The 72,089-nt window shown below is 36.0% G+C and overlaps 1 protein-coding gene across 4 annotated transcripts; it reads left to right on the top strand.

Annotated features, from left to right (window-relative positions):
* Positions 1–14,602: 14,602 nt before the first annotated feature.
* LOC122315163 (sterol 3-beta-glucosyltransferase UGT80A2-like) lies at positions 14,603–48,877 on the top strand. 4 transcript variants are annotated; one of them, XR_006243953.1, is made up of 15 exons: positions 14,603–14,929; positions 15,151–15,320; positions 16,637–16,873; positions 18,259–18,370; positions 25,409–25,579; positions 26,743–26,824; positions 27,057–27,114; positions 27,207–27,384; positions 33,460–33,590; positions 35,076–35,178; positions 35,307–35,383; positions 47,662–47,709; positions 47,792–47,941; positions 48,382–48,707; positions 48,794–48,877. XR_006243953.1 is itself a non-coding variant. In XM_043130947.1 (14 exons), exons 1-14 carry the CDS (start codon positions 14,797–14,799, stop codon positions 48,553–48,555), a joined length of 1,824 nt encoding a protein of 607 aa, XP_042986881.1. In that variant the 5' UTR covers positions 14,603–14,796; the 3' UTR covers positions 48,556–48,877. The 4 variants fall into 4 exon arrangements, 3 of the variants coding, with proteins under 3 accessions (XP_042986881.1, XP_042986883.1, XP_042986882.1); XM_043130947.1 differs by having other exon boundaries at positions 48,382–48,877; XM_043130948.1 differs by having other exon boundaries at positions 14,609–14,929; positions 26,761–26,824; positions 48,382–48,877.
* The last annotated feature ends 23,212 nt before the right edge of the window (positions 48,878–72,089 follow it).

The following is a 72,089-nucleotide window of genomic DNA, read 5'->3' as shown; positions in this document are numbered from 1 at the left end:
ATGAAAGGAGTTAAGCGTTTTGGTAAAAAGAGAAAACTGGATCCGAGATATGTTGGCCCTTTTCAGATTTTGGAGAATGTAGGGTCCGTCGCTTATAGATTTGCTTTGTCAGAATATTTTGGGGATATTCACGATGTCTTCCATGTATCATCCTTGAAGAAGAGTTTTAGACAACAAGAGCCGCGCTTTGTCAACCAAGAGAGTATTCAGTTGCAACCGGATCTTACTTATGAGGTCGTTCCTTCACAGATCATGGACTAGAAAGAGCAACAGTTAAGATCCAAGACGATACCTCTGGTAAAGGTGGCATGGAGGGATCCGTTAGTTCAAGATTTCTCTTAAGAGCGAGTAGCTGACATGAGGGAGCAGTACCCCTATTTGTTTCAGTAATAACGGTACATTTCTTAAACTTGATCTCAGTAGAATCATGTGGCTTGTTTCAAGTTAGTGTTTAATCTTGTAAATTTTGAGGACAAAATTTATTTTTAAGAGGGGGAGGATGTGATACCCCGTTTTTACGTGTATTTTCACTGAAGGAGTTTTTTTTATTTAATTAATATATTAACTCTTTTATTTTAAATTATTGTATTTTAATTGGTTTTATTTTAGTTTGATGTGGTGTTTAATTTATTTTAGTCGTTTTATGGTTCTTAAAATCATTTTCGTCGAATCAGTTTTTGGACTCCTGAGATGAGGATTGGACCTCATCTCTTTTCCCTCATCTTTTCTTTTTTTTTTCTCTTTTTCTTTTTCCCTTTTTCCTTTTTCTTTCTTTTTTCTTTTTTTTTTTCTTCTTCTTCTTTTTCCTTTTCCTCTCCCGCGCGCACAAGCTCTCTCCCTCTCTTCCCTTCGCCATCCAATTGAGCCACCTAGACCCACTGCCTCCGGCTGATGTGGCCGACACAGCCACCACCGTTCGACTCCCCACGGTCAAAACTTACTTCATTTAGCTTCATAAACATCTTTAGACCATTCCCTATCAATTTCGTGTCTTGGTTTGTCCCCGTTCGAAAGTGGGTAATTTATAACCCACGGCCACAGTGTAAAATACACTGTTACGTTGCTTTTTCTCTGTCGTTTGCAACATCGTGATCTTCCAAAAAATACATTATAGCACCGTAAGTATTTTTCAAACTCTATTTTAGATTTAAATATATTTTTGTTCTTATAATAAATTATTTGACTGGTTGGTTGATTCTGGACTGAGTCTGAGGAGTTCGGGGGTTGGATGGATTGAGGACGGAGTTGCTTGATTTGTTGATTTGTGATTGGTTGGATGATTTGTATTTTGAGGCGTGCATTGCATAACGCATTCGTGTGCATTTAATTTAATTGAGAAAATTCAGTTTTATTTGTGTACAATGGATTTTCGGGTGCGTGTATATCACGACCCCAAACCAAAATAGGGTATTATTTAGGTGGAGCTCCTCTGGTCACTCGGGAGCATAATATACTGAGTGACGTCCCCTGAGTTGTCGTTGGGCGACAACAGGAGCGAGCGGGATGGCAATGCTCTCGTACCGACTCCGTGACCCTTCGCTGGCGAGGGCTAGAGGATGCTTGGCTACGTACGCGCGGGGTGCGGAACTGGGTATCGCTCGTTACGAAGTCACATGCACAATTGTTACTCATGGTGTGATGATGGGAGCCAGGGTGTGCGGATGACCCATAGGAGAGGTCATGGTGCATTTGGATTAATTGGTTATTGAATTGAGTTGGATTTAGGCTAAATGAGACTTTTGGCGTGAGTTGGAAAGTAATACGTTTTTTAGGCCACATGGAATTTTTGGCGTGCGTGGAAAAAAATGTGGTTTACGGGTCATGTGCATTTGCATTCTTTCATGCATATTGTTTGAGTTTAACATATTTTTATCTAGTGGCGTTTTGGATCTTACTTACTTGCGGCACCATTTTTGGTACCGTAGATTTTGATGCAGAGGTCAAGGAGGAGGAGGAGGCTGAGCCCGAGAAGGCAGCTCCGCCGGAGTATTGATTTGGAGTTATGCCTTGTTGTTGGTTTTGAAACTATATTTGTGGCTTGTAATATTTTATTATGTATGTTTTGAATGGGTTTGTATTAAACAATGAAAAATTCTGGTACTTAGTTATATGAGTTTGTTTATCCGCTGCTTGTTTTCTTTTGCACACTTGTTGCTTGTACACACCCTTGGCACTTGGCAATAGGGTGGTGACCCGTATTGTCATCATCCCGACATCTCGATTTTCATGTGTCCGCAAGTGGGATTTAGGGGCGTCACAAAACGTTTCATAAAAGAAATGGATGAGGTTGATTTTATAAAATGTGTATAATATGCTTTGAAAAGAAATGTGAAAACAACAGCAGTCATGTATTCGGCATTACTCACGAAACTTTATATAAGAAGAAAATACTTTCTATCATGATTGGTACAGTTATGAGCTTTTTTTTTTCATTCTGTTTATGCATTGTGCAAAAAAAGCAAATATGAACTCTAAAAATTTTTGCATGTGATTTGAAGATGTTTTGAATCTATTTTTGGAATGTGTAAAATGGTTTGAAACTGTTCAATACTCTATTTTGATATGACGTGGCACTTGAAAAACCTTTGGCATAACTTTCTGATTATGTATCTGATTCTGTTTCTGTTCTATTCAATTAAGGCCCCACCACAGGTGATAGTAGTAGTATACAGCCCTCCCACAGGTAAGAGCAATGGTATACGGCCCCTACCACAAATGCTAATAGTGGCATATGGTCCTACCACGGGTGATAGTAGAGGTATATGACCCTGCCACGAGTGATAGTAGTAGTTTCTGTATGAGTGCACACCATTTTGGTGACAGAGTGATTTATGTTGTACTTTGCTATCTGCATATGCACAACCCTATTACAGGAGTTAAACATGACTTCTGTTTTGATATGATGATGATACTCAGTTATGCTATACCAAATGATACTTTTAAATAAGAATATTTCTGTACATTTATTCGAATTTTTTGATGACATGTTATGATTTTACATTCTGAAGCTAAAATGTTTTGTTCTGCATTTTAAACTCTGTAAATGTTCACGTTTACATACTAGTATAGATTTTCTATTTATTGAGTTGTTGATAATTTACTGCTTATCTTCACAATATTTTTCAGATAATTGAGTTATGAAAATGATTTTAGGTGATAGAAGCTAGCTCTCTAGACCTCCAGGATTAAGGCGTTATAGTATTTGCATGTTTGTCTGTATGGTGCATGATGAATGAAGGTGTGTTTGTGGGTATTCACTGTGTTTTGGTTGGTGTATTGTTTGATTTAGTTATATGTTTGAGTCTGGAAACTGGGTAGAAATCGTGCGAACAATATCAAAAACTATTCGAATGTGAGAGACAGTCCGTTTAAACTAATGGTATATACATCTGAACTTTAAACCGCATTACATATTCCAAACAGAAATGTTAACATAGTAAGAACATTACCTCTTAGGAAAAAATTTACTTTTAAAAAAATAAGGACATTTACATTAAAAGGAAAAAGAAGAAATTTATAACTTAATAACACTCAATTAGATTTAATGCAATTGACAACATCATTAATTAGAAAGAAGTAATACTTTAAAAAATGAGGTCATTTATATTAAGAGGGAAAAAAGAAATTTAAATCATAGAAACACCCAACTAAATTTTTAAAAAATATATAAAATAATTATTAACATAATTTATTAGGAAAACAAATACTTTAACAAATAAAGACATTTATAATAATTATAAAAAAGAAGAAAATTAAAAAAAATGAAACACCCAATTAGATTTAATTCAATCATATAACAAAAATTAACAACATAATTAATTAGGAAGATGTAGTCATTTATTTTAAAAGGGAAAAAAATTTAAAACTTAGAAACACCGAATTAGATGTATAATCATATATATAAAATAATTAGTAACATAATTAATGAGAGAATATACATTAAAAAATAGACATTTATTAGATTTAAAATAAGTATAACACGATTATAAATATAATTAAAATGGAAAACTTATCTCTTTATCTGTAATCCCTCTTTAATTGTTTGTATGTTTTGCTTGTATTATTCATGTATATTGTTTGTTGCATCCAAGAAAACCTTAGACCCGTTTAAGAGTTATCAATCTATATTTGTTGATAGCTCTTGAATTGTCTAAAGTCAACGGTTTGAAATTGTAAGATCATTATCGCAAACTTATTAATTGTGTCTCATCCCATTTGACATTGTGATTTTGGTATAATCATCCAGATTGTTCTCCGGATATGTAGTTGAGTTGTTGGTGCAGACATGTGAATAAAAATATCTATTTTAATTAAACATATTTGTATATTTGTGGCAATATTGATTTGTTCTCTTATGTGCAGGAAAAATGATTGCCCTGCATGTTGATTCTTCATCTGATCAAAGTTCCTCAACAAGTAATGTTGACATTAGAAACGTTCTGAGTCCACGCTCAAGATATTTAAGAGGTTTTAGTCATTGTGTCAAGTCTTCTAGCTTGTCCTCATCATCCAATAACTCCTCCAACACTTCTAGATTTTAGAAAAAGCAAGATTTGAGATTGAGCAATTCAAGATAAAAGCAGCATGAGTTAGAGGCTTAACAGGCACAGTAAGCAAACATAAAGATGCATTTGAAATAACAACAACAACAACAATAAGCGGAGTTTAAAAGAAAGAGATGCAACACCAAATGCAGATGATGATGCAACAATTCAAAACTCCTAGAAACTGATTTAATAATTTACCAATTGTGTGTGTATGACAAAAAATGTTTTCTTTATTTATATTGCACTTATGAGACTACTTTTTATGTTTTTCAAACATATTTTAATATATTTTTTTATGGTATTATAAATTTGTATTTGGTTATATGATGATAAGAAAGAATTCCTACTATTCAAGGGCTTAAAAACCGTTCGAATATAGAGGTCAATCCAAACATTCCATTGGGTACAGAAAACATTCAAACATAATCTATAATTTATGTTCGAACATAGATACAATTCGCTTTCGAACGTAACAAGCATTCAAATGATTTCATATGATATCAAACATTAAACACATGTTCAAAGACTATATTGAATGTTCGAACGCTTTATCTTGACAATATGCTTGAATGAATAAGAATTCTATCGACCATTCCATGCAATGCATTCGAACATAGATGTATGGTCGAATACTAAATTTAATGGTCTAACGTTTCTAAGTAACAATCCATTTGAATGTGTTCAGATTTGATCAAATAACTAACTTATGTGTTCGAACATAGAGATACACTTGAAAGCAATGAATTAAATGTTTGAATATTTATCTGGGATGAAATTTAATTGTCCTAGAAAAATCATTACGCTTAAACGCCATCAAAAGTTATCGTTTAGTTTCATCCCAAAAAAATATTTTTTCGGACAAAATTGAAATTTTTGTCCAAAGCAAAATTTTGGGACAGTGATATTTTCATCCAAAAAAAAAACTTTTTGGGATAGAGTTTTTTGTTCCAAAAAACCTTTTTTGTAGTGGGTGTATGAGATGCTTATTTCATAGTTGGTTATCTTGGACTAAGGATGTCTCAAAGAGAAAAGCCAAGGATGATAAAAATATTTTCATTCAAGCCTTATATATATATATATGTATGTATTCATTCAATATAGTTATATATAACTAGGGGTGGCAATATATGACGTGTCCCATGAATCAAACACGAACACGACATGAAATAAGCAGGTTTGAGTTTAATATAAATAACTTTGGTTCAATCAGGTTAATGTGATAAGATACGATTAATAGATGGGTCAATCACGAGTCAACCTGTAAAGCACTCAATCAATCCATAAATCATGAATTAATTCCAATTTGCGAACAAAAATGGGTGGCCTATCTTAATATGGCCGGTCAATTCTATTAGGCTATATCAAAGATGGGGCTAATAATGAGTCTTTCTCAGCAGACAGTATCGTTGAGTTCCTCTACATCTCCTGTGAGGTAGATGCATTGTAATGCCCTATACCCGTAGAGTCAGGGAGTTACTCTATGTCACTTAAAATCACATCTATCTCAATAGTTTATTTATAAACTCCAATAAAATGAAATACAACTCTAACTCATAAAACTTCATTAATCAAAATTATACGTTCTTCCACAAATATCACTATAATCCTCCAATATATAATAATAATTAAGAACTCCACAAGGTCTAGTAAAACCATCAAGGTCCTAAAATACTAATTAAAGGAACAAACAAACTTCCTTGAAGAATCTTAAAAAATCCATATTACCTAAGATTCTTAATTCACTATTGCTCAACCACTTTCATTCATGCTTCCTATCTTTGACTCCCAGTTGAACCATTATAATCATTTGAACATATTGAAGGTAATTTAGTGAGCTATTAACAACTCAATAAGCAATTAACATATACTAATATATGTAAACATGAGCCAATTACATAATTCATATCTTTAAGGGTTAGAAAATCTCACTAAATACCTAGATACATAAAAATTCACTAATTTATGGCTAAATTACAAATTTACGCATCTACTTGTGGGAAATTTAGATGCGTAAATTTTAATTTTGCCCATAAAATAAGAATTTTACATACTAACTCCAAATTTTAACAAAATTTATATTTCTCACATATATTTTGTCTTAAATCTAAATATTCAATCAGAAAAATTTAAAACACAATATAAATATATGAACTACACCTTGTCTGATTCATATAATGTGCAAAAACTAGATTTTTATTGTAATTTGACCTATCACAAAACTAAAATGCTTAAAATGATTTTTTCAACTTTCAAAAATCACATTATAGGTGCTAAATTTATTATAAGAGATCCGCTAACATATTTCATAAAAAACACAAACTTACTACATCAATAAAAATGCCAAAACACCAAATTTAGGTCAAATAGGACCAACTCTTGATGTTCTTGATCTAATGCTTTCCAAATCAACTCCAAGGAATCCAAAAGTCTATAACCACACTTTTAACATGTTCATACTTCAAATCTAAGTAATAGCATGCTGAATCAACAATCAAAATCACAAAGATACAACCTACACATTCAGTTTGCACTAAAACATAAAAACCATGCATATCATGCTTTGACTTGAAATAACACTAGATCCTTGATTTTCATTGAAATAAAACTTCAAGAAATAAAACCATATACATTATATTTAAGTTCTAACTTTATCTAAGCAGTACATCTAGCATCGCATGTCAAAAATTTTATTAAAGATTAACACGTACCCTAGAGCCTCTAGTTGGAGTGCTAAACAAACTCTTGCATGTATGAAATTATTCCATCAAACATCAAAATAGTTATTCCCTTAAAATAAACTCATAACATATAAATAAAAGTCTTAATAATATCATATGTTAATATCATGAGCATTAGATCAAGTTTCCAAAACCAAACATCACAACTTCACCATAATAGAAACTATTTTGAATCTTCCAATTTCTAACTTTCCAAAATCATGCAAAACTCTTTATAAAAAATAATAACATACTATGAATCCAAACGTAACTTACATATTAACATGTTAATACTTCACCATAGCAAGATATACCAAATATTTCACCAAAGACTTCATCAAAATATCGACGTTTTAAACAAACATTAAATTTGTCGCCCAGTGTAACCTTTGCATGTTCAAACTAAATGTTTACCGATAAAAATTCTATGAAAAATTATCTAAAATAAACCAACATAAACTAAACTCAAAAAGGAAAAAATTAATGAATATGTCATGAGAACCAACTTACAAACGGCTTGAAAAAGTGGATCAAAAATTGCCAAATAATTGCCTGAAAAGTCTCTCTCGAGTTCTCGCTAGAAAATGAGAAGAAAATGCAAAAGTGTGAAATGAGGAATGAAGGTAGCATGATATGCATGAGAGTGGGATGACATGATGTGATTGAGTGACCCTTGGATGGGAGGTTGCTAGCTAAATGGGGGAGAAAAAGTGGGCTGCCCAATTGCTGTCCCCTTGTTGCCAAAGTTGGCTAAGTGGATAGCTTTGGGTTTGTAGGTTTTTTGGCTTCCCATCAAGTGACTCTTGGAGGCTAGATTTGAGTGTTGTGTCAGACCTTGTCTTGGCCTTGGAAGGAGCAAGAAACTTCCTCAAGAATCCTCCCTTGGTGGTGACTTTCAGTGGGCCAAAAATGAGCCTACCAATGAGCTCTAATTTAGGATTTCAATGGGTCATTTGAGATCAAGTCTAAATCAAGCTTTTCTTGGCCCAATGTGAATACAAAAAATGTAATAGAGTGGTTAAGGATGTATGACTGAAAACTTGAGTGATTAATAATATAGAGAAATGATTAATCCAAGTGATTAAATACTTAATCAAAACTGGGCCACATGAAACAACGTTTAGGGTTTTAGCCATCATCATGGGTTTAGGGTTTTGATTGTAATTAAATGGTTTGGGATTTCACTAGGGTAAAAACTCTCTTTTGATTGATCCAAAAGTATTTTGGTTGTTGAGAATAATGCTTGCATAGATGGCAAGATCACATGGCTTGATTTACCATCCATTCCATTACACTTAACTTTCTAAGTGACAAATGTCCTATTACTATTCCAATGAGTGGCTAAGAATGTGGAAAGTGTCCATCCAAAAAGTAATCATAGTGATTAAAATTAGATTTGAACATTCTACATAGCGGTTTGATAATCGTTTGAACCAGGTGCCAGGTGGCCCTATACCAGGGGCTACTATTCACCCTAAAAATTACAAAATTTATTATTATACAATAAAATCCTAAATAATTGTACGAATTTAGTGGTACAATTAAACTTTCTAAATACCTCGATTAAATCAAAATGCACTCTTTGATACTATTCATCCAAAAATCTTAAATATTAATATGAGACTAATGTTGTAATTCTTTTAACAAAATAATACTCCTAAGTGCCCCAAATTGTCAGCATAGAGGGTCAGGATTCGACGATGCTGATAGACCAAAACCTAATCAGTTGCTCGATTTGGAAAATATTTTCAAAATTGTTGATGTTCTCTAAGGTCTAAATAAATTCATCTATTGAATTTCTTACATGCCATTACAATTGTCACATCTAGAGTGAGCTTCGAAAAAAGGATTATGAACCTGTAGGCCATATCTTTTGATCTCAGATGTATGGTTTAGTGCGACGTCGGAGAACCTCATTTGGGGATGGGCTATGGGATTTGACCGAAGGCAAACTATAGAGAACATGCACACTTTGTTCCCGTTACTCTCTACCACTCTGCAAGGCCAAAGGGCAAATCGATAAATGGGATCAAAGGTCTTCATTCAAGCATGTCTGGAGTTAGACGAATGTTAGAGATACGAATGACGGTCCCCCAGTTTAAAAGGCATTGGATAAAAATAAAAATTCAAATTTTGTGAATGTTAAGTGTTTTCCCTTACATTTGGTTATAGTATTCGAGAAAGCAAGTGACTTCAAAGGATGCAGCAATGCCAACAATATTGTAGTGTTAGAAATACTGTTCAAATTAGCTCCTACAGCCATACTGGAATGCAGGGGTAAATGTCATGTTATAAAAAGTTAGGTTTTGCATATTCTGTAACTCTCCCCTTTCTACATGTAAATAATATATTTTCTTAATTTTGTTTATTGATTATCTTTATGTTATGATTTTGAGATGATGAATTTGAATTTTGTGAATTGTGGATGTTGTGGTTTCCTAGTGTTGAGTTTTTTGGTGTCAATCATCATGGACGTGAGAAGTCCCCTCACCATTCCTACTATGCATTGCGGCGAGTTTCATATGGGTAGAGTGATTTCCCGTGATGATCAAGGTGGGATGTCTTCTATTGGTGTCACTTGATAACACATGTAGAGAGATTCTTTGGATTGATCGTGTGTGATGTCTTCAAGTTGGTTGACCACGTAGAGAGATCCTCTGGATTGATCATGTGTGTTTTTTTTAGGATGTTGATTGGGTCAAGTGATTCCTTAAGTTAGCTGGTTTGTGTTGGTAAATGATCTCCTACGTTGGTTAGGTAGAGTGATTTCCAGCTATGATTTATATGATGAAATATTGTGAATTTTATGAGACTGGACAAGAGAATCATTCCTCGCTTTGGTAACGATATGCATCCGTAAGTTTTGCTAAAAGGGTGATTCCTCACCATGACGCATGTATATATGTGTTGTTGCTTGGAGGGTGATTTTTCAGTATGCCTAAATATATGTGTTCACTAATTCTCTTACATGAATATGTGCATATATATTCATTGACATTGTCTCTTATTAATAGTACTTTCATGAATTTTAACCTACTAAGATTACTTAGAACTCTTACTGTGATGGTCCCACCTGCAACTTTATTAATTGAAGTCATAGATCTTTATGCAAATGTAGCCTAAGCGGAATTCTTTGAGGAAGAAGGACCGATCCCACCCGAGTTATAAATACGGAGGCTTGTCTCCGATATTAGTTAATTGTATTAATTAATATGTATATTTTAACTATGCGACGAGTCATGTTTAGTTTGTTGTATTTAAATGTAAGTGATGAATTAATGATAGAGTATAATATTATTTGGGATGAAATGACAATGGCTATGGATATTACTGTTATTAATGGATGATTTTCTTATTGGTATAAATCTTTGTTACAATTAGTATAATCTCTAATTAACCCTATACTTATTTTGCTGCGACTTATCTCACTTACCATGTACTTGATTTATGATTATGCCCCTAGACCCAACAAGGATAATTAGGGTGTTGCTGACGGGCTGGTATCCCTAGCACCATGGATCCTCGTTAGGCTTATATCCAAGAATAGAACACCATAACAATTCCATTAAGCATGATTCTAGGATTGGTTACGCATTAGCCTATACCCTACATTGCACATTAGAATAGGTACATAGCACATTAGAATAGGTTTGTTTGGTTATTGGACCTAAAACATGTATCTCTTATCTGTTAAGATGTATTAGCTCTCTTTTTCAAGGTATTATATTTAAATTTATTCAAATATATACAGTTATCTAAAATTAAGGGTAGTAATTTGTATTCGCAAGTTGTGTCAAGTCATAAGTATTAGACATATGGATCTACCTGAACACAACTCATTTAATTAAATGGGCTAAATCCTAAAATCCTAACATGACCAATTTAAATACTAGGTGACAACAAGCCTATTTAACCCGTTTAATAATTCTGAATATGACCTATTTAATCTATTTCAACCTATTTAACCCATGCAATTTGTTTCTTATAAATGAGTTGAGATGATTTGTATAGTTATTTTGGAAAATGCTAGGGTGCACCCTAAATATGTACACTAGTGTAAATGAGTTTTTTTGTGTTTTGTTTTTAAATATTTTTTAAACATCCTTAAGTATTTAGAAAAAATAATAATAAATAAATAAATAAAATATATGAGTGCCCCATTTGGTGCAAATATTTGGCAGTTATACTATAAGTTTTTATTTATTTTTTTAACCCAATTAATATACTTTCACATGTAAATCAAGGATAACAATATAAAAAATCATTCGCAATCACAATGAGTTGATTGGAAGTCCTGTGGGTTGACCTGCGATTAACCAATTTATTAAACATGTTTGATCGGGTCAAGTCTATTTGGACCCAAATATATTTATATTAAACATAAATTTGCTAATTTCGTGTTGTGTTTGTATCAGATTCACACGTGTCATGAAATGGCAACCATAATCTAGATTTAATATGATGTATTATGTTGTGTCATGACATCGTGATCATATTTAAGAAATCAATTCACAATCTAATGAAGTGTAATCTTGTAATGCTCACTTTTCTATATACCGTGAGATCCAACCGTTGAATCATGCTCAGACTTGATATTTTTAAAATACGTGTTGCCGTAAAATATGTGATCAAAATACAATTTTGATTATATTTAACAAGATAGATCTAACTATACTTTGATTAACTAAAATTTGATAAGTAAAGAATATTAAGAGTCTTAGACTTGGTTTGGATAGAGAGATGCTTTCATTTTATTCCATCTCATGTTATATCTCATATAATTTAATCTCAATATCCAAACATCATAACTATAAACACTTTTCAATTTCAAATTTTTAATTTTTTCATCTAATTATTATATAACTACTATAACTTTTTCAAACTTCCAAACAAAACACAAAAAATTAATTCAAAATTTTCAAATTCTAAAATAAAAATAATATTAAAAAAATTGTATTATAACAATATTTTAACTTTATAATATTTTTATTCATTTCTTTCCCTCTCATTTTTCAAAATCCCTTAAACTATTTTAATTCAAACTATTTCTAACTCATTTCATTTCAACTCAAATATCTTACTACTATTTACAAATCATCTCAACTCACTATTCAAATTAGACCTTAATAACATTATGACACCAATTCATCTTAGATTTAGAAAATTCCAATTAGAAAAAAGAGTAATGTTATATATAGTCATAGAGAACGTAAGCGCTATGCAGTCACTTTGCAAAAGAATGGAGTCTACTATTAAAAAATTAATTTATTTCATGTGGGTCCTGTATTTATTCATTTTTATCAAAATAATTATATGGTACTTGTGCACTCATAACTACAACTATCATTTCTCTATTAAAAAAAAACCTTATAATTTAACTAGTGTTTGGAAACTTAATATTACTATGGAATCTATATCGATTAGAAGTATCTATGACAAAATCAACTCTAATAGACAATTGTGAAATATATCTGTTTATTTTGCAGTGAAAAAAAAAATCAAGAATCTTCTTTTTAATCACACTTAAACATAAAATATTCTAGAACAAAATACTTGATAATATATTATGGATTTATACGAATTAAGGATTTATGAACAATGAGATCATTTTTTGTTAGTGAAAATATTGCAAGTGACTAGCAGTTGAATACAGTAAATTTTAAGCATTTATGTTTTACTTTCGCAGATAAAGTATAATCTCTTCAAATGATATATAAAAAAAAAAGAAAAAGAAAAAATAATATAATTTTAAAAGAATTTTACAATCATTTTCATACAACACACCACACATAATTTTTTTAAAATTTATATTTCACTTTTGCAACTACAGTATAATCTCTTCAAAAGATATATAAATAAAAAAAGAAAAGAAAAATGTTATTATTTTAAAAACATTTTATTCATCATCTTCACACTACACACCACACATCACATAATTTTTTTAATTTTTTTTTTATCTTACTAAATATGTAATGTATGGATGATAAGTAGAAGTACTAAATTAATTTAAGAAAAATAAAATTAAATAAAATTTAAAATAAGTATAGCGTAAGGTATGTAAAGATAATGAATAGCAAACCTCTTAATTTGAAGATTCTTATATCTACCTACAATATTTATCAAAAGAGCGAAGCTATTCTACCGCCTCCCATTGACCGATTCCTCTTACCGCTAGACTATAATTATTTACTCATATTTTTATTCATATTTTTTTTTATGATTTTAAAATATTTTTAAAAAATATAAAAATAATATCAATATACTAATTATCACTTTCTTAACTATTAAATAAAAAATAAAAAAAATAAAATATAAGAAGTGTCAAAATGAGGTGTCAAAATACCATTTCTTTAACCAAAATGAATTACACACTAACATATAAGTAATTTAGGGATGGTAATATGTTATACGACCCGTTAATTCAATACGAACATGACATGAAAATAGTGGATTAGGATTTAGTCTTAACGGGTTTGAGTAAAAATGGGTTGATCCGTTAAGATACGATTGCTTAATGTGTTGATAATGAGTCAACCTGTTTTGACACGTTATAATCAGTTATGACACGTTAGAAAAGTTAAAATTAAAATTATACCCTCATATTTAAAAGTAAAATTGTTAGAATTTCAATTTCGATATTTTTATTATCTAGATTGTAATTTTAAACTTGTAGTTAGCTTTATAATTTTTGTAGATATTATGATTTTAATATTTATATAAAATTTTACTAAATTTAATAAGGTCAAATGTGTTAATTTTGTGCATATTCAACCCATTTACATAAAAAATTTAAAATGAATCATATTATGTTCTGTTAACTTATTTACTAATAAGATAAAATAGGTTGATACGACACGACCTGTTATGTTAATATGTCGTGTTTAGATTTGAAATTTTGACACGATAAATTTAATAAATCGGATAAGAATTGACTTATATATTATAATATACATATTTTAACTCGACACAAATACGACCTATTAATACAATTTAACATCGCTAAAGCAATTATTCTAATTTTCGTACACTTTAAGAACTTACGAGTAGTAGTTCCTACAAATAAATGACAGTGCCACGTGTGTGCTTTTATATCAAATTAGAGAGAGAGCATTTTTTCTTAATTTGAAAGAAATCAGAAAACCATGCGATGTGATTTCATTTCATCCTCCCCCTGTAAAGCGCACCCACTAACCGAGCCGAGCAAAAGGCAAATTAGAGAGAGAGCATTTTTTCTTAATTTGAAAGAAATCAGAAAACCATGCGATGTGATTTCATTTCATCCTCTCTCTGTAAAGCGCACCCACTAACCGAGCCGAGCAAAAGGCGGGGCTGTTCGTTGTCATATTCTTACTTGCGCGCTCCCGCTCCTAAAAAGGCTTTCAATTTCCTTAGAACACAGGCCTACACGTGTCTCTCTCCGGGGTTTTGTGTGTATTTTTTTTTCTGTTCCTCTCACGAATATACACGTAAACGAAAAGCGATACCTTTCCCACCGCCTATTCTCTCTCTGTTCTCCGACTCCATACCATCTCATGGCCGAGTCCTCCCCGCACAACCATCACCCCCGCGAGAGCTCTTCCGGTTGCTCCTCGGACATCTCCGTAGATCTCGAACCTCATCCTGCCGCAGTCGACGGCCATGTGGTTGTGTCATATTCTGACGAGGGTACGGTTGACACCAAGACGCCAATGCCACTCTCTTCTCTGCAGTGCCCTTTTTCTCATTCACCTTTCTTCCCTGTTTCCGATGTCATTTCCCCTCGCGTCTGTTGCTTTATCCGTTCATTAGTTACAGATTCTCATAAATTGTGGGAAGGGTGGGTTTGTAACTGATGGGAGGGCCAACGTATTATTTATTAACATTTTGATTTATGGATGTGCATTTAGGGATTCTTGGGAGTAATTCATCAACACAGTGTTTGCCTGGGAAAGGCGTGATGGTTAAAAGATCAGATGCAATTTCAAATTCCAGTGAAATTAGTAACTGCAAACGGAACCAGAAGCTAGGAAGGTTCGCAGTTAAGTTTTCCGACGAGAAAACTCCAGTCAAGAAGAAGGTTTGGCGTAATAAGAATAATATTAGCTCCTGATTTTTACCATGTCGAACCATGCACATTTTGTTTATCTTAATCAGGAATTTGTAATTAAACCAAAGATCTGGACTTAGTTTTTGGAGCGATGCGAGGCTGCCGCCCAGCAAGGACCGCTGGGCGTGCCGCGCACAAATTTGTCTTTTTATTTTTTTCTTCTTCTCATTTTCATATTTTTTTTAACATATTTAAAGATTTAAAAAAAATAAAAAAATACATCAATACATTACTAATCATTAAGTAAAAATAAAAAATGAAAAAAATTTAAAAACATACGATCAAAACGAGAAGATACTAACATTTTCCTAATTTTTGTGGATAGGTTTACCGAACTTGACTCTGTACTGCTTCCTGAAAACACAATGCTCATAAATGTCAAGCTTTTCCTGTGTCTAATCACAAATCAAGCCCTGTTTCGCCGAAGTTGTTATTATACCAAAGATCTTGGCTTAGTTTTTGTGGATAGGTTTACCGAACTTGACTCTAGACTGCCTCCTGAAAACAAAATGCTCATAAAAGTCAAATATTTCCTGCTGTCTATTAGCAAATCACACCCTGTTTGGTTGAAGTTTGACATTCCTTTTTACTCTGGAGCATCTAATATGACACAACAATTTATATGGCCAAAAAAAGAATATATAGGCTTTTAATATTTATTCTACATACACTTTGGACTCCCTTGGTCAGAGTATTTTGAATTCAGATGAAGTCATTAAAGTCTGCCAAGGCTGTTTATTTATGATATAACCTGTAGAAAAAGCTTTTGTACCATCTATAAAATATCAAAAAAATACTTTTAAGTGGAAAAATCCCTGATCCAAATATAATGTTAGAATTTAGTTGATTGTGGCTGATTATATACACATACATACATTATATGTACGTATGCATTTCTGCTTCTATGTGCTGAAGTTTTCTCAATATGTGGTTTAAAAGTTCATGGCTTTGTGTGTTAAGTCATATTTGGGAACGGAGATTTCTTAAAAATGCAAACAATTTTAGACGAAAATGACTTTCACAAAACTCAAAAAAACAGTTTCACAAAAGTTTTCTTCCCAAACATTTTTTCAACCGGCCGCATCATTTTTTCAAACCCCAATAAAAATATCTCTAAAAAGCTTTCTCAATCCAAACATAATTTTAGGGGATCCCATCACTTTCACCCCCATAAAATCCATCTTTAAAAATTTCCTTAAAAACATATATAGTTTTCAAAAACATCTTACATCCAAACATACTCCTGCATCATGTTTTGACATTGACAACACTTGAAAATCCTGCAGCTTAAATGGCTAAAACAAGTGGCCATGATTAAGAAGGATGGGACTGTACAATTTGAAATTCCAGGAAATCTTAAATCCCAAAGCTTTGATTTTTGTACTGGAGTTGTTCAAGCTCCTGCTACTGATACAGAACCCAGTGAAGAAGTTGAAAATATACCTCCACTGCAAATTGTGATGCTTATTGTTGGAACAAGAGGAGATGTACAACCATTTGTTGCCATTGGAAAATGTTTGCAGGTTATTTTCATTTTCTGCTTTTGTTAGTCCTTAAAACGAATCTCTTTTGTAGAATTCATTGGGAAAAGAAGTAAAAAAGCTATCCTCTGCTTCTATTCAACTGGCTCTTAGAGCACATGGTGTCGTGCAGTGCTGTGCATGATGCATCTACACATGTGACGTTAATTAAGTTTTTTGCCTAGTACTTTGCACATGTTGTGGCTGATTACTGGGATCACAGATCACAGTCTTGAATATTTGCTGTCTCACAAATGTAGAAAGAGCATGAACAATAGAAATGGAATCTTTTATTACTTTTGGCTTGGGGAGGAATAGGGATTTAAAATGTTGCTGCCATTTTAGTTGAAATTGTGACTCTTCTCAGTGGAGCTCAAGAGCGGGTAAGGGTTTTTTAGGGATACTGTTTAGATTTTGACATGTTTAGGACCCTCTTACCCCACTCAATACCCGTTGAATTGGTTCATTTTTTTTTTCCATGCCTTAAGTCTTCTCGAGAATTTTTTGTTATTCATAAATTATTTCTTCTTCTGCTTACTATTTTACAGATGCATGTGGCATTCTTGAATCTTGAACCTACGACTTCATCCTCTACCCTATTCTTACGGGGAAAGGAGGTGCCATTTGAGCTAGATCTTATCAGAGTTTTACGCTAGGATAAACCTCAGCCACATGGGATTATTTAATCAAGTATTCATGTCATAATGCATTCAGTTCAATTTATTTTCTTCAATGAATAAGTCACTTAAACAGTCCAAAATTTAAGGATCACGGCTGACCTTATTTTTCAATTTCAGTGCCATATGGATAGGTTTACTCTTTATTCTCTCTGCCGTTCTTTTATCCTTCTCTTCTTTATTCTTGTACTCTTCTTTTGTTCTTATACTGTGCAAGTTGCATATTGCTTGTTTTAAACCATAAAGCTGCTCCTTGTTGATTGTTTTGTATTCCAGACTTTCTAAAGTTTTTTATAATAATTTAGATGTTCTACCATCTTAGGCATACAGATGCTCCAGACTTTCAAAAGTTTTATATAATAATTTAGATAATTTGTTACTGGCTTCTTAATCTGCTATGATGTACTCTTGACTATCCACTAAATCTATTGCAAGCTTGTAGAACATCTGTATGCCTAACATGTCTTTACCAAGGTAGGCTGGGCATTTGGAATACATGGTCTATTCATATGTTTATGCATATTTCCTTGTATTTATAGTTGACAAGATTATTGAATTTTAATGTGAGTTGTGCAATATGGTTTCTTAGTTGTAATCATTTGTAGTGGAGAATAGGTTGCATATGCAAAGTAAATGGAAACTTATGTTTTATTGCAAATCAGAATCACATTCTCTATTGGTAATGTGAACTCATGAAAACTTTGCTTGTAGGGGTGTGGCCATAGGGTTAGACTAGCAACTCATGCTAATTTCAAAGATTTTGTCCTGACTGCTGGGCTGGAGTTCTTTCCTTTAGGCGGAGATCCAAAAGTTCTTGCTGGTTGTAAGTGTTAAAATGCTACTTTCTTGTAAAGCTACTGTTTTCGACATGATCTCCTACTATTGATCCATCATATATTAATGGTTCGGATAATAATTATAGCATTGATATTATAAAGGCACTCTATCTTGTTACTTTTTATTCCTAGCAGAGACATTGGAAATATTTTACCTGATAAAAGTAATGGAAAACCTGGTTTCTTTTGTCTACCTTTTGTCTACATTTTTTGTCCGGCTTTCTTTCCTCGAGGAGAGAAGGCTCGAGTCCACCAAAGAGAGAAGATGCCAGTTGAGGACTAAAACTATCTTTCCCTGTGGAAGTTATCAACATTTGCAAAAGTAAATTTGGCATTAACTGTAATGCCCGTCCTTGTGGTGGGACTTTTAGAAAAATGATTTTAGAAAATAAGACGGGAATTATTGACTTTTTAAAGCCTTTCTTTATCTCCCCATGATATTAAAGACTCTACAGTTAGGATTTAAAATTCTCATTTACAAGCTAAGAGAGAGTTTGGTTGCAGAAATATTTATTTTAAATACAAGTCCTTTTACAAAAATATTTTTTCATAAATTACACAAAAATGGTCTAGGCTTTCGTCGTCTTCATTTCATTCCCAAGTGGCGCACACTTAAAAACAAAATGAGTCGAATACTCAGTAAGTGCTACTTCATGCCATAAAAATATAAAAACATTAGTTTTCGTTTATGCATTCTCACTCACATACATACTTTACGTAAAACGTTTTTTTTTTTCATTAAAACATTACAAAGTGGGGTTCTTCTTTTAGAAATGGTTTTCATTTCATAAAACTAAAACCTTTCAAGCATGCACTTATTCTTATTACTTTCCTTTGGCCGGTGCACACTATTACGTCCTGAGTATTGATGTTAGTAGTCTTTTGGAACTGATTTCGCTTGTTGCCGCGGGTTGGGAATCCCTCAGTCTAGGGGTAGCACTGGGTGCACTATCAGTACTACTTATCCAGCATTGTATTCTACCTAGTCCTTTGGTACCATCATTCATCGGTTGTGGCCATTACATACTTTCATACAATAAAGAGAAATCCTTAGCACTGTCCGTCCAAGGTTCTTCATATAACAGCCTGCCAATCACAAAGTGACACCTAGGCTTTCCACAATAGCTATCCTGTATATGCACTACATCAAATTGGCAGAAAATAAATTGGCAGCCCTAGCCTCTCACGATCTCAGTGGCCCCTTCGCATCCCTTTGAAGCTCATCCCCTCTCGCGATCTTAGCCTCATGCAGCCCCTTCGCACCCGCCTCGAAGCTCAGCCCCTTCGCACCCCCCTCGACAACGCTGAGCCTTCGCATCCCTCTCAAACGGCTAAAATTGAAAGTAATCAATACTAAACACCATAAAGTTGAAGCAAGAACAAATTGGACAAGAAAGCTTTAAAAAAAACATGGAGCACCCACTAAATAATGATGAGCAAAGACTAATTCCAAGAAATATACCAATCTTAAGTCTACACACTCTCCAAACCCAGCTAAACAAATCCAAAACCATGAAAACCCACTAAACCACTTACAATTCTCTGATTGTAATCCCGAAGCTGAGCTCAGGATCCACAACCCATGCTCCAAAAACTCAGACCCATCTCCTTTCTTCCCATCCAAACCTGATTGCGATTGCCGTTGGTTCGAGCCACTATCGGGGTTCAGAGTCTCAAGCTTGAAATTGCCACCACCGCCACCATTTCCGAATCCCTCAAAGGGCTTGTTCATGGGGTGAAACTCTATTCTCCTGCGAAACAAAGCCAGGGATCCATTTGCTGAATCACATGGGGGATTCGATTGGATTTTGGATCACATACTAGTTCCTAAGCTGTCAGGCATTACACTCTCTAAATTGGATTTAAAAGCTATGGAGTTTTATAGGTTTTTTCTTCTATACGTATATGTATACAGCTCAGAAACGCTACTGATTGTTTGTTCTGTAGGGGGTTCTGGGGGAAAGTTTTGAGAAAGCAGAGGCTTTTCAGCTTTTGTGAAAGAGAAAGAACTGAACTTGCGTAGTGGGCGATGGACTAGTGGTGCGAAATCGGCGTGGGTGAATGACTAAGATGGTGGGCAACACCAAGGAAGGCAATGGATGCTTGGTGTCAGATTGGTGGCAGTGGAAGCTGCTTTTTTATCATGCGGCGGTGAAACTGGAAGCACAAATCAGTTTTCCTATAGTTAACGATTGGATTTCCTTTTTTTTTTTTTTTTTTCCTTTTGTTTCCCATGTGAACGAGTTTATTTAGAGTTTGGTGTAATATCTGAGGTGGCAGCATATAAGTGGAATGCTATTGAACAAAGAAAAATAGCCCGACCGCTTAGAAGCGGTTCTGTACAATAAACATTCATTCATTTTAATCCTTTCCTTTCATTTTCTTTCATTCCTTAGGTGCATCAGGTCATTACATAAAACATCTTTTTCAAGACTTAAAAATTCATCATTCTTTTCATGGAACATACATATAATAAATACCACGTATAGCATCCAAGCACATGTATAAAACTATTATTGGGTGTGTAAAAATGGGCTATCAAAGAGGGCCAATACATGCATATACTTTAAACCTTTATATCTTAGCATAGATTCATAAAACATTTCGTTCTAATAAAATCATTTCTCTTCTTTTCATTTCATAAAACACATTTTCATAAAAGCATTTATAAAACATTAATTTTCATTTTCATACTTTTAGACAAATCTAAAAGAGCATGAACGTAGTACTTATCTGGACTCCATGCTAAGCACATTTTGTCCAGTATGTTAATGTGCGTGTCAGTTGGCGACCTACATTCATGCACAACCTCATGTCATTTCCTTTATATTTAAAAGAATGCTAAATGTAAACTTGCATGATAAAGCTATCTCTAAACTCTTAGTCCATTCTATTCCACATGACCTTAATCTCTCATTGGTTCTTGACTTGGACTTCCTCCACTTAGACTAGTCATTGTCCAATTAATCTCCTTTAATGATTTACTCGTATGCTCCATGACATTCCTACTTGTACAAACTTACACCTCTAGGTATTCCAACTATCCATTCATTTACTTTACACATGTCATCTTCAAATCCTCAAGGTATAACCATTTTCATAAATCTTAAGCCTAGACTATGAATCTAGAAATCGCAATCTCATTCTCTGACTAACAAAGTGAGCTTCCATGCTTCACTTTAAATTTCTAACCATTATTCATGAGCCTATAACTTAGTCCCAACTCACCATACAACCCAACTGCAATCACAATACTAGTTTTTTAAATAACATCCTTCCCCTGTACATAATCCAAACTGTCAAAACATATGGGAAAGATCTTGATGATTTCATTGGTGCACAAACATATACATACACTACATACAATTGACACTTATACCCTTACACACTAATACTAATTACAAACATGTACTCTAACTCTCCCCCTCAAGCTGGGGCATATATATCATATAAACCCAGCTTGAAACAAATAAGTTTTGACCGACTCCAACACAAAGATTTAGTAAATACATCTAAAAGTTGATCGGTTGACTTCACGAAAGGTGTAGCAATGTCACCACTGAGTATCTTATATAGAATGAATTAACAATCAATCTCTATATGTTTAGCCCTATAATGGAACATAGGATTAGAGGCAATATGTACTGCGGCATGATTATAACAAAATAACTAGAGAGGGGCAGGAGCTGGAAATCCAATCTCTTGAAGGATGTGTTGCAACCATGTTAGCTCACTAGTAGTGTGAGGCATTGCCCTGTATTCAGCTTCTATACTAGATTGATCTACTATTGCTTGTTTCTTACTCTTCCATGTAACCAAGTTACCTCCTACAAATGTACAATATCCAATAGAAGATCTTCTATGTGAAGGCGATCCTACCCAATCAGCATCTGAAAAGGCTTCAACTGTAAGATGTCCATTTGGTCGATACAGTAATCCAAGACTAGGTGCTCGCTTAAGATAATGAAGCATATGAATTACAACATCCCAATCTGAGACCCTAGGTGTTTTTTAAAACTGACTCAATACACTCACTGCATAAGAGATGTCTAGTCTAGTGATAGTGAAATAATTCAATTTCCCAACAAGTTTTTGATACCTTTCTGGATCTCCAAACAACTTCCCTTCCTTTTTCAAGAATTTACGATTTGGGTCCATAGGGGTGCCAATAGGTCATGCACCCACTATGCCGGTTTCTTCCAGTAGATCAAGTACATATTTCCTTTGAGATAGGTTGATAACCTCTTTGGATCTACTTACTTCACTTCTAAGGAAATATCTAAGCTTGCCCAGGTCTTTTGTTAGAAATGGATCATGTAAACATTGTTTTAGCCTAGCAATTCTCGCTGAGTCACTCCTAGTAATTACAATATCATTCACATACACTATCAACAAAATGTGACCTGCATCACTTTGTAGGTGAAATACTGAATGATTTGATTGGCACCTATGGAGACCAAATGCCAATACAACTTCCCAAACCATGCTTGAGGAGATTATTTCAAACCATATAATACTTTTTTTTAACTTGCATACAGTACCTCGATACTCCTTATGAGCAACAAACCCAGGTGGTTGCTCTATATAAACTTCTTCATGTAACTCACCATGCAAAAATGCATTTTTAACATCTAACTAAAATAAAGGCTAGTCTAAATTAGCTACAAGAGAGATCAACACTCGAACAGAGGAGATTTTATCAGCCGTGGAGAAAGTCTTCTCGTAATCAATGCCATATATTTGAGTGTAAGCCTTAGCAACCAAGTGGGCTTTCAGATGTTCCAGCGAACCATCAGGATGAAATTTGGTTGTATATATCCATTTATAGCCAACAAGTTGCTTACCAGGTAGTAGTGGAACAAGATCCCATGTCTCATTATGGTGAAGGGCATCCATTTCATTTTTTATAGTTTTCCTCCATTTTGGATCAGATAAAGTATCTTGAACTGTCTTAGAAATAGAAAGTTTTGCAAGTTGAGAGGTAAAACAAAAGAATGAAGGAGATAAGGCATGATATGAGACAAATTGTCTAATCGGATGTTGAGTAACACAAGATCGAGTACCTTTGCGGAGAGCAATAGGTGGAGAGTTTGAAGTACTAAGTAACTTAGGATCCGAAGATGGAGACACGGTTGGTGAAGGCATGAAGCCACTAGCCGCAAGCGACGCGAGTAAACCTGTAAGGGAACTGGGGGAGGGGAAGGATCAGCAACGGAATCAAGAGGAGGATCGACAACATGAGGAAAAAGTGTAAAGAGTATGTAATGGTAGAGAATCACACTAAACACTTGAAACTGTGTCAGAGAAATAGGGTATGGACTCAAAGAAGGTAACATAAGCACTCGTGAAGTAGCATCTAAGAACATGACTATAACAACGACATCCTTTTTGAGTCCGAGAATAACCTAAAAAAACACTTGGTAGAACGCGGATCAAGTTTATCAAATTCTGGGCCAAGGTTATGAACATAGCAAACACCTCCAAAGATTTTTATAGAAAGGGTAAATGGTGGAAATGAAGGAAACAAGATGGAGAAAGGAGATGAACCATCGAGATCTAATGAAGACATATGGTTGATAAGGTGACAAGCAGTAAGAACACCATCACTCCAAAATTGTTTAGGAACATACATGTGTAGTAAAAGTTTTCGGGTTACATATAACAAATGACGATTTTTGTGTTTAGCCACCCCATTCTCTTGGGGTGTATAAGAACATAAAGTTTGATGAACAATTCCTTTGCTACTTTAGTAAGTAGCAAATGCCCCAGATAGATATTCTCTAGCATTATCAGAACGCAAAACCTTAACCCCTTAGTTAAATTGAGTTTTAATTTCTTTCCAAAACACTTTCAATATGGAAAGAAGTTCAGATCTTGCCTTCATCAGAAACACCCATGTTACACAAGAGTGGTCATCAATAAATGTTAAAAATATTGAAATGTGTTTGATTCAATGTTAATTGGTCCCCGTATATCAAAGTGAACCAACTCAAAACGACATGAGGCTTGTTTATCAACTCGAGGTATAAACGACACAGGATGATGTTTACTAATTTGACATGCTTCATAAGGAAAGGGAGTCCCATTTCCTAGATTCCTGACCTAACGCTTCAAAAGGGAAAGAGAGGGGTGACCAAGACGACAATGCCATTCATAAGCAAATGATGAGGATGTAAGGGTTCGAGTGGATGATTGTTTAACATCAAGATAATACAGGCTACCAGCTTCATGCCCCATACTAATCTTGTTTCCTGTCTTGAGATCCTGAAAGACACATGAAGAGGGATAAAAGGTCACTGAACATTGAAGACTTTGAGTAATTTTATTGATGGACAACAAACTAAAGGGACAATTAGGAGCATATAGAACAGATGACAAGGATATAGAGTTAGTGAGCTTAGTAGATCCAATGCTTGTAACTTTAGCAAGAGAACTATTAGTGCGAGTAAAACGTCAACATGAAACTTGTGACCAATAAAGAGAAAAGAGCGGTTGGTCACAATCTCTCCTCCTAAAAATTCTGCCCTTGGAATTTGCTTACACTTGATATGAACCCGTTGATGCTGATCCCCTCATTGTCTTCATGCTTCCATACACGTTCACTGCTTCCCTCACTCCTTGCATATCACTCGCATCTAATTATTGTATATTTTAACTGCCCAATGCTTATAGTTTTGGGGAAAAAATAATGGGCTTCTGGTTTTTCCTTGAAAGTATTGATTTAAAAAAACTCATAGGCCATTGGTGTATAAATGGTCAATTATAGATTTCAATTTAGTGCTTGCCAGGGGTAAAAAAAAGGAATTGTTCAGGTCTTGAATCATGAGACGAGCTTTGCCAATGAGCTTTAGTGCAAATGTCACTGAGTCCCTTTTAAGAAAAGTAGTTGAGGATGGAGTCATAGGTTAAAGATTTCCTGAGTGCATGTATAACTCATGAATCATAGATTTCAGAATGTCCCCTCCTTCCTCCCTTTCCTTTTGACTTTCTTGTTTACTTCAAATACATTTATGTCATTTCTGCAGATATGGTTAAGAATAAAGGTTTCTTACCATCAGACCCTTCAGAAATATCTATCCAGCGAAATCAAATCAAGGAAATCATGTTCTCTTTACTTCCTGCATGCACGGAATTGGATCCTGATTCCAAAATTCCGTTTAAAGCAGATGCAATAATTGCAAATCCCCCAGCATATGGTTAGGTTCCATCACTAATTCTTAAATCCCTTTTCTGAAGATTAGAGTTCTCTTATCACACAATTCCATTGATCGTTTTTTCTCTGATTCTTTTTTTCTTTTTTATCAAATTTATTAATATATTTTGAGTGTATTGATATTGCAATAGTCGTTTGTTTGAAGTTCAATATGCTATCACTTTATGTGAAGTATTTCCTCAACAGCTCTAACATGGATTTCTCACTTAAATCAACGTGCTATTTTTTGCTGTTTCTATGTTGCTTATTGTTGGATTTTTCAGTTGATCTTTCATTTTATCCCTTTTCTTACCTCATTGAGAGCAAAAAAGATCTGTTGAAAATGAGAGAAATTTTGAAGACATATGATAGTGGAAGAACCTAAGGCTTCATTTTATTACTACCCTTTACCACTTTGGTGGCAGTTCTCATCAGGCGTATTTGTAGTATACTTCCTGTGTACTGTGATTATGCCTATGCATTTGCTTGATTATTAATAAAATTTGTTTTATCAAAAAGTCGAGAACAGCTAATTTAGAGCTTCATTAAGGCACCGGCTGTGTGGGCTAAGCCCACTACCATTCAGAGGTGTCTGAGGGAAACTAAGACCCAACTGCTAGTGAAGTAGGGAGAAAAACAAAGACAAAAAACTAGACACAATCACAAAATACAATAGAATTTCACTATAGCTCAGCACCTTCTAGAATAGGGACAGGTATCCTTTTTCTCTGACACTTCTGTTTGCAATTTGCATATATGGGTGCATGTAATTGAAGCCATATGATTCACAAGAATTGAAGGACTTCTCAGTTAACTACTTAATTATATGATTTGGAGTCTGTTTATGTTTAGATAGTTCTTATTGGTGATAATAACAGATGTGTACAGGACAGCGTGACTTTTTAAGTGGGTCCAACTATTAAACCTGCTTGAAGTAAAAGCTTGTTTGCTTCATAAAAACTGGAATTCAAAGCCATTCTGCAGTATGTTTTTCTTCTCATGTTTTAGACCAGTCTACTTTTGTTAGCTTGTACGTGTGCTTAAGGCCATGTTCTATACATTGTCAAAATGTAGAAATAATGATAATTTTCCTTCCTGTTTAGGCTGTTGCCAAAGAAAGTTTATTTTCTATACATTGATTGCAGGCATTTAATTAGCTTTTGACAGGTTCAAATACTTTTTCAGGACATACACATGTTGCGGAGGCGCTAAAAGTGCCACTTCATGTATTTTTCACAATGCCATGGACGTAAGTCTTGTTTTCTTTTGCTGCAGACAAACATTTTAATCTATGTACGCTTTCTTTATTTTGGTATTAAATATTTCTCAGTGAAACATGATAGGACAAGCTATATAGTTGCGAAAGACAGTTGTTCTCTTTCATTCTTACATATATATCTGTATGTAATAACTGTATGTAACAACTTTACTGGGAATATTCGCATGAGTTCATGACATTGGACTCCTGTTTTTCGTTTCAGCCCTACGAGTGAATTCCCTCACCCCCTATCTCGAGTGAGACAACAAATTTTATATAGAGTGAGTTTCTGTTGATCATCATTTAGTTTTATTTTTCTTCAAGTAATTCTCCTTGCAATATAATGATATATAAGATGGGTTTCTTTTTGCAGCTTTCTTATCAAATTGTTGATTCGATGATTTGGCTTGGAATAAGGGATATCGTTAACGAGTTTAGGAAAAGAAAATTAGGTATAAGGCCTGTTACATATCTAAGTGGGTCCTATAGCTCCCCTCTTGATGTCCCCTATGGATATATATGGAGTCCTCAACTTGTTCCAAAACCAAAAGGTGATATTTTCACGTTTCCATTAGATTTCTATTTGATTTTGTGCTAGTATTGGTACTTCATTTTTGCAGAAAATTCATAAATCATTATTTTTGATAGGTAATCAAGCTATTTTGCAAGTTATTAAATAATTAATAAAAAAGAAGTTAAGAATGCCACAGTTCAACGGCAGTATAACTATTTTCTTTTTAACTTGAAATTTAAATATAATATCTAATGTTACGTTAATGTTATTCTAAAATGTCTAATTGGCTGAATTTAAATTGTTTGTATATTTGTTGGGATATATGAAATCGTTGCTAACATTTTTAGATTGAATGGATGTATTGTAAATGGTGCCATATCTCATCAAAATTTGATTCCATGGTTGCTTAGTAATTTCTTTGGTGCTCAATACTGCACTTCTTTATATACTCCAATCAACAATTTTGACAGCATAATTTGACACCTTATCATGTCATTGTTAAAACTTAATGAATATGATGGCTATCTGGGATGTTTTGTATTTTTATTGGACTCCTCAAAATTTTTGGATAAATGTTCTGGGTAACATTACTTTATTTATCTTGCATCATCCCACTGGATTAAAGATGGTGCGGGCTGGTGACAATTTGAAGGCCTTCCCAATTGGTAAACTTAAGGGTCACTTTTGTTATGCCATTGTTTGTCATCATCGGTGTGTATAACTTTCCTGGAAAAGCTACCTTTTGGCAACATTCGACTATCCCTTGTCACTTAGTTTTATGATTTCCAGACCTTATTTGCCTCACTTTGGATTGTGTGGCCATACCTTATTAGTTCGTTGGTTTTGTCGGTTGCATTTCTTTTTTTTTTTAAATGAATGTGGCCCTATTTTCTTGACATTTCTGTGTCCTTGTGTACTCTTAAAACTACTAGGTGGAATTATAGACAATGTAGTTTAGGTGTTCTGTTGTCACTGCACTATTTTGGTTTGTATTTACTAATATGTACATGAACATAGAGAGCCCCTAAAGTCTAGACACGAGGGCATGAGTGTTCTGATAATTTTACTGTTCGCTTGGCTAGTAAGGTGAGTTTCCTTTGTATTGGTGTCCAAATGAGCCCACAGAAGTCTCGTATATATTGCAGCCATATATTTAAACTAAAGTCATTGTAGTTTTGCCACTTCCCCTTTCCATGTTGGTTTGTTCTTGAAACATCAGAATGCATGTTTAAAAAACAGCCGACGGTTTTTTTACTTTTATTCATGGGTTGAAATCTAAATGCAATAACAGAAAAAAGATATTCTGATTCATATACATGAATCAGAATGCTCCACTCCTCTTTCATTCGTCTTCACTATTCTTTAACTGTAACACCCCCTTCCCAGTGTTAGGAATGCTACTAACAGAACTTTTACAAATGAGCCAGGTACAAAAGATTTTGTAGCATTTAAAACAATTCAAAATCTTCGTTAATAAAAAGCACGGTAGCACTTGTTGAAAAACCATAGTCTTGGGCTATTCATACAAGTTCCATAACCAATAAATAAACTTCTCACTTCAATACAAAACTGTCTGTTCAGTCTCAATCTTCATGAGCTACTCCTGACCTGTGGACTCATCATCATATATTTCTTCACCTGGACAGTCAAAACATAAAAACAAGAGTGTGAATATGCACTAAACAATACATCACAAAGTAAACATAATCATGACTTAATGAAGCTTTTGCATTTAACCATCATGCATATCTTAAAAATCTTTCATACATCACATTACATAAAAACCATTAACATTCACACAATTTTCCCCATGTGCAAGGGTTTGGAACCAATTACAAAATCAATAAAATGATGGATATAACTAGGCGCACCATCGAAGCATCCTGATCAAAAGCTATCCAGAAAGAGTAGGGAATGCAATCTTGAGGGTAGGATTTCTGCACCAAATCTTGTGCCAAAATCGGATCCTAGATCCCTCACCAACCACAAATCTATACTAACTAACAAACAAAATCCCCCCATTCTTATTGTTTTTCCGCAATTGCACACCATGCACTTTTCACTTCATTAGAGAGCCCCCCCCCCCCCCCCCCCACAACCAACAAAGCGCGGTTCTTGACCCTTTTACTTAGGATTAGTCATGTTACTGCCATAACCATCTATCAAGAAGTGCCAACTAAAAATCCTCAACTTTACTTTCGGACCTTGAACCTTCCACGTATAATATTGGGGAGCAAACCTGATCCCAACTAAATAAGTGGAACCTGGCCTCCTCCCCAATTACTCCCCACAAGAAAGCACAAAAACTCTTCTCAATTCAATATGCCACACCTGCAGACAAAGGAAATAATGATAGAAAATATGTAGAAAGGTTAGAAAATTGCACTTAATCAAAGTGATTCTTCCCCCTTTTGACAAATATATCCTTTTCCGGACTGCCAACCTTCTCAATCTTCTCAATGAAGCCATCCCAAATTGCCTTCAACTTATAACCAGCTCCTAGGGGAAGACCAAGGTATTTCATCGCAGAGAAGATACCTTGCATCCCATGATACCAGCCAGTCCTCTTATATTATGCATGAAACTTACTGGGACCATCTTGGATTTCTCAAGATTCACCTTTTAGGCTGGAAACAGCTTAAAAAGAAAGAAAGTAGAACTGGACAAATATAGCCTTGGTCTGAATCACAAAAAAGCAATGCATCATCCATGAAAAGAAGGCGGGAGCCATTGACAAAACCATTGTTACTGAAATCCACTTAGGAACTTGATAGATAGCCGCCAACATCCAACTAAGCACATCTGTTATGATAACAAAAAGGAAAGAAGTTAACGGGTCCCCTTGTCTCAATCCACGAGAGCTGTTTGAAAAACCAACATGGGTGCTAGTCACCAAGATGGAAAATCTAGCATTATATACACAATTTTTAATGCACATACACCACCTCTCACCAAAACCACACCTCCCAAGTAAAGAAAATCCCAATTCACATGGTAATAAGCCTTCTCCCTATGACTTGTATAGAATGTATTCGCGTTTTTGCTTTTATTATATATTATATAATATATAATGAATAAGCTTTACGATATAGTAATTAGAAAAGAAGGATACCGATGAATTAGCTTTACCACATGTATCCTAGAGGTGATGTAGGATCTTTTCATGGTTGTTTTTTAGATTAGAAGAGTTGGGATTCTTGGGGTTCTGAATGAGGAGTGTGCAGCACCTTGGTTTAAGGTTTGAGAATTTTTTTTTTTAGTATAATTCTAATCAGTGCTGACTGGAGGGGTGTCATGGTTGTGATCTTTTATGATTTAACCAAAGTCAAGGTTTAAATAAATCCTATGGGTGGCGGCAAATGTGATGGTAGTCCATAATCTTGGTAAGTTGCGTGTTCTATGGGGATTTCTTCTCTTAGTTCACCTAAGTCTCGGCAGTCAATGAGGCTAAGAGCTCCTAAATTTATTTTGTCTAGGATTAGGATTCCTAGCAAAATGGGGGTTTTGGCTAAGTGTTTGTTCTAGGGTTTCATAATTTCCCATTTGTCATATCAAAAATTATGTTCTAGGGTTTCATGGGTTTAAAACAAGAATTGTAAGAATTTATAAATTAACACCCTATGCTGGCAAGCTAACGTTCAAGATTGGGCGAAGAACTAACCTTATATACATGGAAGTCAGTCAATGAACGGTGTCAGAGATCATAGGCCTGTGGACCAAAGATAAAAATTCCATCCCAGCACTAGGGAACTAGGGCTTGGGTGTTACAAACGTTCTTGCTTAAAAAAATTCCTCCTCTAGATTATTCTTACCTTAACTGAACAAATAAAGGTATTTCTCCTTCATGTTGCCCTGATGCTCCCAAGTTGATTCCTTGATCATCATGAAAGTCTTGTTGTGTAGGACCCATGCCAAGACTCCTAAAAACTCCTCGTAGGTGAGGTCGTTGTTGACCTTTAGTGGACTGTACTCCAGCACATAAGGATTTGGGACATACTTCCTCAGCATAGAAATGGGAAAGGCACCTTGCATGGTCAATAGTTATGGTGATAGTACCATTCGATATACTACTGCTCCAATCCTCTCTAATATTTTGAATGGCTCAACTTGTCTTCTTCCTCAATCTCATTACCCTTCTCATCGGAATGATCTTCAGAAATACATTGCTTCCCACTTAAAAACTAGAGTTTTATTTATTTATTTTTTGCAGGTAGCATACTTTGTCTTTCTTGTACCATTGCCAACTTCTTTTTGATAGTACCATCTTCTCACACGTCTTGAATTACCTCGTGGCCCATCACTTTCCATTTGCTAACTTTCATCTATATAAAGCAAAGATTGGCATATAGAACCTCATAGGGCATAGCCTTGATGCTATCTTGGTAGCGGTTGTTAGAATCAAATTCTAGCTAGGTACCTACCTAACTTCCCTTTGAATCTGTAACGTAGGCCCAAAGCATATCCTCAAGAATCTGTATGGTCTTCTTAGACTAACCTTTCGGTCTATGGATGGAAGGAGGTACTATGTGTCAGTTTGGTTCCTAGCTCCTTCTATACACTCCTCCAAGAAGCTTAGGTAAACCGAGTGTCTCTGTCATACACTATCTTGGTTGGCACACCATGTAATCAGACAATCTCCTTGGCGTACAACTCTAACACTTTGTTGATTGAGTACGCCTTCCTAGTACCTCGAGGAGCTTTGGTGCTCGGTCTTGACCTATTGACATGCCAAACACTGAACTACAAAGTTTTCTAGATCCCAGTTTATCCCATCACACTACCAATGTTGTCATAGATTTATGTTATTTAGTGGTACTACCAGGGTGAATAGCATAGAAAGAGCGTTGTGCTTCCTTCCAGATCAACTCCTGAATCTCCTTGTTAGGCACAAACAATCTCCCATTAAACTAGAGGTGTCATCATATATCAATTTGAACTTTGGCTTCTTTCCCTCATGACCTCCTCTATAAGCTTCACCGATCCTGCATCATCAGCATGGGCAGCCTTTATCTGATCCAATAGCATTGACCCAAGAACAAGGTTGCTCAATTGGCTTGCACATCTTGTACCATCACAATCTCAAATCACTCTATTTCCAACAAAATTTCTTTAAGGACTTTACATGGTAGCAAGAGTACTCAAAGAAGATCTCCTATTGAGGGTGTCTGCAACCACATTCGCCTTGCTCAAGTGATAATTAATGCTGCAGTCAGTCTTTCAACAATTCCGGCCATGTACACTGCCCTCATCTTCAAACTCCTGATTGAAGAAATATTTGAGGTTCTTATGAAGAAATATTTGGTTAACTAATTTTTTAAAAAACTTTCCCTTTTATCTCCACTACACATTTCATAGGTATGGACCCATCATGTGCTCTTCTATTGGCGTAGCCATAGATACATGCATTCGAGGGGTTCAAGGGTTCCCCGCCCTAAACATGCGTATTTGCTAGAAATGGAGTAGCACCAGGGTCATATAGTATTGATGCATGGCAAGATAATAGAGGAAAGCTTCTGGAAGGAATATGAATTATAGTATTTTAGGAATTCTCGTAATGTCAATCATCATTTTCTGTATGTAAAACCTCGCCAATGTGCTATTACTCCAACACCACAATCACATGGTTGTGGTGGTGGATTCAAGAATAATCGTGTGCGCATTTGCAACTTTTAAGAGTTTTTTTATTGAAAAATTTCGAATCATGAGTTCAAGCAAGGTTCCTGTGGTAAATATTATTTTTGTGCTGTTCTTATTGCATATGGTCTATCATATTAGTTACATGCATACTCACATTCATGTGGTCTACCTGGTTACACTTGTACCATTATCAAACGACATTTTATTGGGTGGAAGGTTACTACTTTATGTATTACTACTCTCTTTCTCAATATAAGGCTTTTCTTTTTCATGTAATGATACGAACTGAATCTCATGTCTTCTGCTATGAATCCTCCCTTAACATCTTTCTCAAAGTTAATGAGTTCAATGTTAAAATGTTTTTGGTGCACTTCATCTATTTTGGTTTCTTTTCCGATATCTTCATCACTAGTAGATTTGCTAGTGGTGTTGTTTCTTCAAGGAAGTTATGACATAAAATCCTTTTATTTTGCAGATTGGGGACCTAACATTGATGTAGTTGGATTTTGTTTTCTGGACCTTGCATCAAATTATCAACCTGCAGACTCATTAGTAAAATGGCTTGAAGCTGGTAAAGAGCCTATCTATATTGGGTTTGGTAGCCTTGTGAGTTTCTTTCCCTCATTTTTTGCTTTTGATATTGTATGTGTGTGTGTGTCTATATTGGTGAAAAATAACATCCAAGAAAACATTTGGCAATCTTTCCATTTGATTGCTCCTTTTTTTTTTTTTTTAATAAATAGAGATTTATTATATTGATGAATGTTTATATTATACCATATTCCTAAGATATTATACTTCATCTCATATCTTCGTTTAGATCAATAATGGAAGATATATTCGGTAAAAGGTTAACAACATGCAGAATAAATACTGAAGGTAGAGAGCTTATCTTTTCTTTCCCTATGCCTTGCTGCATCTACTTAAGAGGGCTTTTAGATGTGACCATTGTGTTATCTGCTTGATAAGGTAGTAGGTCGCATTAGTTGGGAGGATGAATACTTTATTGTCATATTTCTGGTTAGGATCAAATGAAGATAGCTATTATTTGTAGTTAATAATGACTGCACATATGAGATTTGCTCAGAGGATGACTGTTCGCCATGCCTATATACTTGGGGTTTATTCTGAGGGTGATTCCTCATCATGACAATAATTACATGTGTTTTGCTCGGAGAGTGATTCCTTGCCATGCATAAATGTGTTCACAGATTTATTTACAAGAAACAATGCATGCATATTCATTTCCATTGTCTCTCATTAGTAGCACTATCATGGGTTTTAAGCCACTGGGATTTCTTAGAAGTCTCACTGTGGTGATCTCACCTGTAGTTTTGTTTACTGGAGTCATAGATCTTGATGCAAATTAAGCCCAGGCTGAGTTTCCCAAGGAAGAAAGACCAGCCCTCCCAAGGTGTAGACAAGTTGGCCTGTCTCTGATTAGTAGATATTTGTAATTTTTAAGATGTTCATTTTAGTTAGGCGACGAATGATATATGGTTCGTTGTATTTTAATGTAAGTGATGAACTCATGACAGTGTAATATTATTTGGGAAGAAGTAGCGATGACATATGGATATTACCATTGAAGGTTAAATTTTCTTACTGGTACAAACCTCTGGTACATTTAGTATTAGTCTTTAAGTAATCCCTTCATTTATTCCACTGCAATTTATTCATTTGGTGTGTGCTCAATTCTTGAGAATGCCTGTTTAGCCCCAAGTAAAATTTGTGGTGTTGCCGACTGGTTGACACCCCTGAATTTATGTGATTAAAGCCCAGTTGAATAGGCTATAGATTGCAAGGAGTTGTATAGGGAAACTAATCCTAGTAGTTGGATAGTCTACAACCTTGGTAACAAATATGCTGTTCCAATTGGAAAGTCAGGTGTTGGTAAGCTTCTATGCTTGATAGACAGAAAATGTATATGATGTGGCCAATTTTTCTAATGTTATCTGGATTATGCATGCTATTAATTATGGCATGGAAATTTGTCGGAAACATCCTTAATGCCAGGGATAAAATGGTGAATTATCATTAAACGGTAATGTCTCTTTCATTTTGTAATCTGATATTTTGATTTTTCAACAGCCTATTCAAAACCCAGAGGAAATGACGGGGATTATAATTGAAGCTCTGGAAATTACACAACAAAGAGGCATCATTAGCAAAGGATGGGGTGGTCTTGGGAATTGTAAGTCTTTGTTCCTATACTTTTGCATTGCATAGAGTTTATCCAATCAAAGTTACTGCTATTATTTTGTTTGGAGACTTACAAATTGGGGGAGCATCATTATATATATAATTTACTTTCTTTTTCAGCGGCAGAACCGAAGAAGTTTGTGTACTTATTAGACAATTGCCCTCACGATTGGCTCTTCCAAAGATGCATTGCCGTGGTAAACTCTTCATATTTTCTTTGTTTTGATTTGTTCTGACTTAGGAGTTGAGGGATTTGAAAACTCTTAGAATGCTAACCTACTGTTAGGTTGTAAGTTCTTGAAAGAAATCCAGTGAGGTAAACCTGCCTGCTAACCTACTTTCTGTCATTCTCAGAATGGTTATCCTATATATGTGTAATGGAATGAGCATATAAAATAAAAGGAAAAATAGCTGCTCTTTACTCATAATTTTTTCTCTATGACATGGTATCAGAGCTTGGGATTTGATTGTCTCATTGCCTTTGCTACCTCAAATTATTCAACTTTTATTCAGATCTATATCTCACCCAGCTTCAACTAGGGTCAGACCGGGCCAACCATACCTGCTAGACTTGAGGCTACATTCGCTTTGGATCTTGCTTGTTGATTGACACCATTGCGTCTAGACTTGAGCTTATCTTCTCCATGTCAAGATAAGTAAAAAATGATGAATGAATGGCCGAATGGTTGGCCTTGTGATTTCTCTCTATTATATAAACTGTACAAGGAATTCTATACATGGAAAGAGCTACGTATATGCTACTGTTATCCCTATACAATCTGTCAAATATTAAGCTAATTATACGGACGAGTAAATCACGGAAATAAGAATGAAACAATTTTGGAAACAAATATGGACAGCAAAGCTGTCCATTGACAGCCCCCGTCAAATTGATGCGGGTTGATCAACAAGCATCAATTTGCTACTTAGGAAGCAGTGTCGATGACGAGTGAAAGCCTTGGTGAAGATATCAGCAATTTGTAGTTCAGTGGAAATGTGTGGAAGAGTGATAACACGAGCGTCAAAGGCTGCACGAATAGAGTGACAGTCAACTTCAATATGCTTGGTGCGCTCATGATAGATAGGATTGGTCGTGATCTGAATAGCACTTGTATTATCGGCATGTAAAGGAGTAGGATCAGTCTCAGAGAAGTCTAACTCAGCAAGCAATCCTCGAAGCCAAATAATCTCGGAACAAGCAAGAGACATCGCTCGGTACTCAGATTCTGTAGATGACTTAGAAACTCTGTCTTGCTTCTTACTCTTCCAGGAGATCAATGCATCACCTAAGAACACACACCAACCAGTGATGGAGCGACGTGTATCAGCCCAATTAGCATCGTTATAAGCAACAAGACGGGGAGAATTGCCTGTAGGAAAGAATAAGCCACGGGCAGAAATGCCCTGAACATAGCGTATGATCCTACGGACAGCAACCAAATGAAAATAACGAGGAGTCTGAAGAAACTGGCTAACTTGTTGTACAGTAAAAGTATCTGGTCTAGTGATCGTGAGATAGACAAGGCTACCCACCAATTTCTGATATAAACTAGGATAAACAAGTAAGTCACCCTCTTTGCGAAGCTTGATATTTAACTCCATGGGAGTATCGACAGAGGTAGCTTCTTGCAATCCAGCTGTAGCCACCAAATCACTAGCATACTTGTGTTGATTGAGTGAAATACCAGGGGGACTACGATGCACCTCAAGACCCAGAAAATATGTGAAAGACCCAAGATCTTTCATATGAAAGGATTCTAAGAGATGAGTCTTAAGCTGGACAAGTAAAACAGAATCGGAACCAATGATCACAATATCATCAACATAAACCAAAAGGGCAACAATACCCATGTCCGATTTCCGAAGAAATAATGAAATGTCATACTTGCTCTGCTTGAAGGAAAATTCTAGTAAAGTGGTTCGAAATTTATCAAACTAGGCTTTCGGAGCTTGTTTGAGATCATAAAGAGAGCGACGAAGTTTACACACATTGGAGGTCGGAGAGGGAAACAATCCTGGGATGTCTTCATATAAATACACTCTTTAAGATCCCCGTGAAGAAAAGCATTCTTAACATCCATCTGATGTAGTGGCCAATCATTGGAAGCAGCAAGAGCTAGGACCGTACAAACAGTGGTCATCTTAGCCACATGAGCAAAGGTCTCCTCATAATTGACACCATATTTCTGATTATTCCCAAGAGCAACAAGCTGAGCTTTATAACGATCCAAACTCCCATCAGAGCGAACCTTGACTGAGTAAACCCATTCGCAACCCAAAGGAACTATAGTGGAAGGACAAGGCTCAATGTCCCAGATGTGATTGGCCTCTAGAGCGGCAATTTCTTCCCGCATAGCTTGTCGCCAACAGTCATGCTTGACAGCATGTGAGTAACATGTGAGAATATCAAAATTGAACAATGCAGCAGTCAGAGCTGAAACAGAATTGCCAAAAGAAAACCCATACCTATCTGGGGGTACAGACACTCGAGAAGAGCGACGTACCAAAGGGGCTCTGGAGGTGCAGCAACTGATTGATTCCGGTGTTTGTTAGGATCAGATATCGGGTGAGCCACCGGAAGAGACAGTGGGCGGGAGCGTATCGGGTGAGCCACCGGAAGAGACAGTGGGCGGGAGCGTCTCGTATACACCATACCTAGTTTAAAGCGAGAACTGACATGATGAAGATCTGAGAGTTGCTGCTCAAAGGAGGGAAGGACTACAGTAGAAGAAAAGGGCACATATGGTATAGGAAAGAAATGTTGATTTTCAAATAAAATAACATTTTTAGAAATGCGTGTACGATGTAAAGTAGGATCATAGCAAACAAATCCCTTTTGACACATTATATCCCAAGAATGCACATCGAACAAATTGAGCAGATAATTTATGTCGCTCATGAGGAGGTAAATGAATAAAACATACACAACCAAAGATATGAAGATTATCATAACTAGGCTGCTTACCAAACAAGCGGAAATAGGGAGACTCCATTTATAATACTTGAGAAGGTAAACGATTAATCAAATGAGTAACAGTTTTTAGAGCCTCAACCCAGAACATGGATGGAATAGAAGATTCTAAAAAAAGAGTACGTACCACATTAAGAAGATGACGATTTTTGCGTTCAGCTATTCCATTTTGTTGGAGAGTAGCGGGGCTTGAACGCTGGTAAATAATACCTTTAGAAGCCAAGAATGCCTGAAACTCAGTAGACAAATATTCACCACCAGAATCTGTGCGTAATGTCTTAATAGTCTTAGAAAATTGATTGTCAACATACGCGAAAAATTCAGTGAAAGTACGAAAAATCTCAGATTTGGAACGAAACAAATAAACCCAAGTGAATCTGCTATAATCATCAATGAAAGTAACATAGTATTTGAATTTGTCATGTGAACTAACTGGGGAAGGTCCCCAAACATCACTATGAATAAGATAAAAGCAGCTAGAGGCTCTACTGGCATGCAAAGGAAATGGAAGAATTTTGCTTTTACCAAGTTTACAAGAATCACACTGAAGAGATAAAGAAGAACGTTTTTTATTACCAAGAAAGCCAGAGTGCAATACATGAGATAGGATCTGAGTATTGGGATGGCCTAAACGACGATGCCACACCATACTCAGATTAGGAACATTATTACAAGCAAAAGACTTAATAGAAGAAACTGGAGAAAGTGATGGAACAGGTAAAAATAGTGGAAACAAGCGCCCCACTTTAGGTCCCTTTGCGATCGGCTCCCATGTTACCTGGTCCTGCACAACACAACCATCACCAGAAAAATTAACAGCACAATTGTTATCAACTAATTGACCAATATAAATTAGATTCGTGGAAAACTGAGAAGCAAGAAACACATTAGTAAATGTAGACGAGGCATCTACGACAGCAGCTATGGGTAGAGAATTGCCATTGGCAGTCTGAATAGCAGAGTGACCAGCATAGGGCCGAACATGGCATAGAGATGTGGGAGTATTCGTCATGTGATTAGAAGCCCCCGAGTCTACGTACCAAAGTGTAGTAGAATTGTTACCTTGAAATCCCATCGCAGATAATGCTAAAATAAGCATCTGTTGCACCATTTCAGGGGTGTAGTAAGTGGTGGCAGGGGATGCAATATCAGAAGAAGCATTTGAGGAAGAGTCGTGCTACAGAAGTTGCTGCGGGAGGAACAGTAACAGAAGTCTAAAAAGCTTGGGCCTGACGATTCTGGGGATGGATACGACATTCTTTGATAATATGACCATTTTTCTTGCAATAAGAATAATACTTTTTAGGACAATTGGCAGCAATATGCCCATATTCCTAGCAACAGAAACACTGCAGATTTTTAGAAGTCATAGGGGATCCTCTGTCAACGAGGATATTAGGCACCGTATTAAGAGAATTATGAAGGAATGTTAGGCACCATTTGTTGTATATAGTTGACTTTCCATGTATAGTATTCGGTGGTATAGTTTATATAATAAAGAGAAAACTCAAGGCCAGGGCATTCGGCGATTCACACAGAGTAGTTTTATCTTATTATTGACATGGTATCAGAGCTATTTTAGTATTGTGATCTTACAGAAATTTTCGACCAACCTATCGCTGAATTTCTTCTCTTCCCGGTTCTATTTTTTCTTCCCCTCCCGGTTCTTTTATTTTCCTTCTCTTCCCGGTTCTATTCTGTGTTTTTCAGCACTCTGTGCTTTGGTGGTTGTCGGTGCCATCATCTTGGCAGGTTCTCGGCAACCCAACGTGAAACCCTGATCTATCCCTCTTGGCACCATCTTCTCGGCAGGTTCTCGGTTTCGTGTGTCGCCCGTGTATTTTTTTTTCTTTCTTTTCCCCTCTCGGTTTCGTATGTCGGCACCTTTTGGAGAATTCTCAGCAATCCAACGTGAAATTCTGAATTAGATTTGAGATTCTGTGTGGTATTTCGAGCTGGTACTTTCTTCGGTCCGTGGGTATTTGAGACTCAGTCCGTGGGTCAGTCTTCGGTGCACTCTGTTACTTTCTTCAGTCCATTTTTTTTCGGGCATTTATCTCTTGACAGTTTCGGTATCCTCTCGGCAGTTTTATTAGCTTCCTAATTTTTTTGTGATTTTGCTTCTTGGCATCTTTACTACTGAGTGCTGTTTTTTTGTCTCGGCAATTTTTTTTCCAATGGATTCTGCACCTGTGTGTTAAATTTACGGGCACAAATTATTCTACCTGGGCATTTCAGTTTGAATTTTTTCTCAAGGGCAAAGACCTTTGGGGTCATATTGATGGCACGGATGTCGCCAAACCCTCCGCTTCTCAACAATCTCCGGATGTCGGGTCTTCTTCGTCATGGGCCGTGCTTGATGCACGCATCATGTCTTGGCTTCTTGGTTCCGTGGAGCCCCATATTGTCACCAACTTGCGATTTCATCGCTCCGCTTAATCTATGTGGGCTTACTTGAAGAGGGTTTATCATCAGGATAATGATGCTCGTCGCTTTCAGTTAGAACATGCGATTGCCATGTTTCAACAGGGTATTCTTTCTATCCAGGACTACTACTCGGCTTTTCTGACCTTTTGGCATGAATATGCTGATTTGGTTACAGCGGATGTTCCCGATGCCGCTCTTTGCACTATTCAGACTCTTCATGCGACTAGCCGCCGTGATCAGTTTCTTATGAAGCTACGTTCGGAATATGAATCTGTTCGCTCCTCTTTACTGAACAGATCTCCTGTTCCATCTCTTGATATTTGTTTTGGAGAATTACTTCGTGAAGAACGTCTTAGTACTCAAGCTATTTTAGAACAACCTCATGGCAGTTCTGGGATAACTATTGTAGCTTATGCTGCCCACGAACGAGGACCACCTATAAATTCTAAAAACATGCAGTGTTTCTGCTGCAAGGAATATGAGCATATTGCTGCCAATTGTTCTAAAAAAATTTGCTCTTATTGCAAGAAGAAGGGTCACATTATCAAAGAGTGTCGTACTCGTCCTCAGCATCGTCCGGCCCAAGCATTTTAGACTTCGGTTACTATTCCTCACGCAGCACATGGCTCTCCTTCCGATGCATCCTCTGATTCTGCACCTCTTGCAATGAACTACTGCACCCCCGACATGGTGCAACAGGTGCTCATTTCGGCATTATCAGTAATGGGGTTCCAAGGTAACAATACTACTAAACTCTGGTACGTGGACTCGGGGGCCTCCAATCACATGACTAATAATCCCACTGCTTTATGCCATGTCTGGCCCTACGCTGGTCAATCTGCTATTCAGACTGCCAATGACACCTCTTTGCTCATAGCTGCTGTCGGAGATGCCTCTTCGAAGCTCACTGATGTGTTTCTTGCTCCTCAGCTTTATACGAATCTTATTTCTGTTGGCCAATTAGTTGATAATAATTGTGCTGTTAATTTTTCTAGTGATGGTTGTGTTGTGTAGGACCAGGTAACGGGGGAGCCGATCGCGAAGGGACCTAAAGTGGGGCGCTTGTTTCCACTATTTTTGTCTGTTCCCAATTTCTCTCCAGTTTCTTCTATTAAGTCTTTTGCTTGTAATAATGTTTCAGATCTTAGTATGGTATGGCATCGTCGTTTAGGTCATCCTCATACTCAAATCTTAACTCATGTATTGAACTCTGGTTTACTTGGTAATAAAAATCGTTCTTCTTTATTATCTCTTGAATGTGATTCTTGCAAACTTGGTATAAGCAAAGCTCTTCCCTTCCCTTTGCATGCTAGTAGAGCATCTCACTGCTTTAATCTTATCCATAGTGATGTTTGGGGACCTTCTCCTGTTCCTTCACATGAAAAGTTTAAATACTATGTGACTTTTTTTGATGATCATAGCAGATTTACTTGGGTTTACTTTCTTCGCTCTAAATCTGAAGTCTTTCGTATTTTTAATGAATTTTTAGCGTATGTTAACAATCAATTTTCTACTTCTATTAAGACATTACGCACAGATTCCGGTGGTGAATATTTGTCTACTAAGCTTCAAACATTCTTGGCTTCTAAGGGTATTATTCATCAACGTTCATGTCCCTCTACTCCTCAAAAAAATGGAGTAGCTGAATGCAAAAACTGTCATCTCCTTGATGTGGTACGTACTCTCTTGTTAGAATCTTCTGTTCCATCCATGTTTTGGGTCGAGGCTCTGAAAACAGCTACTTATTTGATTAATCGTTTGCCTTCTCAAGTCTTAAATATGGAGTCTCCCTATTTCCGCTTATTTGCTACGCAACCTAGTTATGATAACCTTCGTACATTTGGTTGTGTATGTTTTGTGCATTTGCCTCCTCATGAACGACATAAATTATCTGCTCAATCTGTCCGCTGTGCTTTCTTGGGATATAATGTGTGTCAAAAGGGATTTGTATGTTATGATCATACTTTACATCGTACACGGATTTCTAGAAATGTTATTTTCTTTAAAAATCAACATTTCTTTCCTGTGTCTTCTGTGTCATCATCTTCTACTGTGATTCTCCCCTCCTTTGAACAGCCATTCTCAGATCGTCATCCCGTCAGTTCTCGCTTTAGATCAGGTTTTGTGTATACGAGACGCTCCCGCCCACAGTCTCTTCCGGTGCCTCCACTGATATCTGCTCCTACCATGCTCCAGAACCAATCAGTTGCAACACCCTCAGAGCACTTGGCACGTCGCTCTTCTCGAGTGTCAGTACCTTCGGATAGGTATGGATGGTTTGCTTCTGCTCTTACTGCTACATTATCCAATTTTGATATTCCCACATGCTACTCACATGCTGTCAAGCAAGATTGTTGGCGACAAGCTATGCAAGAAGAAATTGCTGCTTTAGAGGCCAATCACACCTGGAACATTGAGCCATGTCCTCCTAGCATTGTTCCTTTGGGTTGCAAATGGGTTTATTCAGTCAAAGTCCAATCTGATGGACGTTTGGAACGTTATAAAGCTTGACTTGTTGCACTTGGGAATAATCAAGAATATGGTGTCAATTATGAAGAGACCTTTGCTCCTGTGGCTAAGATGACTACTCTTCGTCTGATTCTAGCTCTTGCTGCTTCCAATGATTGGCCACTACATCAGATGGATGTTAAGATTGCTTTCCTTCACGGTGATCTTAAAGAGTGTATTTACATGAAGCCACCCCAGGGATTGTTCACCTCTCCGACTTCACATGTGTGTACAATCTTGTCTATCATGAGCGCACGAAGCATATTGAAGTCAATTGTCACTCTATCCGTGAAGCATTTGACGCTCGTGTTATCACTCTTCCACATATTTCTATTGAACTTCAAATTGCTGATATCTTCACCAAGGCTCTCACTCTTCATCGACATTACTTCCTAAGTAACAAATTGATGCTTGTTGATTTACGGGCATCAATTTGAGGGGGGCTGTCAACGAGGATATTAGGCACCGTATTAAGAGAATTATGGAGTAATGTTAGGCACCGTTTGTTGTATATAGTTGACTTTCCATGTATAGTATTCGGTGGTATAGTTTATATAATAAAGAGAAAACTCAAGGCCAGGGATTCGGCGATTCACACAGAGTAGTTTTATCTTATTATTGATATCCTCGTCCTTGGGCAGCATAAGCCACAGTTGTCGTCCCGGAACTGCCATGAGATTGCTCCAGAATAACTTGAGTACTGAGACCTTCTTCGTGAAGTAACTCACCAAAACAAACATCAAGAGAGGGAACGGGAGATCTGTTCAGTAGAGAGGAGCGAACAGATTCATATTCTGGGCATAGTTTCATAAGAAACTGATCACGCCTGCTAGTCTCATGAAGCTTCTGAATAGTCGAAAGGGCGGCAACAGGAACATCCGCTATAACCAAATCAGTATATTCATGCCAAAGAGTCAAAAATGCTGAGTAGTAGTTTTGTATGGAAAGACTACCATGTTGAAACATAGCAATCGCATGTTCCAACTGAAAGCGACGAGCATCATTATCTTGATGATAAACCTTCTTCAAGTAATTCCACATGGATTGAGCGTAGCGATGTGCCCGCAAGTTGGTAACAATATGTGGCTCCACCGAACCAAGAAGCCAAGACATAATTCGAGCGTCAAAAACAGCCCATGAAGGAGAAGTCTTGGGCTTGTCAGAAGTGGATGGTTCGGCGGCATCGGTACCATCAATATGACCCCAAAGATCTTTTCCCTTGAGGAAAAGTTCAAACTAAAAAGCCCAAGTAGAGTAATTTTTGCCGGTAAACTTGACACACACAGGTGCAGAGTCCATTGCAAACAAAAAAGGGAACCCGAGACAGCGAAAAAATATCCAAAAAATTGAAAGAAACCGAGAGAAGGACCTGCTGCCGACAAATAATAGAAGCCAAAAAAATATCCAAACCAAAAAAAATATGCCGAAACCACCCACTCTAGGAAAAAACGACACCCAAAAAATAATTAGAAGAATGAAATAAATACCCAGACTTTAAACAGAAGCTGCCGAAAGACACCACCCTAGGAGAGGAACATGTTGATAGACTGAGAGGGTACTGAGAATGCTCAAACTGAAACAGAAACTGCCGAGAAACACTGCCCCAGAAACAGAATGCCGAAAAACACAAGGCTGTGACGTCAGATGTGAAATACCATAAACAGAAGGTGCCCAGATGTGCTGCCGAGACTCAGAGACGCCGACACACCAACGCCGACACTCGAAACCGAGAAAAAAAGACCAAAATATTCACGCGGGCGACAACAAACCAAGAGAAGAAGAAAAAATTTTCAACCGGCTCTTGATACCATGTCAAGATAAGTCAAAAATGATGAATGAATGGCCGAATGGTTGGCCTTGTGATTTCTCTCTATTATATAAACTGTACAAGGAATTCTATACATGGAAAGAGCTACGTATATGCTACTGTTATCCCTATACAATCTGTCAAATATTAAGCTAATTATACGGAAGAGTAAATCACGGAAATAAGTATGAAACAATTATGGAAACAAATATGGACAGCAAAGCTGTCCATTGACATTCCATGCATACTTCTCTCGCATCACATCTATTGAGTTACCCATCACTAAAAAAAAGAAAAGATATCAACTTGAATGGAAATAACCATATTTATTGGGCACAATTAGTAGATGTGATCTTTTGAGGAAAACAATTATTTGATCAGCCCTTTTTTGACAAGCCAAAATATTTCTCAGCTAGTACTGAGTCCTTGGATGACATGACTAGTTCAACTTACTATAAGTAGGAAAACTCCCATGCTTGGGTTGCTCATTTATGCGTTCTGTTTATTTATGCACATACAAGCGAATCACAACGTAATTGATAGGATTTACATGGTAAAATGACCAAATATGAGGAAGATAATCTGTTGGTCTAATTAAGCACAAGATGTGTCAATTTTCCTGTCATGCCCATAATCTCTGTCAACTCCCCCTCAATCCGAGGCATAGATGTCTCACATGCCAGGTTGTCTAAGATTGTGTGGAAGTTGCTCTTTTTTACTCCCTTTTTTCAATATGTTTGAAAGATGCATTCCAGTCTTCATGTACAGGTACACTATGCCTTCACACAGTTTTCCTCAATGAAGTGCATGTCTATCTTATTATGTTTTATTCAATCATCTTGGACTGGATTTTGAGCAGTACCACTAGCAACCTTAATGCCACAAAACAGCCTTATGGGATTTTTAGAGGAATAATTGTATTAGATATACCATGAGGGTATAAATGTAAAGTGGAGCTAAGTATATATAATGTAATGGTAAGAGGATGGGACAATATTTTGAAGTATCACCATTCTCTTTTCTCTCTAAACCCCAACCTCTACGGGATCTTTGTTGTCATATCCTAATTCTGCTTGCTAGTAAGTGTAAAATTGTAATGGAATTCATCTCTGCAATTGGTGCGGATGTTTCCTCGTAATCAATCCCATGAGTTTGGGTGCATTCTTTGGCAACCACTTTGCAATTGTATCTTTCCACAGATCCACCGGCATAGACACACATTTACATCATAATGCTTTTTTTCCAACAGGTAATTCAACTAAATCTCTTGTATTGTTTTGTAGAGTCTCACTCAGTAATGAGAGTTTTAGACTTGTAAGATCATGATGAAGTCCCCTTATTGAGGGCTTTATCCTTCCTTTTACAGCATAATGATAGCAGAATGTTTCCTGTAATGTGAGGTGTAAAGACAATTGAGTACACGACCTCATTCCTCTGTGTTCTGCACTAGGAAGATCAAACTCATTTGGCAGCAGGTATTGGAGGATGTACATCAAGGTTAGGAGTATAATTACCTGAGTGGGATGGTTGGGTAGAAGCTTCTTGAGTGGCCTGACTTCCATGCACATATGCAGTAAACCCTCAACTGCTTCACAACTGACGTATCAGACTCATTAGCAATAGGTGATATTACTTTTTGTAGCATAATTAGTGGAAATACTGTCAAAATGGAAAGAAACATTCTGCTCTCAGTCTGCTGTTAAAGGGAGGAGGACTGCAACGATGCTGAGAAAAGAAGTTCCTGGAAACTGCAGAAGAAATATTGTGTTAGAAAGGGAGCAAAGCATTGCTGTAAATTCGTGTATCTTACTTCTGCTAAAATTTTATGAGGATGATCAAGGGAAGATGAAGAGGGAATAAAATGAAAAAGACACAAGTAAAATATATTCCATCACGAGTTTGTTTTGTCTTATGTATCACAGAATAAATCTTCTGTTATATGTCAGTGGAAACAAAGAATATATGTGCTTGTGTTTCTTTATTATACTAGCTCTTTTTTTAGAATTGAAGGTTGGATTGAAGGGTAATTAAAAATTCAGAGCTCACTCAATTGTGAAAACGGGAAAATTAGGTTTGGTCAAACCAATTAAATCCTATGGCATCTGCTGTGTCATCGACTGCACTATACACAAGTATGTTTCATGTACATTTATCTAACTCTGTGACGATCCCTTTTTTTATTGGTACCTGGTGTCCGGAACAAATTCCTAACTAATCTAAGGAGTTTCTCGCAAGTACACTTCACTTAATTCGAGGGGAAATCCCCACAGTCCAATGGTTCCTAAATATTGTTTGCACCCAAAGGTTTGAACCTTAAACCTGAAGGGAGCACACCACCAAAACCAAGGCTCTTACCAATTCAGCCAACCTCTAGGGTTTGAGTGATAACTTGCTGACTAATTCTTGACCCCAAACATTAGAGACTTCACCACCCTCTCCTCACCTTTTCCAGAGCTTGGGCAATTCTGTTAGGGTAAAAAGAATCCTAAATCAATGAATAAGGAAACATAAACCGCATGCACTCTAACGTAAAGAAAATATTTGTGTGCCTTCATCATAAAGGATTCAAAACAAGACCATGCATGATTGCATCCTTGTCTGACTGACCTGAAGAACACTGACAGGAGATCTGGTACCATATACATCAGTCGTAAACACCACCCAAAGACTCGTTAATCAAATAGGGATTCTTGTACCTTTGAAGGCTATATAATTGCAAAAGAATGTCTTAGTTCCATCACCTTTTATAAATGTATCTGTAGGTACATCATGGAGGTGCCGGAACAACTGCTGCCGGCCTCAAAGCAGCGGTAACTAATTCTCCTTTCCTTTGGAATTCTATTCTCTAAATTCTTTCAGTTGTTTTATTAGTCCCGTTTCTCTGCTATTCAGTGCCCAACAACAATTATCCCATTCTTTGGAGATCAACCATTCTGGGGAGAGCGAGTGCATGCCAGGGGAGTAGGTCCTGCACCTATCCCAGTTGATGAACTCACACGTGACAAGTTGGTTGATGCCATACGCTTCATGCTTGATCCTAAGGTACCCATTAACTCCCAATTAAATGTAATTTGTTGTTTAAGTTAATCTCAACATTGTAAATATATTTGAAGTAGAATTAAGTTTCGTTGACTAGTGGTTAGCTGAGAAAATCTCCACTAGAATTTAGAGAAAGATGCACAGAAGCTTTAGTTTATGGTGTTTGTTCAACATTGTGATGACTGAAATCTTCCAACATGTTCTACAAGACATACATGTCAATTTGCAAGTCTAGAAAGATATCTTCAGAAAATGAATAAAGAGTCAATCTAAAGAGTTTTCAGAAGTTAGACCTATTAAGTGGGGATTGAAATTATGCGAAAGAGGGTCACATGTATGTTTAGTTCAGAAGTATTCTAGCTTATTGCCCACGTCTTTGGTGTAGCAAGGCCCAAATAGATTAATGGACAAACATGACAAATTTTTATCTGGACTTCCTGCAGGTCAAAGAGCGATCTGTTGAGATCGCCAAGGCCATGGAAAAAGAAGATGGGGTAACAGGAGCAGTGAAAGCCTTTCACAAACATTTTCGCGTAAAAAATTTCAAGGATGAACCTGAGTCATTGCCTCATCACTCGAGAGTATCTTCTATGCGGCGATGTTTTGGCTGCTCTTGATTTTTGAGATTAATTTTTCCTCTTTTTTGTTCCCTATCTCATCATGTTCAGTCATTTCCCTGATTATTCTGTAATTCATACTACTTTTAGCACCGAGATTCACTTAGCGGAATAGAAAAGTAGCTTAGCGGTTTCGCTGGCATTTTCTAAAGGTGAAGACAAGTGATGTTGCTGGTTTTTTTTAGGTACCCCCTTTTATTAGATGATGCTATAACTACTTTGAATTCCTCCCTGATAGGTGATGTATATCTTCTCTCCCTTGTAACGAATGAAACTTGAAAGGCGATCGAGCTCGAACCAGTACATTGATTTTGTTTATTTATCGTTGTGCACATTTCTTTTGGCGGGTCTTGTTAGTGCTTGACAAAAGACCGTCAGTGTTTCTGGTAAGAGTGACTCTTTTGCTTTCGAGATTAAGCTTGTCGTTTGTTATGTTGGAATCAGTGCCTTAAAAATATCCAATTTTATTGATCATCTGTTCTGAAATTACAATAATTTAGACTCCAGGTTATATTATATGTGGTTTATTTATATTATTAAAATTATATAATATGGAAGATATGAATAGCAAGTCTTTATAACTTGTAACTTTTAAATACGTACTTGATAAAATTGAATATTTTAACTTAAAAGGCTATGTAACATGTCAGTTACGAAGATTTAGGGATAGTTTGGATAGTGATGTGAGATAAGATGATTTTAAATGAAAGTTGAATAAAATATTATTAGAATATTATTTTTTAATGTTATTATTATTTTAAGATTTGAAAATGTTGAATTATTTATTATATTTTGTGTGAAAATTTAAAACAATTATAATAATGAGATAAGATGAGATCGATTCTGAATTTAGTCTTATATAATAGGTTGTGCAGCCGTAGATTTAATACACAAATATCAACTTCTTCAAAAATGAAATAACGTGAAGTTATTATGCATGTCTACGACAAGGAGTTACGGATACGGGGAGCTCAGGGACGTGGATGTCATGCATGTGTATTGGTAAAGTCGTAATAGGTAAATTATGACTAGAGCAGTTGAATCCTCGTAGTAAGTGGGAATGAATAAGAGGACTTATCCTCAAGGCATGCCATGCCAATGTATTGAGTCTGTTTGCTTTGTTTATTTCTATTAACTTATTTTATTTTACCAATCATAGGGAATAAACGACGAAAGGGTCCTGCTGCCTTTCCTGTACACTAGCCTATTACGAGGTATAATTCCCAACTTCGTAATCATTTGGAACAGAGCCACTGAGCCAGTACTTCACCCCACCTTCTGCCATGTCCGATCCTCGCGTCGACTGTTTGGAACACCTCATGGAGCTTGCAACAAAAAAAATTGGATGATTTGAGCACTCGCATAGATTCTCGTGAATTTGCATATGCTTCTTCTTCCGTGGTCGTAGTCATGGCAGCTCCTCCTCTTCCATGGCCTTGAAAATCTCCAAACTCGACTTTCCGCACTATAATGGTATCGATGACCCCACTTGTTGGATTTGTCGCATAGAATAGTTTTCGACTTTCAGCAGACTCCAAAAGAGTATAAAGTGCTGTTAGCCGCTTACCACCTTGATGGGGACTGTTATGGTTCTGCTTCTTCTCCAACTCAACCACCAGATTTAAGAACAAGAATGATATGAAAAAACAAGAATAACTCAAGACACGAATTAAAACTAAACTGCTTCTCATTTCGTGGAATAGATTTTCGAGTAATCTCCAAATTCCTAAAGAATTCTCACTTAACATCTAGAATAAATCTCACACCTCACTACATCAGTCTTTTATACCTACGGCTACTCCTTATTACAACACACCGTTTTATTACAAGAGTTAACATTCAATACGCAGCCATAATATTAATACTTCTACTGCCCGTGCTCCACTCCAAAGAAATATTTTCATTAAATGCATACACACCTCTTTATTAATGCCTACTTCTTTCCTGAAATGCCTCGTTCCACTTAATTGCAACGGATAGTTTTTGCCAATTGTCGTTTATTCTATTACTCTTCCCTTCTTCCCGCTACATCATCTTACAGCCCCCTTACATTCTCCTCCCTTAAGGGACTTGTCCACAATGCCTTAACAACCTTCTCTCCTATTAGAGCACCTTGTCCGGAAGGTGTGGGTAAAGTTGCCCCAACTTCCTGAAACATTCTTAGTAACTATCCTCCACTAGAGCACCCACCCATTTGACAAACACTTTTTTTATTGCATGATTTCCCTTCTTTTTCATTCTCCTTTCTAAAATCTATTCAGGTTCTGGTTGGAGCTGCCCTTGTGAGTCAATTGGGGGTAATGTTGGTAATGGTGTGACAATCTGCCCAACCTTCTTTAAACAGGATACATGGAAAACTGGATGTATCCTAGAAGAGGCTGGCAAATTTAGCTTATAAGCTACTAATCCTATCTTCTGCAAAACTTGAAAAGTCTATAAAATTTGGAAGCCAACTTCATATTATGCCTCATCGACACAATCTTCTATCTGTAGGATTGGAGTCTTAAAAAAATCCAATCCCCCACCTAGAAACTTCTTTCAATTCTATTTCTGTTAGCATAAATATGCTAGGATGCCCAAGGGGGGCCACAGAGTTAGGCCTCGTCGACCCATGTTGGCGTCTCACCAGGTCCTTTGCCTGAGAGGTCTGACGGTTCCCCTTCTCGAGAAGCCTTTTCACCTTCTTGGTAGCTAGGACATGCAAAATCTTCCAACAAGGCCTATGGGAGTGAGGCTCAGTGGGCTGAGTCGAGGTTTGATAGGGGAAGAAGGCTGACAAGCTTAAGGCTTTCTTCTTCGGGGTAGGCCTGTTGTGTCCCTCTTCTCTTTTCTCTTTCTCTTCTTTTCTTTTTCTTTTTCTTTTTGACATGTTTTCCTTATTAGGGGGTGGACCAGCTAGCTACTCTCATCATGGACGACAGGGGGGTCGTGGATGAAAAAGTACAGGCACTTCGTTCCCTTTCCAACTTAACCTGGTAGTATTCCCGACAACCGAATAAGGAGAAGGAGGAGCTGGAGGAGGTCCTCATAAAGATCGACTCAAGACACTTGAAGAAGAAGAAGAAGAAGATTGCTCAACCCTGCCAGGAGATAGCTAATCTTCAGGCAGATCTTGCCAAGTTGCTGGAGTATGGCCTCCACCTTTTATGAGTTTGCTTTTATTTCTCGCTCCGAGACCCTGAAACCTAAAAAGTTCTAGAACTTGATGCCAAAAGCACACTAAGTCGGATTGAGCTTCATTTGGTAATGTCTTTGCACCGTGAAGGCCTCACGTAAGTAAGCTAAGTGCTATTTTGTAAGCTAAGTGCTATTTTGGGATTCTACTCTTGACGAGAAGGTCATCCACATAAACCTCCATATTATCCCCTATTTGCTCCTTGAACATGGGGGTAACTAGCCTCTGGTAGGTGGCTCTTGTGTTCTTAAGTCTGAAAGGCATAGCAATGTAGCAATACAATCTTCTATCCATAATGAATGATGTCTTCTCCTCATCGTCGAGGTTCATGCGGATCTAGTGGTACCCCGAGTAAGCATCCATGAAACCTAGCATGCGATGGCCTATAGTAGAGTCTACTACGAAGTCAATCCCGGGTAGTGGAAAGCTATCCTTTGGGCATGTTTTGTTCAGGTTGGTGAAGTTGACACACATTCTCCATTTACCATTAGACTTCTTCACCAATATGACGTTGGACAACAAGTTTGGGTAGTGTGCTTCTCGGATGAATCAGCATGGCAGCGCGTTTCTCAACACTAAAGCTCCAATGCTTGTGTTTAACCTTCTTGGCCTTGGGTCTACACAGTGGTGGTGCTCGATTATATCATGATCAATTCCAAGAGTGTCCTCGTGGCCCCAGGTGAATACATCTATGTGCTCAATGAGGAGTTACTTCATGGCCCACCTCATGTTGTGCTCCATTATGCTGCTGATTCTAACTGTGTTCTCGGGGTGGCTGGAATCTAGGGAAGCTAACTCCAATGGCTCGTTTGGCTCTACCTTTTTGAAAACTTGCCCATCCCTGACTTCGTCTTCTTTGGTGGTGAACTCAGGGGGGTGTTCTGGTGCTTATGCTCAGGGCTTCGATTGTGCAGACCTACCCCACCCCTGATTTCAGTTCCTACACCTAGCATTATGGTGCTAACACTTATTTGCCCATAACTTCCCTCATGCCCCATCCATCGGGAACTTCAACTTTAAGGTGTAAGTTGAAGTCACTACCTTTACCTTGTTAAGGGTTGGTCACCCCAGTATGGTATTGTATGACGAAGGGGCCTTCACCACTAGGAAGTCAACCATTGTCGTGGCTGTGTGAAAGGCCTTACTGGCCAAGACTGACAAGGTGATGGTTCCCACTGGCTAAACCATGTCTCCTGAGAACCCCTTCAATGGCATGGGTATCGGCGGTAGCTGACAGGGATCAATCCCCATTTAGGTAAAGGCACTCGAAAAGATAATGTTTGTAAAGATTCCATTGTTGATGAGGATCCTTATGGTCATAAAGTTGGTAATGAGGATGGTCACTTCCAGGGTATCGTCATGGGGGTAAAGGACTCCCTCTTCATCATCTTCTCTGAAGGAGATGACTGGTGTATTTGTGTTTCTTCTTTGCTTGGATGGACGGTGGTCGGCCATGTACACTTCATCATATCACGCCTTCCTGGTATGCACTTTCTTGCCTGATGAGATAGGGCCACCACTGGCAAACCCTCTGGCGATGGTTCGGATCTCACCCATGGGACTATTTACATAGGCATGCGTGTGGGGGTGGTTCTGTGAAAGCTCTTGCTCCATCTGCTTTCACTCTTTCTCAGCCACTAGAGCCTTCCCCAACTCTGTTCTCATTCCCTCCCTTGGTTGGTAAAACATTGTGCAAGAGGTGCTCTAACTCTTCCCTAATCCTTTTGAGGGTGTAGAGTACGTCAGTATTATGAGTGTCAATCTAGTGGTAGGTGCAATAGGAGCTGCCTCCTTTTCCATGATTGTCAGTTTCTTGGGTACTTGGTCTATCTCCCTCTTACACGGCCAGACCGACTCATTAGGGGGCGGCTTCATCTCTCCTCCTACTCTATTGTCCATTATTGTGCTTTTCTGAAGCCTTGGTTCGTCTCGATGCATTAGACTTCCTTTCAGTTTGTTCCAACTCGGATTTCCTCTGGCAGTCAAAACCTGGAGTGTATCTTTTGCTTTGATGAAGCTATTTGCTTAATCGAGAAACCCTACAGCATGCTGGAAGTTTTTCTCACCAGCTCCACCATGAATGGGTTTCAAGACAATATTCCTCCTATGAGTGCTGCTAGCGTAATCTTCTCATCCTAGTCATCTGTCATCATAGGCCCTTTGTTCAACCTGGCCAGGTATGTCTTCAGGTTTTCATCCTCCTTTCGCTTGACAATCAGGAGGTAGGCATTGGGCATCTCCTCCTTCTGCTCGCCATGAGTTGTGTGAGGAACAGGTGGGCCATCTCTCCAAAGCTATCAATCGGTAGTAGTGACTTGAACCATCCCTCACAAGAAATCTCTCTGAGGACCTTGAAGGTTTCTAGATGTTCAAGAGGGTGATATAAGCCTTTAAGGTTTCTAGGTGTTCGAGAGGTCTTTGGACCCATCGTACCTGTCCATCTAGGGGACCCTAAACTTCGGTGGTGACGATGTAGCCATCACTTCCGCATTATAGGGAAAGTCTGTGCTGGTAAGCAACTGGTCAACCGATGATGAAACTCCCATCCTCTTCGCGATCTCCTCATACTTGCCCATAAGACTGTGTAGCTCCTAGTGCATCTTCTTTCTTTTTTCCTCACCGGCACTTTGTGATTTAGCATGTTTGTTGTGGCTTGGTTTAGTGTCTTCTACTACACGATGTTGTCCTTCCTCAAGGTCTCATTCTCCTTCTAGTTGTTGTCAAAGGAAATGGTGGGCTTGGGGTTGTTTTGAGGAACCTTCGATGCCAAACTTAGTACTTCTTCCTTAGAATATTTTCTCCTAAAATCATAGAGAATCTATTGTTATCTAGTGATTGGTTTTTATACTAGATATTAAAGGGACATCTCGTACCCTATATCAAGAGTCAGCATCTCAAGCATAAGAGCCAAACCATAGTCTTTAATGCGACATGGTATCCTAGGTTGTACTTTGATGGCAGGTGGGCAAAGCGGTCACTACCTCACAACTCATGCGCTCCATCAAAGGCAGGGGTGTGCTCTGCGATTCTCTTCCGTTGCCATTTATGATCCTTAAATTTGAAGTGTTCCTGCATACAAGTATCAGAGTTGGTGGGTTTTGTCTGCCCATGTCGGCACGGGCCTGCTGGCTCAAGGGCTCATGGGTTGGTGGGTCTTGCATAGGGGTGAAAAAAAAAAAACCAGTAAACCAATAAACCAAACCAAACGTTTGGTTTGGTTTGGTCTGATATTAGTTTCATTTTTCTCAAAACTGGTTGAAAGTCAGTTCAGTTCCAGTTTTCCTTTTCTAATACCAAATTGGACAGATTCATATATATATATATATATAATATTTTATATTATATATAATATAATTTTGTATTATATGATAAATTACTAATTAATATAATATTAAATTTTAAAAGTTTATATAAATAACTATATATTATCATTATAGTCTATTGTATTAGTAGTTATACTAATACTATATCACTATATATATTATTATATGCTATAATATACCACTATATTATATGTTATAATATACTACAATTTAATATCACTATATTCTTATATACTATCTTATATATACTATATAATATACCGAAAAACCTTGACTGAACCAAATCAAAACTGGTAAAACTATACGTACTAGTTTAGGGGTGTAACTGATGCGGTATCGGTTATTCAAATCTCAAAACCTGACCGAATCGGACCAGTTACACCTCTAGTCTTGCACGGCTCATGGATTGGCTATCATGTAATAATTAGAAATAAAATTCCTAGATCTTCTCCTCGGAAAAAGTTGTTTAAATTCAAACTCGTATAAAATAGTGAAAAGTTTCACAAACAAAAGTGGTAGTATGTACAATAAATGGAGGAGTACAATGGAAATAAAAAAGGACACTAATCATAAACTAGATTCATATTTTTAGATTTTTTGAGTGTCAAAATGGAATATAAAAGACTAACAAATTGAAATTAATAATTAAAGATTCAACTATGCTAAACAATTTTAATTAATTTAAAAATTAAATAATAAACTGAAATTATTTAAATCCTAATTAACATTTAATCAATCTAAAATGTAATTGTAATGTATATTTAATGGAAGTTTAAAGAAACAAGAAAAATAACTAATATAAAATAAAATAAACAGCAAATAAAATACTCAAACTTTTAATCCAAAAATATCAAGAATACCCCATAAAATTTAAATTGAAATTAAATAAAAAAATAATAAATAAAAAGAGCAAGCCAAATAAACGAAGATGGAGATTGAAAGCGGTGGAAGATGCCAGATTGTAATAGCAATTGGACCCCTCAAAGAGCTCTTCAACGACACTGGAACCTATATTTCTCTGCTGCGTTAAAGCTCCAGATGAAAAGATCAAATTTTTTTATTATCCCAGGTACCATGCATCGCTGAGTGAATGCGAGAGAAAAATAATATTGTGAGCAGCTGAAAATAAATGCCCCAAAATGAATTATGTTTTCCGTCCCCCTCCAGGTCAAAGTTGGCGTCAATAAACTAGGCTTAAGAGAAATATATATATATATATATGCATGTTGTCTAGGTTTTTGAAGTCCCAATCAATATTCCTTTTATCCGTGCAAATTTGACTTTTCAAAATGAAAATATTCCTTTGTTTTGTGCAGCATGCAACTTTTACGTGCAACTTTTAGTAACTCCCACTTCTACTTCTTTTAACCACTGCATATAAAGATAAATAAAATAAAATAAAATAAAAGAATAAAATAGATAAAAAAATATGTGTTGTGTATATAAAGAAAAATTGTTCAATTAAATCACAAGTTTTAAAGTCAAGCATAAACTATGCTATTAACCAATTTAAATTACAACTAAAATTTATTCATCTTAATATTTTTTTTATATAAAACCAATAATAATGTAATAAAATAAATAAAATATATTGGTTTTAAATGTATAAAAATATGCAATATTTTAGTTCAATCAAGTATCTCGATCAGGCTCGGCTCTAGAGACGATGAGAATATCCCCTCCATAGACCATGTGAGAACTTTTAGAGAAAGACCATTTCTAAGTCTTAGATCAATGATTACATTGCTAAGAACAATATTTTGATGGTTATGGAAAGAGAGATTGTGGTTTAGACCCTTAACTTTGTAATTGGAGATTTCAAACAAGTACTTTTGGGATTAATGGTATTTTATTTGGTACTGTATTGAATTGCTTAACCTTTATAGCTTTGAATTTTTCCTGCTGTAATTATTGCATATTGTTAGGTGCATTGCATTTTAGCTGTCATAAACAAGGGGTATGTGACTTTGTTGTATATGTCCCGACACTTCAGTCTTTGTCAATTCCCAAGCAGGATCTAAGGCATCACAATAATATACTCACATGGCTAACACCCAAACTACATAAGGTCTAGCTTATCAATTTATGACAATGAATCCTTTCCTATGCGAAGCCACTACTTTTCTTGCTGCTCAATGGTTCATGTACCACAAATATCTTTACCAAAGAGATCTTGCAGTCCCCAAATGCATTCTCTCTCCAATAAAAAATTTGTACTCAAATCTTCCCAAAGGTAGCTTGGTTCATTTTGACATACTTTCAAAATCTAAAACTTTTGGAGGCAAATCTCCCAAAACTCTTCCTTAGAAAAATATACGTGATACACATCATTTGCCCTTGGAATTCAATTGGAAAAATTTGTCCATACTAGGGGTGTAACAAGTCCAATTCAGTCTAGTTTTGGACATTTTTTAAAACGGAATTGGAATACACCAATTTTAAAAATTTAAGAATCAAAATCAAACCGATTCATGGCTTATCTATGTTATTAATAATATGATATTTACATATACTAAACTATTAGTCTATTTATATTATAGTATAAGTACATCATTTTTTAATAATTAACACATACTAGTATAGAATTAAATTTGACTACAGTCTATATAAGTTCTAGACTTTTTATATAAGTACATATGATTAAATGTGTAAAAATCTAATACAGGAGGATCGAGGCCCAATGATAAGGCACAATTGATTTGGATGAGAAGCGATAAATTTGGGCAAAACTTGGAGGGTCAGACTTATTATGATCAAGAATCTAAATCCAGTTTTGAGAACTCGTATCACAATCGTGCTCCTTTTCGAGAGTACTGTGGTAGGGAGGAGTGAGGTGGAGACCTAGGCTTCAGAGTGGATTTATCGGAATTTTCTGGTACTCTACAGGCAAAGGGCTTCATTAGTTAAATACAAGGATGTCCCAGATCGTATGAAGATGAGACTAGTCGCCATCAAACTAAAGGGCCAAGAGTCTACTTGGTGGAAATAGTTGAGCTGGTCTCAAGAGCGACAAGGTAAAGCCAAGATTGGCGATTGGGAGAAGATGAAGAAACATCTGAAGGGCCACTTTTTGCCCTTCGGATATACTCAAACCTTGTTTCATCGACTTCACATGTTGAGGCAAGGTATGAAATCCATTAATGGTTACATTGAGGTGGAACGACACGAAAACCTAGGCTTCAGAGTTGACATACCAGAATCTCTTATTACTTTGCAGATTGAAGGTGTCATTGATGTGTTGCCCGAGGTCGAGTGGGATTACTACTTTGAGGAAGGTGACTTTGAAGAGGAACATTCTTCCATTAGATGGAACCCTACATCGATCTGCGATACCTATCCCGACAAAGATGAAGTCGTGGAAGACATAACTTCTTTTTCTAAAAAAATAGAAAATTCTGAAAAGGAAGATAGTGGTGATTTAAAAAAGAAAAAAAAAAAAAAAAGAAGAAGAAGAATAAGAAGAAGATTGAAGACGAAACAACTTTTGAGCCAATTACTTATATTGATTTTCTCGGAATTGAGAAGTTTCTTTTCAAGTTCTCCGAGGAAAAATATTTTATTTGGATTCAGAATGGGGAATGGAGACTTGATTTTAGACTATGAGATGCTCAATGATATTTTATTTTGAGCTAATCAAATCTATGTCAATTTTGTCGTTATTGTTACGATGAGAGTCCAAAACAAGAGAAAGATGGGTTTAACTAGACATCCAAAAGACCGAGGCAAAAAGATTTAGAATTTGAGGATGAATTCTCTTCAAACCGATGAAGATGATGTAATCTCCTATTCTGGTTTGACGTCAAAATCTATTTACAAAAGGAATTTATATAGTATTATTTATTATGCCAAAAGTGTATCCCTAATATAAATATATATATATATATATATCAAAAGTAAGTTTATATTACTAATTTAATATTAATGTTTATATTTAAGATTAGAATTTTATATTATATTAATTAACAATTTAGTGTATAATAAAATTATTTTACATATAATATAAAAAATATGTATATATATAAAAATAGGTCCGATTTGGTTCAAACCGATTTTCAAAATGTGAAAAACAGGTACTGGACCAATTTCCAACTGGTTAGTTTTTATAGCCCTAGTCCATTTGTAAACGAATCCACTTTCTCTACTAACTCAAAGAATCCTATCTATTTTGGACTAGTTTACCTCTTCTTAACCAAAAAAAAATCATTCTTTTCGATAGGTGGTACCTTGATAGGCATTCAATCACTATTTTAAACTCAAGGGTTTCTCTCTGGCGCACTACAACATATATGGCCATTTGCGGCACTTTTCGTTCCGGGGAAATAGAATCCGTCGCAAGTGTGTAAGGAATTCGGTTGGCAACTTGATGACTAACGGGGACTGCTGGAAGCGCGGTCAAAGCTTACCATTTGTGGCAATTCTTGTGCGTCGCAAAAAATATCGCAGGAACATGGAATGATATAAGGCAGTTTCCTTAGCCGCTAGAATGAAGATCTATTGCAGCGATTTTAACGCGACGCAACAGGTCATTTTAGAATTGCCAATTGCCGTAAGTTAGTTTATCGTGTAAACTAATTTTTGCGGCCAGATACTGTCGCCGCAAAAATTCATCCCAAGAAAAATATTTAGGCGCCGCAACAAATCCACCAGATTGTCGCCGCTTCTTGTGTCTGCCGTTAAAAGTATGGTATATAGGGAAAAATCATAACTTTCTTTCATTGAGCCCCAAACGCCCGAATTTGGTCTTCTCCTTCCTGCGAATTTTGATTCACCGCCGCTCCGATCAGTTGCTCATCTCTTCTCGATGAAATTTAGGCCACCGATTGACACCGTGAGTCGGTTGCCTACTGGCGTAGCCTCCGCGATCGTCAATGCGATCTTGGTCTCTCTCACTCTCTCTCTCTCCTTCTTGCTTTCTCCAAATTACTCTTACTCTGGAATCTCTCTTCCGTGCGTTATTAGGCTGCTCGATCCACTGTATCGTCGTACCAACCCATGGCAGTGTGCCACCACCGAGGGTAAGCTCTCTCCTATTAACTTTTCCATACTCTGTGAAACTGCAGAGTAAGACTTGTATATTTGCTGTTCATTTGACATACCCACACTTTTCACATTGAAGCTTGGATTTAGTGGGTAATGTGGTTTTTTTCTATCTTCAAAACTGTATTGAAATGTGTTCAATTCCAATTATCTCAGTTTGCCTTTGGGTGCACGAATCACCACTTTTCTTTGTTTTATGGCCAATTGCAGAACTTGAAGTAGTGATGGTTCTTAAATAAACAAAAAAATAATCACTTCCTGTAAATATTTGTTCTCGATTTTATTACTCAGTTTTCCTATAATTTTAACAAAGGCGTTTACTTGACTATTTAGCATGCGCTCTACTTAGTGGCCTATTATACTATTTTATACTTCCCGTGAATATTTGAGAAATATATTTATATCACTTTCAGAAATATTTTGTGGCAATTTATGGTAAATATGTTTGATACCATCGCCTTATTCTTATATTTGTTAATTAACCATTTTGTAAATTATAGTAGGTTAATGATATAACTTAACTTGTTAAGGTTCAAATACCCGAAATAGCATTGAGGCTCAAATGGACAAGACTTGGATGCATGGGGCAACTGATGTTGAGATGAAGAGCCTCTTCTGTTTCTTTCTTGGGTGCAGTTTTTTATTGTTTCAGCATACCAAATGGTCGTGCAAATAGTTTCAAGCCAATGATGGGGAGATTGCTCTGTAAGCATCCTTACAACTCCCATTCAACTAAGATTTTCTCAGTGGGAGTATGTACTTCTAGATGTAGATCAGATAGTGTGACTGTTGGCATGTTGAAATTTCAAGTATGGATTAAATGTGGGACTGCTAAACCAAGTATGAATGTATATATTTAAGGGATTAATTTCTATTTGGCACTTCTTATGGCATATTGCTTTCAATTTATATATATTGTGTTACTGACTTTCAAGCTAAATCAGGTTGGGTTATATGTGGTGATATATTAATGGACAAAATTCAATTTGGTTACATGATGAATATATAGGAAAAATACTGAAAATATATATGTATATATATATATATATGTGCAAAACCAGTTGCAGTCACATGAATATATATACAAATTGATCAGGACAGATATACATATGAACTGGTCCAAAAGTGGATATTTGAGAGTAAAGTACCATTGAAATTTCAGATTGAGGAAAGCGTGTGTACCGATAACAAAATTGAGGAAAACAGATTGAGGAAAACTCAAATCTGTTTTAAAACAGATTGAGTTTTCAATGTTCCTCCCAATCAAAAAAACTAATTTCCCTAGTCGATAATCGTACTGATAACAAACATTAATCGATGGCAAAATCAGCCCTATTGGGTTGAAATACACAAATTAGAAAACCAAATCCAGATCCCCTACGATTTCACAAAACGCCGAGTATGGGTTTTAGCATATACGAACCTGGAGTTTAGTGCGGCGAGTGGAAAACTGCAGCAAGATTAACTGGCGCCCCGAAATCGCCGAGATGCATAATGGACTCGGCGAAGAACATAACGGCCGAGATGGGTTTGTGCCTTGCGAAGAACACATGCTCGCGACTAGGTCGAATGGGTCTGCGGCGATTATCTCGATTGGGTGGATAGGCAAACACGGCAGCATTCTTATGGTGAATATCGGCAGTGAAATCCGCCGTAGTCGGGGCCAAATATTCGGCGTTTATTCTTGCGGCGAGAAATCGAGCGAGTGTCACTCCTAATTTCTGGCGTGTGTTATGCGAGTCCAAAACTGTGGCTTAAGACCGGTTCCCACAATTTTGGGACTAATCGTGGCGACAATTAGTCGCCGTAAAAACCCTTACATGTTGTAGTGGCGGTTGGCATAGATCTTCCATCCATCATAAGATGTCTCTTATCTTGACCCTAATCAAAAGGATCTATTCTTACCATTCATGCAAAACCTCAGGACAAAGACTTTACTCTTTGTAACACCTCCAAACTCAGTTTGAGATTTTATAGAACTTGAAGTATTGGGACATAAAACACAAGGTCACATAGGACTGTTCATCCAGGCTGAGTTTCACCCGGCTAGGCCAGGAATTCAAGAAAGTAGGATTCCAGTTCTGGGTTTTGGCTCGAATCAAATTCGAATTGAAACCCAGATTGCAAAAACTAGACCTATCCAGTCCAGATACGGATTTAAAACTCGATACCCAGTTTCCTTTTAAAACAAAGTTTGCAAACCTAGCTTTGTCTCTCTCTCGTTCATCTAAAAACCTTAGATGTTGCTTCTTCTTTATTTTTGCCTCATCCTCAGCAGTTCCTCTCTCTCTCTCTCTCTCTCTCTCTCTCTCTCTCTCTCTCTCTCTCTCTCTCTCTCTCTCTCTCTCTCTCTCTCTCTCTCTCTCTCTCTCTCTCTCGTTGCACAAAGTGTTCTGTCTCTCTCTATCTCACCCAAAGTGTTCTGTCTCTCTCTATCTCACCCCGAAACCTAGGTCCCTAGGTTTTTCCACTATTCGATTGTTTCCAATTGTTTGTGGGTTTCGTCTCAGTTAATGAGGCTTAAGGGCGAGGGTTTTGCAGACTCGGCAAAATCACCATATTTTGAACACCTCCACCATCACAAGTGCCGTTGCTAGTGATATAAGAAAGCAAAAGGGAGTTATCAAACCTACGCTTGATTTTTTTTTTATCGTTTTTTTTTTTTTTTTTTTTTTTTTTTTTTTTTTTTTTTTTTTTTTTTTTTTTTTTTTTTTTTTACTTCAAGTGTTGTTCAATCTCCAACTATAAATGGAACTTTTGGGATTTTCTTTATATTTACGATGAAATTGATGATAGATGCTTACTTTTTTGTGGGTTAGATCTGGATTTATAGAATCTTAGGTAATATTTTTGTGGGTTAGATTTGGATTTCTAGAATCTTAGGGAATATTTTTGTGGATTTATAGAAAAAGGAGGGCCGTTTGGAGCACCTGATGTCTGTCAAACATATGGAATGGGTTATATTTCACTTTCAATGGCGGTATTTCCCTTTCCTTTTATTGAGTTTCTTTTTCTTGGACTGAACTCAGAAGTTTTTTTTATAATATTTTGCTTGGATTCGAAGGCTGAAGGATATCAGATAATCTTTCTAGTTGCTTCTTGTGAATTTTAATGCGTTCATAACCACTTTTCCTATATAATAACCACCATCAAATTTTAGTATATATATGCCAACTCTTGGGTGGTCTGTAATAAAAAAATCATCTCAGTAAGACTCTAGCCCATAAATTGACAATGTTTTCTATTATGGTTGGTATCTCATAAAAGAGAAAATTTATCCAATTGAGATTTAAATAATCATATGGTATACATTTTTCTCTTTCAATTTAGAATTTAGATGTCTTAATTTATGTAATGTGAGCATTTTTTTCAGTACATCTTAACCCTGTTTAACTATGATTGGCCAATTTCCAAGTAGATTTCTACTCTTGTAAGTAATTGTTTGCTATGACACTTTAGATGGGAAGCATTTATATTTGGTCTTACATGTATAATGTGTGGTTTCCTGCAGTAGATCTATAGCAAAACCTGAGGTTGTCTCTAGCATCAATATGGTTAGCTTTTTATTTATATATTACTTCTTACATGAAATATTCTTTGGCGTTATTTCATCCTAGTTGCAACCCTGGCCATAAACTGTCCCACTTGTCTAACAATTTGAGGAATTCTTATAGCAAACTTAGGAGAGGCCCGAAGGGGCTTTCAGTATTTAGCTACAATTTTGAAACTTACAATTCATTTGGATTACATTTTTTTCTCATCAAAATAATTGCAAATACAGATAATAAGATTCACCTCGTATCATGTTAAATTTCCCTTACAAGATGATTTCTTCTTCTATTGGACATGCAGCAAGTGGAGAGCTTTACTTCTTATTAGTACATGATGTGAAAATGATGTCTTTCTCTTTTTCTTTTTGGGGTATTCTGATTTTGAGTTGATGGTGTTAATTGGGATATTAGACAACCCGACTCAGTCTTGGATCCCTGTTGGCTGCATGTGAAGAACAGACCTATTTTTTCAGAAAAGTGTTGTCATACAATTAGAAGCATATTTACTTGACATGTTCTTTTACCAAATGGCATTTCCACTGGGTTCCCACAAAAGCCTTTCATCGATGTGTCTCTTTCGTATTAATGTGCATCTTTTTCCCCTGCATCATTTGTTGCTATTGATGCTCACTTCCCTTGGTACTTTATCAACGAGTAGAATTTGATATTGCCATACTTGTCAAAAAGTGCTTTCCATTCAATTCATAAGAAAACTGTAAACTTGTGTTTTAGTTATGCTAATTGTTTTTAGGTGTGTTCTTTTACAGGTTTAAATATTCCTTTTAACATTTTGAGACTACATCTTTCTCTGTACTATTATTGGACTTCTGAAGAGCAATGTCAATTTTTATAGTCCTTTGGATGTAGAGGTAGTAGGAATGTTCTTACCAAATTAACTCATGTTTGTTGTTGTGTATTGGAGTTTAATTAAAGCAATATATGTGTTTTGTAATGTTCTAAGCAAATTAGTTCAAACAATATAATATGTAGTGGATTTTTTTTTTCTTTTTAGGTTAATTACTTGTTTATAGCATTAGCTGATATGTATGTGTTAATTATAATTACTTGATATTTTTATCATCATGGACAATGATAGAAAAAATATAAGCTTTTATATAAAAAACAATTTGCATTTCAACAATATTTCTTGAAAAAATTGCAATAAAATATTGGATTTTTGATAAACATTTTTTCAACCTAAAACAATTAATAACAGAATGATTTCAGTTAAAAAATGGGAAAAAAATAATGTGACTTTCCATATACATAATATAACTTGACATGAACATGGCATGACTGTGTGAACAAAAGACCTTGTTAACATAAACGTGTTTTGAATAGAATGCACTGACAATCAAAATGCTTTCGCCAATTGCTTCGTCAAGAATACTTGAACAATCAAAATAATTACGCCCAATGTATTCTGTTAGAGATACTCAGACAATCAGAATGATTATGTCATAAGCATTTTAATAGAAGTATTTTAGTAATTAGAATGATTACGCTAGGAGTATCTTATAGTAGTTTTAATGAAAATATTGTGATAATCAAAATAATTATGCCATCAGTATTTTAATAGAGATATTCTAATAATTAGAATGATTACGCTAGAAGTACCATGTATAAGTTATCAATGGAGATACTCAAATAATGAGAATGATTACACTACTAATATCATATGCATGATGGATTGAGAAAGTATTTCATGATGGACTCGTGTGATTCGTGACATGTATCAATGGCATGTAACAGGTAAACATGAAACATACATAATGGCATGGCATTCATGGTATGTAACAAATAAACATGTAACAGACATACTAATGTAGCATTTGTGGCATGTAACAGATAAACATGATGACTGGGACATTGGTAAATAAACATGTAACAGACCTAATAATGTTGCATTCGTGGCATGTAACAGATAAACATGTAATAGACATATTAGATAAGCTTGTAATAGGAATGATGATGTGACATTCGTGACATATAACAAATAAACATATAATGGACATAATGATGTGGCTTTCATGGCATGTATAGATAAGCATGTAACAAATATGCTGACGTTGCATTCATGTAACAGATCATTGATGACATGACATGGCATGTTATAAAAATTATAATGAGCAATAATGAACATGAATATAAATAATACAACCTTACCACCACACATATGTAAAAACATGGAGAATAAGTTAGAAGCTAACTTACAGATTTTTAGCATAAAGCAAAAGCATAGCATAGTGTTAAGCAAAGTGTAAATGAGTGCGAACTGAAATGTGATTTTTTTTTTCTAAGGTTAGAATATCCTGCTAAATTGTTATAAACATCAAACTTACAACTAAAATTGCAAAGCTACCTCTCTACTTGTGAGAAATTATAATTTTTCCCCCAAAATAAGGATTTTGCATATAAGCTCCAAAACTTATCAAAATTTACATTCCTCTTATAAATTTATCATAAATCCAAATATAAACTGTGAAAAATTTAAAATAATTTACAGTTATGAGATCTCTCGCTTGATTGAAATGTGCTTAAGCTAAAAATCATATTTTATTGCAACTTGACCTTCCAACATTCTAACATACTTAGACTGATTTTATCAACTCTAAAAAACCACATACTTGGTTTTAAAATCATGCTAAGACATCAAAACACACATTATATAAATACTTGAACTCATCATAACAAGAAAAATGCCAAAACATCAAGACGAGGTAAAAAATGAACCAACTCTTTATTTTCTTGGTCTAATACTATCAAATCAACTCCAAGGATTCCAAAAGCCCATAAACACTCTCCTAACATATTCATCATCTGAAACTATGTGATAGCATGCTTGAATAAACAATCAAAAATCACAAAACACAACCTAACACAATCGGTTTGCATGAAAACTTTAAGATCGTGAATAGCATGCTTTGGACCTGGAACAAAGTCACTAGATCCTTGATTTTTATGCAATAAATCTTTAAATAACAAAACCATATATCTCATATTCAAATTCTAACTAAATATAAGTATTACAACTAGCATGTCATAGCAAAAGTTTCATCCAAACAAATCTTCATACCTGAGAGCCTCTAGATTGAGATTAAACCAAACTCTTGCGAGTTCAACAATACTCCATCAAAGATCTAAACCATAATTCTTCAAAATGAACTCTTACCACATATATCAAAACCTCAAGAACAACATATACAAAACTCAAAACCATATGATCAAGTTTCTAGAACCAAAATCACAAACTACTCTAAAACATATACTATTTTGAGCCATAAGGTTTCTATCTCTTTGAAATCAAAAGTAATTCTTTTCTAAAAGCCCATTATGATTTGATTCACATCCTAACATGTATATAAATCAGTTAAGCACTTCATCAAGTCGAGATCCACAGATTATTTCATCAAAATAAGACCAAACATCCAACATTCATCAATGAACACCAAAAACTATCCAAACAGAATCTTTGCACCTTTAGACTCAACATTTACCTATCAAAACTCCATGACAAATCTTCCAACATATACCAATGTAAATTGGATTGAAAACATAACAAACTTCAAGAAGATTGAGCCATAGTATAACGGCCAGCTAGAAATTCAGTGGATGAATCTCTTTAGGCTTTAGGAATGTCGTGAAAGCTCAAGAAAGGTCTCATGAATTGAATAGTTGTGTAGGTTTTAATCTATTAGCATGCGTAGGTTTCTAGGCCACTTAAGTGTCATAAATGCGATTTTATTTATTTGAGATATTTAAGAGTGTAAAAATGAGAAACGGTCTACGACATTAGTCGCAGATGAATATTTAAGATTTTACATCCCAATAAAATTATTTTTATTTTTTTGGAAAACAACTATTCAAAAATGTATTTTGATTTGTTCGAGGCAATTATGAGTTGAAATTCACAAAATAAAGTGCACTCCTAATTTCATAGGATTATTTAAGATTTTATGGTACAAAGTTATTTTCACCATTTTCGAGGTGAATAGAAACTTGTGTTAGTGCCATGTGGCACGCAGTCCAGTCGTTTTCAAATCACAGTGTGAAATTTATAAATTAGCCTAGAGAAGTTTTATTTAGACACTTAATAAGATATTAGCCACAATTGGCAAATATTATAGGACACTTGATACCAAGAGGAATCATGAGATGGACATGTAAAGGAAATGAAGGAAAATCAAGCTTTGTGATTATGCCACCTAAGCCAAACACTATTCTATCCAACTATTCATTTTGTGTCAAACTAAAGAGGGTTTTGCCCTAGTAAAACTCCAAATACTTGAAATCCAATCGAAACTCGAAATACCATATGGAAACCGGAATCCTAAATAGTTTCCCAAACCCTAATTGAAGCCGGTTTTAGCTTAGTGTTTAATTACTTAATTAAATTATTTTCACATACTATTAACCATTAAAATTCATGTCATTACACCCTTATCCATTATTTTGAACCATATTACTTTTATTGGGTTAAGAAAAATTGGATCTGAGCTTGATAAAAACCAAAACCCCAAACCAAGTCTTATTGAAACCCCAAATGAGGCCCAATTCAGTAAGACCGACCGAAATGCACCACCTATGCATGGCTTCTTGGAAAAGTTTTTATACTACCATAAGTATACTTACACTACCCAATCAGCCCCAAATAGTGGTTGATGTGAGCGCAATTAGCCACCTCACCACCACCCCATCACACAGTAGCTTCAAGGCACAAAATCGTGTTCTATAGCCCATGGGTTTGGGCATGGTTTTGGCTGACAAACCATCAATAAAAAGTCACCCTTACATCCCCTCTCAATCCCTACAGAAGTATATGAATCGTCTATTGCTTTTTCTTTAGGCTTTTGTCACTTTTGAAACATTTTATTGAGGGGAACTCAAGGAGGAACTTCAAACAGCTTTTCTGGTTTTCCTTGCTCGAATTTTCTGAAACTTTTTTAAGTAGATTCTCATATAACTCTCTTTGCATAAGTTGTTCCAATTTGAATATAGTTTCCATTGGTATATTATATGTGATTTTTCATGAATTTTGTATTGGCGTATTTAAGCATGCAAAGGTCATACTGAGCTTATAATTTGGACAGTGTGATTTTTTATTTTTTTGATGATGTTCTTGACAAGATCTCGGTTTGATATTTTTATAGTTTAGATTTAACATATTAACATGTAAGTCTGATTTAAACTTGTTTCATATTGAGAAGTCTGATTTAAACTTGTTTCATATTGAGAGTTTTTATTGAGAGTTTTGCATGATATGAGAAATTTGGAAACCGGAGATATAAAAATAGTTTCTATTTTGAGTAAGTTTGGATATTTTGTTATGAAAGCATGCTCCTACGGTCTTGATATTCACATATGTTATTCTTAAAACTTTGATCTATGTGTTAGGAATGTATTTTGAAGATTTATAGATGTGATTTTGATTGAATGGATTTTTATGCATGTTAAAGTCTGGTTGAAACACAAACTTGAGGCTCGCGGGTTGTGTTGTGTTTCTATGCAATGTTTGTTATGTGATTTTGAGTTTAATGGTTAGATGAATTTTAAGACTTGAATGTGAAGCATGTATGTTGTTTATTGATGGTTTATTTCATGGGAAAAGTAAGATCTAGCATTAATATGGTTGGTTTAATGCATAGATCAATTTTAGGACTCAAACCCACCTAAAAGGTTTTATGCATTCTTCTATATTTTCACTTGTAATTTTGAAATTGTTTGAGAACTAGCTTAGGCATTGGAATATTTGCAGAAAGCACCACGGAAAAGTCCTCTAGAACAACTAGGAAGGAAAAAGTCTTATATTTTGTTGGGGAATCAAAAATTGTATCAACACAAAACTTGGCTACAAACTAACTAATGGTAATATAGACAAAATAATTGTGCCACCTAATGTGTTGAGTTGCAAAATACAAAAGTGTATCTGTAATACAATAAAATGCTTTGAAAGGAGACATTTTTAGCCAATATTACCAGAGATGAAAGATGAAAGGTTAAAGAATAGTAGGAGTGGCATAAATTTGGAGAGTAGAGTAATACAGTCGTGATATGTGCAAGTGCCTTGTAGTTGTTTTGAAAAAGAGTGTGGTTTACTATTAAAAAATTGATTTTCCCTTTATATAGATTATGTATTTATTTACTTTTTTCAAAATAATTATGTGATACTTGCACACTCACAATTGCAAGTATCATTTCTCAAAATTGGATAGGGATAATGATTCTTCAAGCCATCTGATCTTGTGGGCAATCATGCCCAAAATTATTGAATACACGGGAGACGAGACCCATGTATTACCAAAATTTTAAAGAATGGCAAAAATGATTTTTTTTAATGATCTTTAATTTATATATCAAAAAAAGTTTACAAAAATAAAATAATTTTAGCCTCCCAATAAATTTGTTTTCATAATTTTGTCCCCTCAAAGTGAGTTTCTTGATTCCATCCCTGAAATTCATTCACTTATGAAGAAGTTAGCAGCTACAGTTGGGAGCAATCCTCACTACTAGGAGTGGCAATATGTGATACGATCTGTTAATTCAACACGAACACGACATGTTGAAAGCAGGTTATGGTTTAGCCTTAATGGGTTCGGGTCAAAACTGGTTAACCTATTAAGACATGATTGCTTAACGGGTCACTAATGGGTCAACCCCTTAAAAAAAATTTAATTTACCTTTATACTCTTGACCTAAAATTAAAAAAAAAAAAAAATCCTAAGACTTAAGTTCCTACTTCCTAACCCACACTGCTCGTCAGTTTTTAAATTTATCAACCTCTCAAATCTAGAGTCTCAAGTTCTCAACCCATAGCTTCTCATGCCACCTCCCTCTTTGACTTCAACCTAGTAACCCATCGCCCATGGCACTGCCACACTCACGGTGCCACACCCGTCATCCATGCAATAGAGTCATGAGTCTGTAAAAGTCCCACGGTGCTAGACCCACTCCCCATTGCCGACTCATTAGTACCTCCGTAGAACTATAACCCACGCAGCGGCCTAGACTCGGCCCAGAGCTCAAGTCTCTCTATCTCAGACTCTCACGGTGGCCCAAACCATTGGTGTCCTTCTCACACAAAGCACAGATTTGCAGTGTCCCAACCTCCAGGCCATCTGTCTCCCCCTCTCCTCTTCTTCTAGAGATCTTCAACTTCACACAGAGCCTAAAGGTAACTTGATTCCTTCATCCCTCTTTAGGCTTCATCTCTCATTTAGGTGCGTCGCTCTCAGTAATAAGAACTGAGATTTCGATTTGTTCTTCCTATCTCATTTGTTCTAAATTTCTAATGATTTCAGTAGCAAGAACTACCTTTTCTAATGATTTGTTCTAAATTTCTAATGAATCCATGTTCCCACTTCCTGGTTTTGTTGTTACTTCTAATTATTTCTCCTAGCAAATAGTGCAGTCAGTTGTTAGAAACCTACTATGTTTGTAATGCCCATCCTTGTGGTAAGTCTTTTAGAAAATGATTTTATGAAAAGAGACGGGAATTATCGTTCGTTTTAAAATTTCATTTTCTTCCATGCCAGGATACAAATGACTCCATGTTTATAAATAAAACATGTTTATTAATTTAAAAGGTTATAGCGAAAAATATTAAAATTTTAAATTAAAGTCTCTCGTACAAAATGTTATGCTTAGGCTTCCGTACTCTTCCCCTTGTCTGTGTCCATCTTGATGCATCATGCTCATCTTGTCCCTAGAAAGGCACACATAAAAATTAAAATGAATCGATGACTCATAAGCATTACTTCTATGCTTAAAATATAACAACATAGGTTTTCAGTCATGCATTCATCACTCTATATATATCATACAAAGACATTCATTTCATTTTAAAACGTTGTGAGGTGAGGTTTTTCTTTAAAAATGTTTTCTTCTCTTAAAATGGTTCCTCACACCTCGCTGCCTTCATTTCTTAAAGAGTCTTAATGAATATGCATTATTTCTTAACATGCATACATTCTTTCTTATCACTTTCATTGGATGTTGCATACAGTTACGTCCTGTGTGTGAGGGTTAGTGGTTTTTTGGACCTTGATTCATTCCGTTAGGGTGCAGCACTGGGTACACTACCAGTACTACTTACATGGTATTGCAATTTGCCCAGTTCAGTCCTTTGGGATCTTTATCAATTCATTCATGTGGCCGTTACATATTTTTATACATTAAAGCATTCCTTTCATTCATTTCTGTCCTTTCAGTTCTTTTCAATTCTTTCAGTCCATTCATTTATAAAATTCATTTAAAAAGCATGGACTTAAACATCATATTTCATGGCATCATTTGAAATATCAGTTCATGCATCCTTTAAGGCATCATCTTTCATAGGGATATTTTAAAATATTTTCTTCACGTCGTTTAAAACATAAGACATAAGCATTGACATTTCTTTTCGTGAAAATACATCCAGTACTTACTACGTACAACATCCATTTGCATGCA

The sequence above is a fragment of the Carya illinoinensis genome, chromosome 7 (genome assembly GCF_018687715.1).
Source record: "Carya illinoinensis cultivar Pawnee chromosome 7, C.illinoinensisPawnee_v1, whole genome shotgun sequence".
In the NCBI taxonomy this organism is placed as follows: Eukaryota; Viridiplantae; Streptophyta; class Magnoliopsida; order Fagales; family Juglandaceae; genus Carya; species Carya illinoinensis.
The sequence above is the reverse complement of the archived record's forward strand: the minus strand, read 5'-3'. Positions and strand labels throughout refer to the sequence as shown.

Bases quoted from the DNA above. Each gene is read 5' to 3' on its own strand.
- LOC122315163 (XM_043130947.1), top strand. From the start codon at position 14,797: ATGGCCGAGTCCTCCCCGCACAACCATCACCCCCGCGAGAGCTCTTCC. The intron at 14,930-15,150 runs GTACGGTTGACA...ATGTGCATTTAG, and splicing joins TGTGTCATATTCTGACGAGG to GGATTCTTGGGAGTAATTCA. The intron at 35,179-35,306 runs GTAAGTCTTTGT...TTTCTTTTTCAG, and splicing joins ATGGGGTGGTCTTGGGAATT to CGGCAGAACCGAAGAAGTTT.